The sequence below is a fragment of the Scyliorhinus canicula genome, chromosome 19 (assembly GCF_902713615.1).
Source record: "Scyliorhinus canicula chromosome 19, sScyCan1.1, whole genome shotgun sequence".
Lineage (NCBI taxonomy): Eukaryota > Metazoa > Chordata > Chondrichthyes > Carcharhiniformes > Scyliorhinidae > Scyliorhinus > Scyliorhinus canicula.
The window spans coordinates 29901548-29958510 of record NC_052164.1 but is presented as its reverse complement, the minus strand read 5'-3'; the positions used below and the strand labels follow the sequence as shown (position 1 = coordinate 29958510).

At 48.4% G+C, this 56963-nt stretch overlaps 1 protein-coding gene across 5 annotated transcripts; it reads left to right on the top strand.

Moving 5' to 3' along the window:
• Positions 1 to 16056: 16056 nt before the first annotated feature.
• LOC119953850 lies at positions 16057 to 56340 on the top strand. Of its 5 annotated transcripts, none has more exons than XM_038778419.1 (5): positions 16057 to 16165; positions 23934 to 24022; positions 26018 to 26211; positions 51990 to 52074; positions 54817 to 56340. In XM_038778419.1, the coding sequence occupies exon 5, from the start codon at positions 54905 to 54907 to the stop codon at positions 55742 to 55744; it is 840 nt and encodes a 279-aa protein (XP_038634347.1). In that variant the 5' UTR covers positions 16057 to 16165; positions 23934 to 24022; positions 26018 to 26211; positions 51990 to 52074; positions 54817 to 54904; the 3' UTR covers positions 55745 to 56340. The 5 variants fall into 5 exon arrangements, with proteins under 5 accessions (XP_038634347.1, XP_038634343.1, XP_038634344.1 ...); XM_038778415.1 differs by having other exon boundaries at positions 54812 to 56340; XM_038778417.1 differs by lacking the exon at positions 16057 to 16165 and adding an exon at positions 23515 to 23831 and having other exon boundaries at positions 54812 to 56340.
• The last annotated feature ends 623 nt before the right edge of the window (positions 56341 to 56963 follow it).

The window sequence follows — 56963 nt, the reverse complement described above, 5'->3', positions numbered from 1 at the left end:
GGGGTGGAGACGATGTGAGTGGGGGTGGAGACGGTTTGAGTGGGGGTGGAGACGGTGTGAGTGGGGGTGGAGACGGTTTGAGTGGGGGTGGAGACGGTGTGAGTTGGGGTGGAGACGGTTTGAGTGGGGGTGGAGACGGTGTGAGTTGGGGTGGAGACGATGTGAGTGGGGATGGAGACGGTGTGAGTGGGGGTGGAGATGGTGTGAGTGGGGGTGGAGACGGTGTGAGTGGGGGGGAGACGGTGTGAGTGGGGGTGGAGACGGTGTGAGTGGGGGTGGAGACGGTGTGAATGGGGGGGTGGAGATGGTGTGAGTGGGGATGGAGACGGTGTGAGTGGGCGCGGAGACGGTGTGAGTGGGCGTGGAGACGGTGTGAGTGGGGGTGGAGACGATGTGAGTGGGGGTGGAGACGGTTTGAGTGGGGGTGGAGACGGTGTGAGTGGGGGTGGAGACGGTGTGAGTGGGGGTGGAGACGGTGTGAGTTGGGGTGGAGACGGTTTGAGTGGGGGTGGAGACGGTGTGAGTTGGGGTGGAGACGATGTGAGTGGGGATGGAGACGGTGTGAGTGGGGGTGGAGACGGTGGGGGTGGAGACGATGTGAGTGGGGGGGGGTGGAGACGGTGTGAGTGGGGATGGAGATGGTGTGAGTGGGGATGGAGATGGTGTGAGTGGGGATGGAGATGGCGTGAGTGGGCGTGGAGACGGTGTGAGTGGGGGTGGAGACGATGTGAGTGGGGGTGGAGACGGTTTGAGTGGGGGTGGAGACGGTGTGAGTGGGGGTGGAGACGGTTTGAGTGGGGGTGGAGACGGTGTGAGTTGGGGTGGAGACGGTTTGAGTGGGGGTGGAGACGGTGTGAGTTGGGGTGGAGACGATGTGAGTGGGGATGGAGACGGTGTGAGTGGGGGTGGAGACGGTGTGAGTGGGGGTGGAGACGATGTGAGTGGGGGGGGGTGGAGACGGTGTGAGTGGGGGTGGAGACGGTGTGAGTTGGGGTGGAGACGATGTGAGTGGGGATGGAGACGGTGTGAGTTGGGGTGGAGACGATGTGAGTGGGGATGGAGACGGTGTGAGTGGGGGTGGAGACGATATGAGTGGGGATGGAGACGGTTTGAGTGGGGGTGGAGACGGTGTGAGTTGGGATGGAGACGGTGTGAGTGGGGGTGGAGACGGTGTGAGTGGGGGTGGAGACGATGTGAGTGGGGGGGGGGGGGGTGGAGACAGTCTGGGTGAGGCCTCAGGTCCGAGTGTTGGCCCCAAACATTGTGACCTCCTCCAGCTCCGTACACTGTCTGCTTTGACTGGCATGACCCGTGATTGCATGCCAGTCTCTAGTCGAAAACCTCATGGGCATTTTGGTGGAGAAGAGAGAAGACAGAATATCAGCAGCTCCTGAGGCTAAATATGCTTTGCAGTCGACGTTTTGATTCAAAAGAAGTTACAACATGAGTTCATATTGGACTATCAGACAACTGTGAAGAAATCACCATTCACACAGTCCATCTGATTCCACAGTCAATTAAGAAGCAACTTTAATCGGAAGGAAAAAAGTCTTTACATCTTCTTCAAGTAATATTTCAAAATGCGGTCCCAAACAGCCCTATCCTTCCAGGAGCACAGAGGTTAAAAGTTTCCCCTCTGAAATCAATCAATGTAACAGCTTCATCTTTAAATCTTGAGGACCAGTACTCCAGCTTCAAACAGGAAAACAGGCGCACAGTCCTGGGATCAACAGCAAATCTTGAAGCAAGTGAAGAAATGCCGAAGATGTGGAAGTTGCCAACCAGGATTACTAATGCCCTCTTACCTATTCTCGTAACAGTGAAGATTAACACATTTGGCCCTTCTGATCCTCACAACGTGACATGGCATTGCTCTATCTTGTGTAATGCCCGTCTTGGTTCCGCCTTCTTGTTCGTCGTCCCTGTAACCACCCCCCACCCCCCTCCTTCCCAAACCAAACTGTGAGAGGTGTTGCATTCCATCTTGTGCAGTGACCCCCTGATTGTGCACTTAATCCCCTTCTCAGAAAGAGCGCCTTCACCCATAAGGCGAGGTACGCTATCATGGTTCGTGGAAGGTGGAGCAGTGCATGTTCTCCGATAGCATGTCAGATGCCCTCCCTGGCAAACTTTACTTCTCTTCGCCTTCAGATAAAGACTTCAAAGTTAAATCCGTGTCAGCTATAGCAATGGCTGCAATCTGCTGGCTGTTAAAGGTAAGGTAGAGACTACAGTGCTCATCCCGTCACGATCTTAGCAATTTAAATCCTAGAAATGAAATGAAATTATAACCGCTGGCAAATACTTCTTCCGTGTTAGTAATGAATTCAACTTTTGATTGACATTCTATCAATGGCAGGTATGGAAGTTAACATATTTTCCACAGAGCTGGAGAGGATTGTGGAGAAAGATTTGGAATAGATCCATAACTCACATCTTTAAGTATCTCTGCTGCTTCAGTGATTTATTTTCTGTGCCAACTTTCTGCTTTCCACTCATTCCCTGAAGGCATTAACCCCTTGCTTGCCTATAATTCTAAAGTAGAATTAGTAGGGGGCTATGGCCAGGGTGGCAATGTCGTAAGTCTAGCAACCCAGAGGCCCAGGCTAATGCTCTGGGGACATGGGTTCAAATTCAATTAATAAAATCTGGGACTAAAATAAGAAACCATTGTTGATTGCTTGAAAAAAAACCTCATCTGCCACACTCACGCCGTCCTTGTCCGGTCTCCATGTGTCTCCAGACCTACAACAATGTGGTTGACTCCTAACTGGCCCAGACATTGAAATGGCCTGGCAAGCCAGCCAGTTCAAGGGCAAATGGGATGGGCAACAAACGCCAGCCTTGCCAGCGATACCCAAACCCCTTGGCGGAAAAATACATTTTGTACAAAGTACCAGTCCTCTCGCCTAAGCTACCAGTATTCATGTTTGGGCCTTGACAGTTTGAATGCTATTGAACAACACATCTAAGCCTATCCTGACTGTCGAGATTACATGCTGCCAACTCTGGACAGGGGTTGTTAAGGACATAAGAAATATGGAGTAGGAGCAGGCCATTGAGCCTCTCGAGCCTGCTCCACTATCCAATAAGATCGTGGACAATCTGACTGTTGCCTTAACCCTGCTTTCCTGCTTGTCTCCTCCTCCCCTACCCCACCAAAGAAAACCCTTGACTCCCTTACAGATCAAACATCTGTCGAACTCAGCTTTGAATACAGTCAATAACCCAGCCTTCTTTTCTCTTTGAGGTAAAGGATTCCAGAGATTAACAGTCCTCGGAAAGAAGAAATTTCTCTTCATCTCTGTTGTAAATTGAGTCCGCTATTCTAGAGCTCCACCCCCTCGGTATGGATTTCCCGTATGGACGGAAACATCCTCTCAGCATCTTTCCTGTTGAGCCCCCTCAGAATCTTACAGATTTCAGTAAGCTCCCTTTCCATTCTTCTAAATTGTAATGAGTATAAGTCCAACCTGCTCAACCTCTCCTCATAAGACAAACTCCTTCATGCCAGGAATCAGCCCCGTGAACATTCTCAGAACTGCCTCCAACGCAAGTGTATCTCTCCTTAAATCAAGGCTGTGATCTGACGGAAAAGTCTCTAAGTGCCATTTCAAGCGGGTTTGACTGGGAGTTTCACCCCGGCTCTGTCAGCGAGTTCTTCACCGCCGTCTAACCACATTTAGTCATTGTTCCGGGCCCTGGGAGTTCCTCCCCAGTCAAGCCCACACGAGAATTTTTTCCATCACTGGGGAGCTGAACATTCTGGTCAGGCCAGCTCCTCACAGATCGGGCCACCATTTTGAAAGGGTTCCCCAATCTCTAAGTCAGCTGGAGGGTCCCCCACCTATGGCCAATGTCACCCCTTCCACACACATGGACATTACCCCACACCCCACCCCTACACGTCCAAGTGAGGACACCATGATTTGGGGTCACTGATGGCCCCAATTTCCAGGCCTTCCCATGACCCCTTTCACCCTCCCACCCTTTATCCCCCCAACCTCCCAGAGGCCCCTTCATGCCCCCCCTTCACCCCTCCCCCCAGCCTTCAAACCCCCCTCATCCTTCCTTTCACGGTCATGGCACCCCTCAAGTTCTGACCCTTGGCAATGCTACCTTGGCACCTGTGCACACTGGCACTGTCAGCCTGGCACCCTGGCTGTGCCATGTGAGCACCTTGGCAGTGCCAGGGTGCCAGTGTCCCGGTGCAAGTCTGGCGGTTCCAAGATGCACATGTGCCAAGAGGAGAATCAGGGTGTCACCCTATCCTGTCCTTGACCTCCCAGGGGCCTCCAATGGCCTTGGAGACACCCCAGGTGGCATTCCGCTTGCTCCATGTTTGCTTGCCCAGTCCAAATCGGCTGGAATCTCCCTGGGGATACACGTAGATGCTGTTAGCTGGTTATATCCGGCGTCAGCACGCTTAAGTGAGTTCAGAACCCACTTGCGATGCCTCACGAGATGTGGTCAGTTCACGTGAGGCACAATGGCTGCCAGGACGCCTGTGGGGTGGGGCTCTCCCGACACCCACATGCCGCCTCCCGCTCTGATTCCGGCAGGACACGGCCGGTAGATCGAACCCGAACATCGAAACTTTATTCGGTACTCGAGGTGTGGGCTCACGAGTGCCTCGTACAGTTGTAGCAAAGTCTTCTCTACATTTATACTCCATTCTCTTTGCAATAAAGACAGACATTCCATTTATTTTCCTAGTTACTTGCTACACCTGCATGTAAACTTCTTGTGCCCCCTGCACGAGGCCACCCAAATCCCTCCGCATCAAATAACATTCTGCTTCTCTATTCCTTCCGCCAGATTGTGATTTCTGATTCAGAGTTGGGAATGCGAGCACTGAGTTAAGGCTGACACCTGGGGAAATGGACATGCAGGTTTGCCACTGGAGAGAACTCGTTCCTGAACAATCAAAGGCTTCGCTTTCAAAAATTCATTCACATAAGAGACTGGCCAAAGTCCACACTGCTTACTTGGCTCTTCCACCTGTGGCACTCTTGGGAACAGAGAAGGTGAACACAGCCATGAAATCTTGATGAGGTGAAAGTGATGAGAGTAGCGTGGACTGCAACATCTTAAGAGCTCCCGGGAACGATAAAGATAGGAGAGGAAAGTAGGAAATGAAATGAAAATCGCTTATTGTCACAAGTAGGCTTCAAATGAGGTTACTGTGAAAAGCCCCTAGTCGCCACATTTAGCCCTGTGCTAAACCAGCCCTTGGTTGAGACGTAACCACCGAGGGTGTGCACCAGTGTAGTGTTCCTGAGTGAAGTGGGAAATGGTTCAGAAGGGCACTCGGCACAGAAGATGGCTGCCTGACACACAAGATGGACTCACAGAGAATAAAACAGACATAACTGATACCTGGAGCCCAGTGGGGTGCCAGTGGGACAGATAGGAACAGATCCAGGACAAAGGGAACCAGACAGGAAGATTAAGAAATGCATAAATGCAGGACACCACTTGAATAAAGCTGACTTCAGCCAAGGTGTACACAATGATATGCTAATACGAATGTCTTGGGCCATTTCCTAAAACAAAGGGACAATCGATACTGCTTTCCTGCTGCTACCTGTAACCTGTAAAACCTCTTTAACTATAACCATGTGTAAATGGCAAAACGCTTACAAATAGTGATGTACAATCTATAAAATGTTTAAAGATAACAAGGTGATAATAAGGTGATAATTGTTTTGTATCTGGGCTCATTGTGAACCCAAAGTATAAAATGAATGACTGCCATTCACACCACGAGAAAAGTTGGCTACCGTACCGCGGGGTACGTATGCTTTCTCCCGAAGCTTCGTGTAACAATAAACTGCACTGATTGAACACAGCAAGTCTGATTCCCGAAGTGGTTGATTTTCCCACAACACTGAGCAATGAAGAAGCAATCACAATTAGCCAAGTGAAATATAATGGATAAATCTCCGTCTGATCTAACACTCCCAAGGTGGATCCTGCATCGATGGAGCATATGTCAACCATCATAGCTTACGATTTTCCAACTGTTAATGTTAATAGATAGAAAACCATGGATTGTGTGTCTGTAAACGCATGGGATGTACTAGATCACCAAATAGAGAAAGACACAGAAAGAGACGTGCAGGAATTGAGAGACAGACGGACAGAACCACAACAGAGAATATTTTGAGGCTAGAGGTGAGAGAGGTTTTTTTTAATTAGACTAGGTAACACCCTATGTGTTAAAATCTTGGCCTGAGCAGAGTTTAAGAAACTGAAAATGGGTGAAAATGTGATGGACTTGCATCAACTCAGCCGATTCAGCAGGAGTTGACAACCTCCAATACTGAAATCTCTACGTCGCCGAACAAACTCAAAACAAAATTCTGCTGCTCATCAATAATGTGTTTGCTTGCAACCATATTGAGTATTTGTGGTGTTTGGCTCCCTCTAGCAGTGAATCAATTCACTGCGCCTCGCTGTATGATTTGCCTTGTTTGCAGATCAGTGGGCTACTGTGTTTGATGGAAAACTTGGATATGTGGTGCATTGTTCTCTTATTTTTGTAGTTTTAAAGGATCAAGGTTTTATTTTTTGCTCAGTGCCATTATTTTTCCATATGTCTAGTGCACAGTGCTACAAAAAAACCAGGTTCAAAACCATATGAAATGTACTTGCAGAAGCGCAGTCGCTTTGAGACACCATGAAGTCTTTACCAGGGAACTTTGAGATGGAATAATTGAAGACCAAGCCCCTTTAAAATTTAATCAGTATGGATAATAATTGACCAGAGAGGATTCCCAGAGAGGACACCGGAAGCCCATAAAAACAAAATAATAATTCTAATATTCGCACATAGTGCATATTTTTAGGATGATACAAGAAAATCTTACACACAAATTCAACTGGTAAACAGTTAAGTCTACTTTAGGAGAATGAAGGAGCCACAACTCACAATTACACAAAGTTGGGTGGGAGGGTGAGCTGTGAGGAGTACGCAGAGATTCTTCATTGTGATTTGGACAAGTTGAGTGAGTGGAGAAATGAATGGCAGATGCAGTATAATTTGGAGAAATGCAAGGTTATTCACTTTGGAAGCAAAAACAGAAAGGCAGACTATTATCTGAATGGCCATAAATTAGGAGAGAGAAATGTGAAATGGGAGGTGGTGTCCTCGTACACCAGTCACTGAAGGTAGGCATGCAGGTCCAGCAGGCGTAGCGAGAGTATTTGCGTACAGGAGCAGGGATGTCTTGCTGCAATTATACAGGGTCTTGGTGAGGTCACACCTGGAATACTGTGTGCAGTTTTGGTCTCCTTACCTGAGGAAGGATGTTCTTGTTTGAGAGGGAGTGCAGTGAAGGTTTAACAGACTGATTCCTGCAATGGCAGGACTGACGTATGAGGAAAGACTGAGTTGGTTAGGATTGTGTTCGCTGGTGTTCAGAAGAATAAGGGGAGATCTCATAGAAACCAATAAAACTTTAACAGGACCAGTCAAGGTAGATGCAATAAGGGTGTTCCCGATGGTTGGGGTGTCCAGAGCTAGGTGTCACAGACTGAAGATACGAGGTAGATCATTTAGGACAGAGATGAGGAGAAAAGTCTTCACCCAGAGAGTGGTGAGCCTGTGGAATTCATTACCACAGGAAGTAGTTGAGACCATAACATTGCGGGGTGGATCCTCCATTTCAGAGACTCTGGGCGGGGTTCTCCTTTGACTGACACTGGAATCGGGAAATGCGATTGGGCGGAGAATCGTTTTTGATGCTGAAATTGCAACGCGCGCCGGTTTCACTCCAAATCGCAATTCTTCGGTGCCTCGATAGTGGCGTCAATGCGTTCCACTCAGTACGTACAGCAAACATCGTTGGCATGCAATTAGCGGGCCTGACCCGGTCTTCTCCGGGGCCTTTGCTTGTATCCACCTCCGCCGGGGCGAATTCCCGATGGCAAAGTTCACTTGTGCTTTACAAAATCGAGAAAGGTGGGGGGGCCTCCTAGGGCCGGGGTGATCAGGGAACGGGCTGTGGAGCCGGGGTGGGCCCACATGGGACTGGGGTTGTACCCAGGCACGGACCGCCATTGCCGCTGCCTGAAAGGCAGCCAGCTTACTCACGCACCACTGACCACCCACCTTGGCCCCTAGGTTCTGCAGAGTGCCACTGGAGATATTGGTGCTCCCACCCCCGCCCCCAGCCCCCACTCCTCCACCCCACCACTGCCCCGCACTCCAGACCCCACTCTCTCACCCCACCACTGCCCCAAACTCCAGCACCCACCTTCCACCCGACCATCCCCCGCACCTCAGCCCCCACCCTCCACCGCAGCACCCCCACCCTCCGCCTTACCCCCTCAACCGGCCGCCACCCGGCGGTGGGGCATCATGCGGCCCACCCAAGGGCAACGGCCACAGTGGCTCCTACAGGGGGGTGCCGGATGGGGGCCGTGGAGCGTACCACTGGCAAAGGCCTCCTCAGCCAAAGGTAACTCTGAATGCAGGGATGGGTACCAGGGCCAGAGGGCCCCACGGTGCTGGGTAACGATTGGACCATGGGTGCAAGGATGGGGGGGGGGGGGAACATGCGGGGGCAGAGTCCACAGTTCCAACCGGTGCCACCGTGTAGCCCAGTGGGCCTGGTTGGGAACAGGGTTACGCACCATGCTAACATGTCTGCCTTTCACCCCCTTTCGCAATAGATATTGGAATTGATCCAGCAATGGTGGCCTTCCTCCTAGTTGCCACAGCCCTGGAGGAAGCACTGTGGCTGTACGAGTTGGAGTTGCTCAAGAAGGAGGAAGATGCAGCAGCGGAGCCTGTCCCAGAAACAGGAGACAGCCAATGAGGATGGAGAGCCGGCCACCCAACAGTCCAACGAGTAGGAGGAGGTGCAAAGGAGGCGCTGCATGCACCGGCAGTCTCTGTCATTCAAGGTACTGCCAGACTGGGCATGCCGTCTGATAAGACCATCAATTCACGCGACACGTGGTTAGAAGTGAACAGTGATTTTAATCGTCTTACAACAGAGCCTGCCTGTGACGAGATGAACTCTAGATGAACTGGCAGGCGGGCTCCGACTGCCAAGCATTATACAACCAGTGGGGGGGAGGAGTCATGGGCGGAGCCAAGGGTGGAGCCCAGTATAAACTTCCGTACATTCCCAGTACACCTCCCCCTAGGGGCAGAGCCGCGTAACTGCTCGTGTGCCGAGCTTACAGAGGCATGGTACAACATGTGTGATAACAGTGTGAATTATGCTATTATGATTCACCACATTCACCGCCTGTAAAAAAATCAAGTCCGGCGGGGGTGATGGTTTACAGATTGAGCCTGTCCGGTGGTCGAGTTGTCCGTTGTGATCGGCGGAGCACCGGGGTTGTAGTCTCTTCTGGTGGCTGGATGATCACGGTCGGTTGGGGTACGATGGCGGACTCCGGGAGTGATTCCGTCCGAGCTTCGTACCCGTCTGGTTCGACTGGGGAGTGGGGGCGCTGGGAGCTTGCGGGTGCGGGCACGCGGAACATGTGTAGCGAACTGGTAGGCGCGGGGGCGTGGGGCTCTGCGAGTTGGGTGGGATGTAGTGTGAGGGGTACCTTGGCGGTGGTGGTGGTGGAGCTTGATCCTGCAGGCGCTAGGTCCCGGAGGGATACGGTGTCCTGACGGCCGTCAGGGAACTCTATGAAGGTGTATTGGGGGTTCGAGTGTAGTAGGAGCACTTTTTCCACAAGCGGGTCAGTTTTGTGCGCCCTGACGTGCTTCCTGAGGAGCACTGGGCCAGGTGTCTTCAACCTTGCCGGGAGCGAAACCCCCGTGGTTGTACCCCTGGAAAAGGTAAAGAGCCGCTCGTGAGGGGTCTGATTGGTTGCGGTACACAAGAGGGACCTAATAGCGTGGAGTGCGTCTGGGAGGACTTCTTGCCAATGGGAGATCGGGAGATTCCTGGACCGGAGGGTCAGTAGGACGGTTTCCAGACCCTCTCCCTCTCCCTCATTCTCCCTCTCCACCTGACCGTTCCCCCTGGGGTTATAGCTGGTAGTCCTGCTCGAGGAGATGCCCTTGTCGAGCAGGTACTGACGCAGATCGCCGCTCATGAAGGACAAACCCCAGTCGCTGTGTACATAGCTGGGGAAACCAAACAGGGTGAAGATACTATGCAGGGCCCTGATGACTGTGTGGGAGGTCATGTTGGGGCACGGGATAGCAAAAGGGAATCAGGAGAACTCGTCGATGACATTTAGGAAGTACACATTCCGGTTAGTCGAGGGGAGTGGCCCTTTGAAATCGATAGCGAGGCGTTCAAAGGGCCTAGAAGCCTTGATCAGGTGGGCCCTGTCTGGTCTGTAGAAGTGAGGTTTGCACTCCGCGCAGATCGGGCAATCCCTGGTGACGGCTTTTACCTCCTCGGTGGAGAAAGGCAGATTTCGGGCTTTAAAGTAGTGGGCGAGCCGGGTGACCCCCGGGTGGCAGAGGTAATTGTGGATTGCTTTTAAGCGGTCGCTCTGCGTGCTGGCACACGTGCCGCGGGACAGGGTGTCTGGGGGCTCGTTGAGCTTCCCCGGTCGATACATAATATCGTATTTGTAGGTGGAGAGCTCAATCCTCCACCTCAGGATTTTGTCATTTTTAATTTTGCCCCTTTGCGAGTTGTCAAACGTGAAGGCAACCGATCTTTGGTTGGTGATGAGGGTGAACCTTCTACCTGCGAGGTAGTGCCTCCAGTGACGAATAGCCTCCACAATGGCTTGTGCTTCCTTTTCGACCGAGGAGTGCCGAAGTTCCAAAGCAGACAGGGTTCGGGAGAAGAATGCGACTGGTCTCCCTGCCTGATTTAATATGGCTGCAAGAGCTACCTCTGAGGCATCGCACTCAACCTGGAAAGGGACGGATTCATCCACCGCCCGCATGGCGGCTTTGCCGATGTCCTCCTTGATGCAGTTGAAGGCCTGACGGTCCTCAGCTGACAGGGGAAAATGTGTGGCCTTAAAGAGTGGGCGGGCTTTGTCCGCATATTGAGGGACCCACTGGGCATAATATGAAAAGAACCCCAGGCACCGTTTGAGGGCCCTGGGACAATGAGGGAGAGGGAGTTCTAAGAGGGGGCGCATACGGTCCGGGTCGGGGCCCAGGACTCCGTTTTCCATGACATAGCCGAGGATGGCTAGTCTGGTTGTGCGGAAAACGCATTTCTCCTTGTTATACGTGAGATTAAGCTTCTGGGCCGTCTGGAGAAATCGGTTGATGTTGGCATCGTGGTCCTGCTGGTCAGAGCCGCAGATGATGACGTTATCCAAGTACGGAAACGTGGTCCGCAGCCCGTACTGGTCCACCATTCGGTCCATTGCTCGTTGGAACACCAAGACCCCATTTGTGACGCCAAAGGGAACCCGGAGGAAGTGGAAGAGGCGGCCATCGGCCTCGAACGCCATGAAGTGGCGGTCCTCCAGGCGAATTGGGAGCTGGTGGTATGCAGACTTCAGATCCACCGTGGAGAAAATCCGATACTGGGCTATCTGATTCACCATGTCTGCAATCCTGGGGAGGGGGTACGCGTCGAGGAGCGTAAACCGATTAATAGTCTGACTATAGTCTACGACCATGCGGAATTTTTCCCCGGTCTTGACGGCCACCACCTGATCCCCTCATGTAGGAGCCTCCGGGCCTCGGTTCGGCGGCTACGGGTTTACAGTCCGGAGTGAGATTGGCAAAGAGAGGAGGGGGGGGGATTCGCAGCGTGGCTAGGCTGCAGATAGTGAGTGGGGGTAGAGGTCCGCCGAAGCTGAGGGCGAGACTCTTGAGATGGCACTGAAAATTGAGTCCCAGTAAGAGTGGGGTGCAGAGTTCGGGCAGGACGTATAGTTGAAACCTAGAGTAACTAGCGCCTTGGATCGTTAGAGTCGCGACGGTGCGTCCTTGGATGTGGACAGAGTGGGAACCCGAAGCGAGGGAGATAGTTTGCCGTGCAGGAAAAGCAGGGAGCGAACAGCGTCTTACCAGATCTGGATGTACGAAGCTCTTGGTGCTCCCGGAGTCGAAAAGGCACGGTGTACTGTACCCATTGATTTGGACCGTCGTCATAGAGTTGTGGAGATGTTTTGGGCGCGATTGGTCCAGTGTGACTGCGTTGAGTTGCGGGTCGTCAGCGGCTCGGTCGGCTGCGCTGGGGTGGCCCCGCGATGAGTGCCCGCTGAGGTCGCAGTCTTCAATCAAATTTTCTGAGTTTGGAGAGGATGGAGCCCAAGATGGCCACCCCCGTGGATCGCACGTGGCGGGTGGCGAGGAAGATGGCATCCAAGATGGCGGCCCCCATGAGTCGCACGTGGTCGGCCGCGTGGTGGGGGTCCGCCAAGATGGCGGCCCCCATGGATCGCACGTGGTGGGCGGGGGCGGAGTCGGGGTATAGGCCGCAGCGGTCCGGGGCCTGCGGGCGCCGAGATCGGTTGCTTTGTGCCGCAGGAGGGTTAGGGGCTGGGGCCTTCCTTGCCAGACACATTCTGGCGTAGTGACCTTTTCGCCCGCAGCTGCTGCAGGTCGCATTGCGGGCCGGGCAGTGCTGCCGCGGGTGCTGGGACTGGCCACAAAAGTGGCAGGCTGGGGCAGCATGGCGGCTGGGCGGCCGTGCGGCGCAGGCCTGGGGCAGTCGCTGGTCGGGGGCCCATGACGGGGTTGCGGAGTCCGCAGGAAACGAGGTGAGGCTACGAAACGAGACCTCCATAGTTGTAGCGAGTTCAACAGTTTCTTCTAAATTTTGAGCCCCTTTCTCCAGCAGTCGCTGGCGCACGTAATTCGATCTAAGGCCTGCAACAAAGACATCGCGGACAGCAAGTTCTCTATGTTCAGCAGCATTTACTGTCTAGTAATTACAGTCCCGGGATAAGGCTTTTAAGTCTCTTAGAAATTCTTCTAGCAATTCTGTGGGGTGCTGGCGGTGAGTAGTAAAAACGTGACGCGCGTAGATCTCATTGACGGGCCTCACGTACATTTTATCGAGTAGGGCCAGGGCCTCTGTATATGAGCAGGTACAATTTAACTGAGTAGATATACGATGGCTCACCCTTGCGTGCAGTAGGCTGAGTTTCTGCTCCTGTCATTTCTGGGGTGCTTGCTTCAGCCAGGTAGGCCTTAAAACATCAGAGCCAATGTGAAAAGATTTATTTCGCCTCTGCATCCTGTGGGTCGAGTTCCAGTCGATCAGGCTTGAGGACTGATTCCATAGTCGTTCCTTACTGTTTCTTAAGACGATTAAATTGATGAGATCATCAATTCACGCGACACGTGGTTAGAAGTGAACAGTGGTTTTAATCGTCTTACAACAGAGCCTGCCTGTGACGAGATGAACTCTAGATGAACTGGCAGGCAGGCTCCGACTGCCACACTTTATATAACCAGTGGGGGGGGAGGAGTCATGGGCAGAGCCAAGGGTGGAGCCCAGTACAAACTTCCATACATTCCCAGTACACCTCCCCCTAGGGGCAGAGCCGCGCAACTGCTTGTGTGCCAAGCTTACAGAGGCATGGTACAACATGTGTGATAACAGTGTGAATTATGCTATTATGATTCACCACACCGTCGAAGACTCCAGCTGAGCAGGGAGAAGTGCGACATATCTACCGATCATGGCGCACCTGGCACCAAGGGGGTATGAGGGAGGTCACCAGCTCCCGGTGGCCATCAGGATGACAGTCGCTCTGAACCTCTCTGCCACAGGGCCCTTCCAGGTGCCATTTGGGGGCCTGTCCAAAATCTCAGAGCTCGATGCACAGGTGCATCCGCGCTGTCACGGTTGCCCGATAAGCCCAGTCGGCACAATACATCCACTTCAATATGGACCGAGCCTACCAGGATGCCCGGGCAGCGAAGTTTGCCGCTATCGCCAAGATGCCGTTGGCCCAGGGGGTGATTGACCGGATGCATGTCCCCTTACGAGCACCTGCAGATGACAGGCCGCTCCACATAAATTGAAAGGGGTTCCACTCGCTGAACGTGCAGCTGGTGTGTGACCATCACATGCTCAACGTGCTATCAGATTCCCGGGCAGTGTGCATGATGCCTTCATCCTGGCACACTCAACGACTCTCGGCCACTTGGAGGCACACCCCGGCTGTGGGATTAGTTCTTGGACGACAGGGGTTACCCAGTGCAGTCGTGGCTGACGATGCCAATCCGGAGGCCACAGACCGACGTGCAGACCTGTTACAACAACACCCATGCAGCGACCAGAGGCGTGATTGAGAGGTGCTTCGGCATCCTGAAGATGCAGACCGCTCTGGAGGGGTCCTCCAGTATGACGCTGGACGGGTTGCCGCGTTGTAGCAGCCTGCTGCGTCCTCCACAACATCGCGCAGCAGAGGGACAACGTGCTGGAGGAGGATGAATGCCAGGCCTCATCCAACAAGGAGGATGAGGGAGAGGGTGAGGATGGGCAGGACATCGGGCCCGGGCAGACACGAGAGGCCACACGGGACCCTCTGATCACCTCCCGTTTCACTGACTAGGGGGGACTAGCCAGGGGTATGGACACTGCATCCCCCCCACCCACAGATTTAAGGGCCCTTGCCCACAGTCCAATTGGCTTGCTTTTGTAAATGGTTGAAGGGTCGAGAACAAAGGACACAAATTCAAATTGATTGGCGAAAGAACCAGATGCAACGTGAGGAAAAACCTTTTTACTGCAATATGTGGTGAAGGTTTGGTATGGTTTAAGTTGCTGAGGTGATGAATAGATTCAATGGTAGCCTTAAAAATACAATGGGATGAACACTTGAAGGTGAAAAAATTGCTGGGATATGAGAAAAGAATGGAAGGAAATGATCTAACTGAATTGCCCCTCAAAACAGTTTGTGTGGCCTCCAGGCTGCACTGTTCTCAGGTACAAAGGAAGAATGGCCAACAATCTTTTCTGTCAGGGGTTTGATTTTTCATGAGCCACCTCCTCAGAAGATAATTTAATGTTGGTTTGACGCAATTGCCTTGTAGCTTATACAAGATTTGATGGAAGGCTCAAGGGCCTTTCCTCATTTTATATTTTCCTGCCACACATCCCTCTCCCAACTGCTGGACAGAAGCAACAGGCGTAAAATGTGCTGGCTCTGCCCAGGATCTTTTTGGGTCGGGCCCAAGGGTTGTTGGGAGCGGAGCGAGAAAGTTGGATTTTACTTCAGAAAGTTTCTTTTTTATAAATTTAAAGTGCCCAATTCTTTTTTTTTTCCAATTGAGGGGCAATTTAGCATGGCCAATCCACCTACCCTGCGCACCTTTGGATTGTGGGGGTGAGACCCACACAAAAATAGGGAGAATGTGCAAACTCCTCAAGGACCGTAACCCAAGGCTGGGAATGAACACGAGTCCTCGGCGCCATGAGGCAGCAGTGCTAACCACTGCGCCACTGTGCTGCACTTTACTTTGGGAAGTTGAGTAAATCCATCTCAGACGGATGAGCTGAAAATCAAGTATATGCATTTTACTCCTTTGTGGAATTATGCAGTTTAGTCCTGAAGTGATCAAGGACTCACAATACGCAAACTGCCCCCACCCTGGCACTTACTGATGGTTGTACTCACCCCGAATCACATAATGGTTTTGATTTGAAATGGAAGAATGTCATAAATATTCAGAACGAGGAGGTGAATGCTGAGGTGTATTCTTGAGGCAGAATAGAGAGACCTTGCTCCGTGTCTCACTGGGCTTGAGGTAGGCACGGTACGCATTTAAGTGGAGTCTCCCATTACTAGCTCTGGGATTCAACATGTTGATGAGTACAGCATACCCACAAAAACATTAAAGGAAAGGTTACGGCCACTAAACCTAAAAATACAAGCCACAAAAGGACAACATGATTGAACAATGCCGACCTAGAACAGACATGGGCCATGAGTCATCAATCGGACGGTTCTGTTGTTAAGATGTTGACTTCTGAATGGTGCTGTGTAAGTAGCTTTTACATAGGCAGGAAAGGTTTTGTTTAATGTTTGTTCCTGGTGAGACAGCCATTGCCATTTAAAAGTCGTATGTCACTATAGCAGTCACAATGGCAGAGCCTGTCAGACTGGTTACACCCACTCAGTTTCCATGTGTCCATGACCAGCTGTCAGTGATGCTTCACTGAGTGAAAATTGTAACAATCCCCAATGTGTTTCCACAGGCATAGGACTGTTGTTGGTGATAGAGCTGTTACTGACATTTGTCCAGGTAGGGGTACTGGTCCCATTTATGTTATCGGTGTTTTTTTCCTGAAGTGTCAGTTGCTGAATGTATTAAAATGATTAACCCCCTATACCCCTCTTCCATGTTTAAACTTTTGAAATAGGCCCTGAAAAACACCCAAAAGGTTAAGTCGTGTTATGTAACAAAGAAGGCAGGAGAATTGAATCCCAGGTTCATAGAATGGTAACAGCACAGAAGGACGACATTGGGGCCATCACATGCGTGTTGGCTCTCTTGCATCATAGAATCTCTCCCGAAGAAAAAGGGAGGCCATTCGGCCCATCGAATCTGCACCGACTCTCAGAAAGAGCACCCTAACTAAGCCCACTTCCCAGCCTCATCCCCATGACCCCACCTAACCTTTTGGGCACTAAGAGGCAATATAGCATTGCCAATCCACCTGGCCTGCACATCTTTGGACTCTGGGAGGAAACCGGAGCACCTGAACGAAACCCACGCAGACACAGGGAGAAAGTGCAAACTCCACACAGACAAGTCACTCAAGGCTGGGATTGAACCCAGTTCCCTGGCGCTGTTAGGCAGCAGTGCTAACCACTGTACCACCGTGCACCCATAGCACTAAGAGCTACTCAGTACTACTCTTCCCCATCCCGCCCCAGCCGACCATTTTCTTGTAACCTTGCTAGCTTTTATGTCTTTAAAGAATTATTCCATTCCCTTTTGAAAGCCACAATTGAATTTGTCTCTAGCACACTGTCGGTCAGTGCATCCCAAATCCTAGCCATGCCCTGCTTGAAAATGGTTTTCTTTATGTTGCCTTTGGTTTTGTTGGAAGTTACTTCAGATCGGTTTTCTTCAGTTCCCGACTCTTCTGCCAATGGGAACAGTCTCTCTCTTTCTACTTTGTCCAGATTGCCCCGATTTTGAACACATCAGAAACCTCTCCTCGACCTCCACTTCTCCAAGCAGAATAAGACCATGAGAGATTCGAGCAAAAGTACGCCATTTGGTCCATCGAATCTGCTCCGCCATTCAATGAGATCATAGCTGACCTGACATGATCATCCTCAACCCCACTTTCCCGCCTTATTCCCATAACCCTGATTCTCTTACTGATTAAAAATCCATCCATCTCAGCCTTCAACATGCTTCACCAATGGCAAAGGTCGCATTGCGCCCGAAATGCAGCGTGGCTGGTAGGTGCTAGGAGATGTAACGCAGTCTCGCTAGACGTCGTGATGTGAATCCAATGTGAGCGGGATCATTTTTTGGCAAACCTGCATTTTACACTGGGACAGCTAGTCTCACTCTATATGCATCCCCAAGATTTATCCAAGGCATGGGGTCTAACCCCCTTGCCTTGGAGACCTTGGGTGAGCGCTGTTCAGTGTTGGTCTCCACAAATGGGGACTAGATGGAATGGTACTCACGGGGCTCTTCCAGGGGATTGGACATGCCCAGGTGCTGCCCCTTTGGGCAGGGTGGCACCCTGGCACTTCCAATCTGGTACTGCTAAGTTGCCTTGGTGGCAATGTCAGCTGGCAGGGCACCACCAGTGTGACAGGCTGGCACTGCCAAGGTGCAGGGGTTGTGGGTAGGGCTGTGGACGCCCTTATAGGTCAGTTGTGGCTTGGGGAGGTTCATGGGTCATGTCGGGGGGGTCGAGAGTTCGGGACGCCATTATTAAACGCGGTCCCGATTTCTACCTGCACTGAGGAGGTCCAGCGAGTGGAGCTCTGCAGTGCAGAAAATGGAACTAAGTGCGGCATCGACTGCGTGCTCCCCGCTGAGGCCCAGATCTACTCAAATGGTTTTTCAATATAGTGCTGTTTCTTGACACTCAGAACGACCAGAAACACCCGGCTAATTGCGCGCTATGGGACCTTGTTTCCACATGGGTAGATCCCGCCCCTTTATTCTGAATTCACTATGAAGTTAGGTAATAATAGAGGAGCCTGTGCAAAAACAACAATAACTTTGGGGTAGCAGGGTGGCACAGTGGTTAGCTCTGCTGCCTCATAACACCAGAGTCCTGGGTTCAATTCCGGCCTTGGGTGGTCTGTGTGGAGTTTGCACGTTCTCTCTGTGTCTGTGTGGGCTTCCTCTGAGTGTTCTGGTTTCCTCCCACAGTCCAAAGATGTGCAGGTTAGGTGGATTGGCCATGCTAAAATTGTCCCTTCGTGTCCAAAGATGTGCAGGTTAGGTGGGGTTACGGAGTTGCGAGGGTGTGGGCCTAGGTGGGGTGCCCATTAAGAGGGCCGGTGCTGACTCAATGGGTCTGTAGGGGATTCTAAGATTGCAGCTTGTAATTAAACACCCCAACTGTCCCATCAGAGAAGTAAAGGAGGAGGGGGAGGCAGTGCGTAATGGTATTGTCGCTGAACTAGTAATCCAGGATAAGGCTCTGGGGACCTGGGTTTGAATCCTGCCAGGGCAGATGGTGTAGTTTGAATTTAATTAAAAATCTGAAATTAAAAGTCTAATGAGACCATTGTCGGTTGTCACAAAAATCCATCTGGTTCACTAATGTGCTTACCTGGTCCAGTCTACATGTGACTGTAGACCCACAGCAACGTGGCTGACTCGTAAATGGCCTCAGGGATGGGCAATAAATGCTAGCAGCAGCGAAAGTCTGGATGCCAGCAACCCCTAAATCCCATAAACAAATTTTTTAAAAAGGTACTCAACCTTTCTCCAGTTTAGTAGGGAGAAATTCCAGGTTTAATAAGGAGGTATGTTTTGAAAATGTTTTTTGAGAAGAGGATAAAGAAGAAGACTAGTTTGAGGAGCGAGGTGGAAAGAGAAGAGTTCAGCTGGCTGAAGGTCCTTCCAGCAAAAGTGGAGTGAAGCAAGTGGAGCTGCCCAGGACGGCAAAGTCAGAAGATGTGGAAGGAACACTAAGTCTAGAGGAGGTTGTAGAATTAAGTCAGCATCAGGCAATGGAAAGATCTGTAGATGAGGACAAGGATTTTAGAATGAATCAATTTAGAGATGGGGAGCTAATGCAAATGTTTGTGGATGAGAGCGGCTCACTGCAGGATGTATGCAGTAAAGGTCGGGATGTTGCAGAATCTATTGAGGCCGGAGGTTCAAAGACTGGCAAGGGGGCATTGAAATTGAGGCTGGAGGTGGTAAACAAATGGGTAAGAATTTGTATGGAAGTGGGGTAAGGAAAAGGTAAATCTAAACAATGTTGTGGAGCCAGAAATACATGGTCTGAGTATTGGAGAAGTTATGGGGCTTCAAGGTTAAGTCTCAGTGAAATGAAGACCGCCAGGCACACAGTCTGATTCAGTCTAAGTGGGCACCTAGGGGTGGATAATGTGAGATGTGTTAGTCAGTGCCAAAAACAGTTGTTTCAAGTCTTCCTGATGTTTAATCCCTGAATCACCTGACAAGTTACTGACTTGCCTGCATGGTAGTTTAAAAGCAAGGTGTTCACGAGGTCAGGAGAAGTGCTGAAGAGGTACAGTAGGAAGAAAAGCATTAACGTGCTTGCTGAATGGCATCAGGAACCTGCCTCGCCAATGTACATAAGGCAGACACTGGGAAATTTGTCCGGGTAAGTATAGGGTCACATGGACAGATGGAAGTCCTGCCTTACCCTGCCACATTGCTGATGACATTTCTGACTGAACAGATGACTATAGAGAGGTAACTGAATAATCATAATAGCTGAATGAATGGACGGTTGTACGGTACTAGCGAGCTGGAAAGAGATTAGTGGAGGTTAGTGGATATTGGTCAGAGGTCAGAGCTTAGTGGACCTTGATGGTAGATCACCAATTGCAAGCATCAGCAAAAGTTTAAGAAACCTATTAATAAGTGTTACCCCAATACAGAGTTCCAATTGAAACAGAAAGATTGCAAACAAAGCACCCCTCAAGGTCAGGTTAAATGCTCAGGGTCCCTTGGATAACAAATACCAGGTAATATTCAGATGTAATAATAATAATCTTTATTAGTATCACAAGTAGGCTTACATTAACACTGCAATGAAGTTACTGTGAAAATCCCCTAGTCGTCGCACTCCGGCATTGGCTCGGATACACGGAGGGAGAATTCAGAATGTCCAATTCACCTAACAAGCACATCTTTCGTGACTTGTGGAAAGAAACCGGAGCGCCCGGAGGAAACCCACGCAGACACGGGGAGAACATGCAGACTCCACACAGACAGTGACCCGAGCCAGGAATCAAACCTGGGACCCTAGCGCTGTGAAGCAACAGTGCTAACCATTGAGCTACCATGCTGCCCTCATTGCTTAGCAATTGTCACAAGGTTATGCCCATTTATTTTTGAAAACATGATTTAAACTCTCAACTGACTGAAAATTTAGCACTTTGAAATGTGACCGAACAAACTACTTAAACAAGATACCCTCAGGGGAAAGTGTAGAGATGGACATTTCCTATCATTCAGAGAGAGCTATCAAAACCTGACACTGTCTACGGAAGGGACAGAAAAATGCCAAGAGCTGGACAGTGAAACAATGGTTGCCACAGACAGATCCACTCAAAACACTTTGGAAATACGCAATGGGTGAAGTATAACAGGCGAAGCTGCAGTCAGTGCAAAAAGATTGCAAGAATGTTTTCAGCAGAGGAAACAGGTTGAAAGCTGTGCTCTCTCTCTCTCTCTCTCTCTCTCTCTCTCCCCCCCCCCCCCCCCCCCCCCCCCCAACCACCACCACCACACACTCTCTCTACGTTTTGGAATATGTGTTGTTTGACATCTGACCACATTCAAGAAGTTACCTAACCTAAATTGGCCACAACATTTAAAATCTATGCCTCAAGGACAATCAAAGAACAATGTGTGTGTGGGGACGTGTTCAAATGACTACATGACGGCTGAATGCTTGATGCCGCGTTTTTAATTTTTGGTTTAGTGGTTAATAAATTTGCTCTTTAACTCAAGTTCAAACCTTGTTTGATTGGCTCCTTGTTGCTCACTGCTCAAATGGATGAATAGATACTGATTTGAAAAAGACAGATCCTCGCGAAAAATAAACTTAAACCTTGTTGTGACCAACTGAGGATGCGGAATAGAAAGGAGCCAGTTCACTCCCTACTTATCTTGATGTAGCACAAGTAACAAATCATACAGCAGCAGATTGTTACAAAAGGGATGGAAAACGCCAGTCTTCACTGGCTTTAGTGAAAAAATAGGCGTGAGCATAAACTGTATGCTTCTTTTTACTTGCATCTACTCTTTTGCTAGGATTAGAAATCTGTTGAATTCAGCACCCAGTTTCTTGATAATAGGGTCCCGGCGCTGAGGTTAAACCTGGTGGTGGCGAAGGAGCATCTTAGGGCGCCGAGGTGACACGCAGCAGGCAGCAGACACAGCTTATTAAGAGTCTCTTAAACCCAATGAAAGGAGATTGTCTGGCAAATCAACTGAAGCATTTTCTCTGCTAACGTTTAAAACCTGGAAATTTAGGGGGAAATTCCCTGGCCTCCCGCAGCGTTTGTCTCGGTGGTGGGAGGCAGCCCTCCATTGGCCGGTCCTGCCACTGTCAATGGGACTGGCCATTGAAGCCACCTCACGCCGTCGGGAAACCCGCGACAGAGGTGCGCCGTCGGCGGGACAGGGAGATCCCGCCAGCGTGAACAACCGGAAGGTGTCGTCCTCAGAATATGGTGGATAATCTGCCTTCCCCAACTAGTCCAGTCCATGCTTTGATTGGCAACCAATCACTGGCAGCAAAATCATTTCATTGGCCTTGCGGCTGCCAAAAGAAAATCTAACCTCAGGACAAAATTTCGGTTGTGCACTAAATCCAGTCAGTCCTTATGGAATCATTGATTTCTTCAAAAGGTTCTGGAGAGTCCAGGTCGCAGAAATTTGATATCACAGTGCCTGTTTTACGAGCATAAAAAGGGCTGCCTCATGATCCAGGGTGTGCCATTTCATGTCAGAGGTAGGCAGTGCATCAAGTTGGCCATCCAGCAGGTGTGCCTGAAAAAGATGTTAGCCTCTTGGCATATGCAAATTGGGGGCCCACAACTTATTTGAGGCCAACTCTGCAAAAGTCAATTGCAAATGCCCGGAGCAGTTTGGTGCAGGTCGAGGTCCATTTTTGCCAGTGACTCGCAACCAAGCCAACAGTTTTTGTTGGAGTCCATTGGCTAAAAGGGCAGTTCTGATGTTTTTTCACTAACCTTGCTGTGCAGTTCAAGAAGTGTTTCCAGCTCCATGTTAAATAAGCAAGCTTCAGCCTGTCAGTACTTGTAACCATCCCTAAGCAAGTTGCTTTCTCCCTTCCCCTGGACTCTGTTGAGTACCTCGGTGTGATGAGCTGGCCAACTTTGCTTCCTCCTTCATAATCAACAAACTGCAGCCCACCCCTTCCCCCCACGTCTCAACGGACCCACTTAGTGACCCACTGCCAATAATAATAACCATGTCCTCTATGGGACAAGGATCTGTTCCTATGGTCATCAATTATGAGGAACCATTTCACCACTGTTAAAAATTGTGATATACCCTGGTTGTGTAAATAAATACCAAAGTTTGAAGGCCTATTTTGACCTGTTTCAATTAGTTTTACTTAAAGAGTCTTCAGTTACTTATGTGCGAGCAGGGGAAACTCCAACAATTGTTTTCTCTGCTTTCAGAAGCCACTGCATTAGCAATCAAAGGAAGGACGCAGTTGGTTTTTGAAAATAATACCTACCGAGTTGATCGTTACAAATCTGAGGGGATAGTCCCTCCTGACATCACCATGCCTTGTCAAGGTTTCAATTTTTATAAAAGTCAAATAAATATAAAAAGGGGTTTGGAAGTAGGAAGCATCTTTAAATCCTTGAACAGTGCCTGCTGCTTCCTGTCCTGCTTGGCACTCTGGTCAGCTTTGTAGGGAGACATCCCCAGGCCCTCTACGTCAGTGCTGATGAAGGGTCGCATTAAAGAGTTAACCAACTCTTTTAATTCAGATGCTGCCAACTGCAAGTCATTCTGCTTTTTCTGCTGGCAGTAATAATCTGTTACAGTAAGATCAGTCATGAGTTCATTGAGTGAAGTAACAGTCTTGAGGCGTGAATGGCCTACGCCTGTTCCTGTGCAATATGGTTAATAATATCTGACCTCATCGTATAAAGATTAACAATGTCCAAATTTGTAATAATAATTGATAACAGCTATTTGTTCAATGAGGTCCAATTATTCTTTAATATTTATGAGCGATGATGTGTTGGGTAAGCTGGGTCTATGTGGACTGCGTTTGATGCAATGTAGAGACAGGCTTCCAACACTTGAAGAGATGCAACACGATTTTATTGAACAACTAACTATATTACATGCTTAACTGTGGGTTGACACTATGCTGACTTGACTGGAGACCTGAGGCTAACCTGACCAGACTAACAGACTACCACATGGTGTTTGTTCCAGATGCTGCTCGCGAGCTCTGTCTGTCTCAGAGGCTGGATCCCGAGAGAGCGGGAAAACTGGTGGCCTCTGGCTTTATACTGGCCGCGTCCTGTCTGGTGATTGGCTGCTGTGTTCTGTGTACTCACTGGTCATCCTGTGTGTCAATCACTGCCTGTCTGCACTCCATCATATACCTGGATGTATATTATGACAAGCGACGGAAAGTGAATGCACTTTTTCTAGATATTTGTTCTATTTAAGAAATATTCTACAACCAATGAGTCCTATCTGACCATGGAATTTTGAGTGACAGGTAAGTATTACTAGCGCTAATCATGTTTGAATTAAGTTTAAATCTTGAGAATTACTCTTTTTCCTCTCTGAAATAATAATAACTTACAAACTTTATTTTTAGGATTGATAGTAGCCTATCCCGGATGAACTGAAACAACGATAAACACAACAATCGCATGACAATATGAATTAAAGCAAGGCGTCAGAAAGGTAAGAAAGTACAGCGCAAGGGTGGCCCAGTTAACCTATGAAGATGTGATATTTCTGGACGAATTTCTCTTGCACATCATGTCCAACAAAATTGCAAGCAGGTTTATGACTCCATGGCATCCAGTCTGTTCATCTCCCCACCTCATTTTCCAATGGTCTGCATATGCCGCAGTTTTCTTTAGTCTTCTGAGGGTTTTAATTAACCTCTAAACAAAATTTTAAGAATGATCAAAATCCAATCAAATTTCTTCCTGATGCCAAAAGTAATCAAACAGGGACTCCAGGCTGGAACCCAATCATTAGGGCAGCACGGTAGCATTGTGGATAGCACAATGGCTTCACAGCTCCAGGGTCGCAGGTTCAATTCCGGCTTGGGTCACTGCCTGTGCGGAGTCTGCACATCCTCCCCGTGTGTGCGTGGGTTTCCTCCGGGTGCTCCGGTTTCCTCCCACAGTCCAAAGATGTGCAGGTTAGGTGGATTGGCCATGATAAATTGCCCTTAGTGTCCAAAATTTCCCTTAGTGTTGGGTGGGGTTACTGGGTTATTGGGATAGGGTGGAGGTGTTGAACTTGGGTGGGGTGCTCTTTCCAAGAGCCGGTGCAGACTCGATGGGCCGAATGGCCTCCTTCTGCACTGTAAATTCTATGATTATTGCCCAGCCACACACAATTCAAGTTTTTCATTCATCCTCTTATTCCCACTGAGCCATATTGGAACAGGGTTTGAGGATGATGTGACTAAAGATTTGCACTGACGAGTGAAGATAGTGAGTGGATTGAGTGACTCCATTCATACAGCAATTGTGGATTTTCACCTCTACAATACAATGGGCGTAATCCTCCAAAAAGGGAACAAAGTCCCCTAGCGAGCGTGTTTAGCCGCGTGTTTCCCGGCGTTTGCAGTGCTGAGAAACACATCTCTATTCAACGCGACTCTCATTGAATAAGGGGCCTGAACGGGGAATGCGTGTCCGAGGCCACACATGGCCGTGTTTTGTACAGTGAAGAGATGGTCCCTCCTGACATCACTATGCCTTGCAAGAGTTCCGCTTGCCATAACTCCCTATTGTAGTGAGAGATCAGGGCTGGGATTCTCCGGTATCCAGCGGGCTGGCCGTACCGGCGCCAAAGAGTGGCGTGAATCGTCCGCACCTTTGGGGGCTAGGCCGGCGCTTGAGTGATTGCTGCCGTGCCAACTGGCGCCGAAGGGCCTCCGCCGGTCGGCGCAAGTTAGTGCATGCGCAGGAGCGCCAGTGTGTTCTCAGAATTGTTGGCGTGATTCCTGCGCATGCGCAGGGGGTTTCTTCTCCGCGCCAGCCATTGCGGAGCTTTATACAGGCCGGCACGGAGGGAAAGAGTGCCCCCATGCCACAGGTTCACCCGCAGATCGGTGGGCCCCGATCGCGGGCCAGGCCACGGTGGGGGCACCCCTCGTGGCCGATCCCCCCCCCCCCCCCACCCCCGAGGACTCCGCAGGCCGCCCTCAGAGCCAGGTGCCTCCGGTACAGACCTTGTGTAATTCACGCCGGCGGGACTGGCTGAAAACGGGCGGCCGCTCAGCCCATCAGGGACCAGAGAATCGCTGGGGGAGCCCCCCGACCGGCGCGGCGCGATCCCGGCCCGCCAAAAAACCGGCGCCGAAGAACTCGGCGGACCCACGCAGACATGGGGAGAATGTGCAAATTCCACACGGACAGTGACCCAGGGCTGGGATCGAAGCCTGGTCCTCAACGCCATATGCAGCAGTGCTAACCACCGCGTCACCGTGCTGCCCTACTAATGGAAAACGTAATGGTAAAAAAATTAAAACCTAATTTGAGAATTCAACACAACATTGTTGACTTGCATTTGTACAGCATCTTTAATATAGCAAAACATCCCAGTTCGTGAATTGCACTTACATAACTCGGGTATATTGTTCATTTATTGACTCTTTCATTCACAGACAAAATAAGGCTTACAGGCAAGTATTTTGTTTCTCTTTCAATTTTCCAGTACTTTTTCCAAAGAGAAAATCTACTTCAGTGCAGCAGAACCCATTCAATCAAGTAGTAATTAAAGGACTTGACAATACTGCCAATAAATCAAACATATGAGGAATAGGAAAGTAACAGAAGCTTAAACGTCAAAACACCTCCAGCTTTGAAGCTCTAACGTCTATTTGCAGAGAAGAGAAAAATACAGTTTAAGTAAATGAACTTATTTCTACTCTTAAATCTAATTAAGTCAAATGGCATGAGCTTGGAGCAAACAGGTTTGTTTTGTATCTTCAACTTTGGGGAATCGTGTGAGGGATTAGCAGGTAGATTATCTTCCATGGCCAGTTGGTCCTGGAGTGGGACTTGAACGAACAACTTCTTGTTTCGGGGCAGGGGTGCGACATACTGAGCTGCAAGATCTCGAGTAACCAGGGAAAGTCAATGCTTTCACAGGTGATAGTAGGTGTTCAAAAATTCCAGAAATGGATAAAACATTTAACAGCAACTGGCCCTTAGCCTAGGAAAACATCCTTAAATGCATCACAGAGCATAACCAAACAAACATTGACACTGAGGGATAAAGATAATTGGGCACGTCAGTGGAAGAATTTCATAGAATTTACAGTGCAGAAGGAGGCCATTCGGCCCATCGAGTCTGCACCGGCCCTTGGAAAGAGCACCCTACATAAGCCCACACTCCCCATAACCCAATAACCTCACCCAACCTTTTTCAACACTAAGGGCAATTTAGTATGGCCAATCCACGTAACCGGCACATCTTTGGACTGAGCGAGGAAACCGCAGCACCCGGAGGAAACCCACGCAGACACGGGGACAACGTGTAGACTCCTCTCAGACAGTCATCCAAGCCAGGAATCGAACCTGGGATGCCGGAGCTGTGAAGCAACTGTGCTAACCACTATGCTACCATGCTGCCCATTTGGTTGGAAGGAACACCTTAAAGGAAGAAGTGAAGAGGCAAAGACATTTGGGGAGGAATTGGCAAAGTCTACAGCCTAGATGCCTGTGACACACCCCAATAGTGGGGTGAAGAAAGTGGGGGCTTCACAAAAGACAAGAATTGAAAAAGTAGGAGTTCTTGGAGCATTGTAGAGCTGCAGGGAGGGTTAGAGACAAAGGGAGGCCATGGACGGATTTGACCTCAAGAGATGTTCAATTCGAAGCATGGGGAGGGGCCTGGAGCCAACACTATATCAGTAAGCACCGGGGTGATCAGTGGATGGGACTCTGTGTGAGTTGGGATAGGGCCAGCAGAGTTCTGAATTAGCTCAAGTTCCCAGAAGGTGAGGTGGGAAGCCAGCCAAGTGCGTTGGAATAGTCAAGTAAAGAGGGGAACAAAAATGTGGATGAAGGTATCAGTAAGAGATGGGCTGGGCAGGTATGTTCCACACATTACCTATTATAGCATTGGAAAAGCTCTTTAAAGTAAATTGGATATTAAAAAACACACTATTGAAGTACTAACAACTGTCACAATTATAACAAGCAAAGGATTTTAATCGAGGCAGATAGATGGATCACAATATATTTTTCTATGTGTTGCCAGGGGGAACTCATATCAATACAAAGTGCATGACATCAATTATACAATAATCAATATGTCCAATGCATTAAATATGAAGATTATATTAAACACAGCAACAAATAATTTACATGCCTTTTCAAAGCAGCAATTCCACCTCGGGGCCCTGTTAACATTCATAAAATACTTATTGAATTAATGTCTTGGAACATTGTGGCAGCTATCTATCCATCATCTTCTCTGTCAATCACATCAATCCATCAGCTTGGCAGATTTGGTCCTGTTTTACAGCTATTCTGGAAGCAGACACAAAAATCAATGATGACCCTTCCAAGTTCAGAGAGTGACTCCTTCCATAATGAGCTCCGTTGTGACAGTAGCCTTTTCAGAGGGAGGTAAATGGGTGAGGGGATGAAGGTTTGGGAAGGGGAGAGTTGCACTTCCAGAACAACTACTGCAAGGCCCAGTAGTCGCCAAATAGGTTGGCTTAAAATGAAAACTATCTTTCAACTGTCTCAGGGGCTGATTTAGCACACTGGGCTAAATCGCTGGCTTTTAAAGCAGACCAAGGCAGGCCAGCAACACGGTTCAATTCCCGAACAGGCGCCGGAATGTGGCGACTAGGGGCTTTTCACAGTAACTTCATTGATGCCTACGCGTGACAATAAGTGATTTTCATTTTCATTCATTTCATTAACTATCAAAATGTGGGGCAGGAAAGAAATTAATGAGAAGAACCAGGGTGAGTTGATTGATTGGGAAATTAGTCACTTACAGGTTTTGTTCCTGATACAATTGTACATGGTCAAGGCATCAACTCTGAACTCGGTTACATATGAACATCTGTTTATTAGCATGATCATCATGTTACTATACCTTTGATCATGGATAGCTAATAACTTTGACTTAAGAGTCCCTGGGACTGGATAATCCCCCTGGGAAATTCAAGTTATTAGTACCAGTAAGAAATCTGAACTCCATGAATGAATGGAGATTTACGTGTCAGTGTTGCATCTGGAAGGTCCATCCATACTCAAATTTGACAGTTTCACCCAAAATCTCATTTTTCATTTTGTATAAAAATTATGTTTGAAGAAGAACAGTTTCACTCTGAAGGACTGATTCTAATCTAATTGGCATTAGCAGCATCTTGCCGTTCTGGTAGGTGAGGGAGAAGACTGCAGGGACTCTGACCCATGTTTTAAATAAATGACTAGACATGGGGAGTTGCCAGAGGACTGGAGAACAGCTAATGTGATTCTCGGCAGCGTACCGTCTGCTGGAGGCGGGATTCTATCTTCCCGCCTCTTGTCAGTGGGATTTCCCGTTGTTACCACCCCAGGCTGCCGGGGAACCCCCGGGGAACCCCCGGGGGCTGGGGTGCTCTGCCAGCGATAAAGTGAATCGCAACGATCGGAGAATTTCGGCCAGTATTAAAAATGTTGTTCATTGAAAGTGTCCCATTTCTATTAGGTTGCATTATTTATTTGAGCACAAATTGTCTGATATTGGTGTAACCTATGCAAAAGATAATGGAAGTTGGAAGCACAAATTACATTCTGCGCAACCTAAGTTTATTCTGGTTTAGAAAACATTGGACTGGAAGCCAGCCCCATCTACACAAATGGACAGGCCCTTGAATGTATTAATCACCATTTCCATTCATACACTCGTTTGCAGGCCATGGACAAGGCTCCAAAAATTAAGTGGGTTCTTTCGGGCACAAAGGCAGGGAGTAAATAGGACAGGGATCAGCTTCAACAGAACACTTAACTTGGGAATTTTGGGACTGAAGGATTTCAGTGCAGTAAGAGAAGAGGTGCTGTTCTGGAATTTTATACAACATGGAGCAGTCAGAGAGGGGGAACGACAGACAGCAAGACTTAAGATCGGATGCCGAAGACATTAATTAGGTGAGAAGGTAGGTGATTGGTTGGTGAGTTTTATATTTTCTTCTTTGAAGTGGGGCTGAAGTTCAAACTAAGACTGAGAGATATAACTACTGTATTTAATGTATCGCTAAGCTACTTTTTTTTTTTTCTTTTTTTTTTTAAATTTAGAGTAGCCAATTATTTTTTCCAATTAAGGGGCAATTTAGCGTGGCCAATCCACCTACCCTGCACATCTTTGGGTTGTGGGGGTGAAACCCACGCAGACACGGGGAGAACGTGCAAACTCCACACGGACAGTGACCCAGGGCCGGGATTCGAACCCGGGTCCTCAGCGCCGTAGGCAGCAATGCTAACCACTGTGCCACCGTGCTGCCCTTCGCTAAGCTACTTAATAACGCACAAATAATCGGCAAGAGATATTTCAAAACCTGAAACACTAATTAATTAATAAAATACAACCGATATAGCAGAGCAGGTGATGCATTGCAGCTGTAGCATGTGGGAGCTAATGGACACCAGTGTGATTCACAGCAACTACACCCATAGTAAGCCTGTGCAGCTCAAGGAACTTTAGCTCAGAGTTGATGAGCTGGAGTCCGAGCTTCAGACATTGCAATGGATGAGGGAAGGGATGGTTTCCAGGACACTTTGTTCCAAGAGGCAGTCACACTCCTCAGGTTAAATACTTTCGATTTTGTCCTTAGGAACAGGAGAGTATGACTAGCAGTGAGGTAGGTATGGGGAGCTAGGAGGTTGTACTGGAGGTGCTTGTGCCTGTCCACCAGGTTTGAGGTTCTTGCAGCTTGTGTGGATGAACAGGAATTGTGGGGAGGATGAGCAAACTGGCATTGTACTGTGGTATAGGGGGCCGTTCAAGTTAGTGAAAAGGAATGTAGCAGTCATGGGGGCCTGTATAGTTAGGTGGATAGATAATATTCTCTGCAGCCAAGAGCATGAGGCCTGAAGTCGGTATTGCCTGCACAATTAAGGTTAAAGGCATCTCCTCATGGTTATAGGGGAACTTGGAGTGGGAGGGAACAAATCCAGTTGTTATGGTCCACCTGGGCACCGGTAACATAGGCAGGATCAAGAAAGAGGTTCTGCTCAGGGAGTATGAGTAATGAGGGGCTAAATTATGAAGCAGAACCACAAAGAAAATAACCTCTGAATTACCAGCTGATCCAATTTTTATCAGGTAAAGAAGATCAGAGAGTTGAATGCATGGATCAGATTAATGTGGGAAAAATGAGTTTTGATTCATGGGACTCTGACATCAGTACTTAGGAAATAGGAAAGTTATTCCATTTGGATGTGTTTCACTTGAATAGTGCTGGGAGCAGTATCCTTGAGAATCAAATAACTAAGGTTGGGGAGAGAAATTTAAACCAGATAGTGGAGGGGGAGAGTTCAGATGACGGGATTTGGAACGTTAAAGAGAAAGAAGGACAAGATAAGAGTGCAGGGTAGCAGCAATATAAATAAAGATAACCAGCATGTTACAGGTTGGGATACAGCATACAAGCATTAGAGGGCACCAGGGGCTGGTTTAGCACACTGGGCTAAACCACTGGCTTTAAAAGCAGACCAAGCAGGCCAGCAGCACGGTTCAATTCCCGTACCAGGCGCCAAAATGTGGTGACTAGGGGCTTTTCACAGTAACTTCATTGAAGCCTACTTGTGACAATAAGCGATTTTCATTTCATTTTTCATTTCAAAGGGTCAGAGTAGCAAAAATGGAGGAAAGAGAGAATTAAAGGTTCTTTATCTGAATGCAGCATCATTCATAATAAGGTGGATGAATCTATGATAAAAACGGAAATAAATGGGTATGAGATTTTTTTTTAGAACTTTCAGTGCAGAAGGAGGCCGTTCAGCCCATCAAGTCTGCACCGGCCCTTGGAAAGAGCGCCCTACCTAACCCTAGCCCTCCAGGACGTTGTGCGCGATCTACCCAAGTGGGGACAGAGACCCATAGCATGCGAGATTGACCAGGTGTTCCCAGTTCTCGGAGTGCTGAGAAACACCCTGCTATCTATCCGATCCAGGTAGATCAGGAGCCTCAGCGGGGTGTTCCCCAACAAGAACCCACTTACCCCGTTTTCTGAACTGAAGAGCTCCGCTCGCTAGAACTCCTCAATGCAGAAAGAGACCGGGATGCCATTTAAAAATGGTGTCCCAATCACTCAAGCCCCGAAGCGACCCCGAGCCCCCAAGGGAGTTTTCAACCCCCCCCCCCCCCCCCCCCCCCCCCCCCCCCTACACGCACACATCCGCACATGGCACTCTGGCCTGATCACCACCGCGCACAAAATGTTCGCTTGGCACCTTGTCAGTGCCACACTGGCACCCTGACAGTGCCACCTGGGCTTCTTTGCAGTTCCTGAACACTTTCTCAGTGCCACTTGGCACATTGGCAGTTCCAAATGGCACTGCCAGGGTGTCCAACTGCCAGGATTAAACTGCCAAGGTGCCCAGGTGCACCAGCAGTGCCAGGGTACCATCCTGCCCAGACAGCGTGCAGCTAGGGGCCTCCAATTCCCTGGTGGACGCCCACAAGTGTTGTTCCGTCTGGTCCACATTTGTGGGGACCAGCACTTAACGGTGCTCACCCAAGGCCTCCACGGCGAGGGAGTTAGATCCCATGTCCTGGGTAGATCTCGTGATCGCATGTTAGTGAGACCAGCTGTCTCAGTTTAATATGCAGATTTTCAGAAAGTGATCCTGCCCACCATGCATGGGATTCACATTTCGACATCTCACGAGTTCGCGTTAGATCCCATGAGGTGTGGTGAGCCGTGTTGATCCCGGAAGTGGGATATCCTGGTATCTAGCATTTGCGCCATGCTGTGGTGCTTTTTGGGCATAATGCAACCGGTAGACCCCTGGGGCAGACTTCCGAGATCAACGCAACAATGCGCAGATTAAGAAAGCAGGGCGGGCCATCATATCTACCTGAATACAATTTCACCAGTACGTGTATCGTCGTCATTGTATGATCCTTATAGACCACAAGCAGCGACTGGGATTTTCAAAGAGGCCAAAGTGATCCCACCCTTCGCCTCTGCAACAATACAGAGATGGGCCCTTTTGCTGGCGGCATATAAGTATTCATTCAAGCATTGACCAGGTACCCAAATCATCAATGCGGAGGTTAAGCAGACTGCCATTGCTGACGTGCCCTCCATCTCCTCGCAAGTCTGATGAAGTAGTAAATGTTATGGACACACTGCCGGTTATGGTGTCCGGATACAGGAGTGGACCCAGATGATCCTACACTGTCCAAAGTCCACCACATAGTATTGTACGGTGGCCAGCTTCGGAAACTACCCAATGAGTTATGGGCATTTACGACCAAAATATCCAAATTCAATGTTGAAGACGGCATTCTTCTGTGGGGGACGTGCATCGTCAATCCAAGCAAGGCTAGGACTTCATCTTATGGGACCTGCATAACAGACACCTAGGGGTGTTGAAAATGAAGATGCTCGCCCGCAGCTATGTCTGGTGGCTGTGTCTGGACGCAGAAATAGAAAGGGTGGCCCAACAGTTCAGGATTTGTCAGGAGCAATCTGCCTGCCGAGCCACTTCACCCTTGGGAGTGGCCGGGGTGGCCTTGGGTGCCACTACATGCCGGGTTTGCCAGTCCTTCCTGTATTCTATGTTCTTGATTATAATAAACACCCACTTGAAATGGCTAAAGGTCCATCGAATATCGTCGACTATCTTGAAGGTGACCATTGAAAAATAATGGCTCTCATTGAGTACGCACAGTATCCCAGAGGTGTTGTTCACCGACAATTGAACTCCCTTTACCAGCGAAGAATTTGTTAAGGGATTTATGAAAGCAAACAAGGTACAGCACATCCGTATAGCCCCTTATCACCCGACTTCCAATAGACTGGCAAAAAGGACGGTGCAAACATTTAAGAGAGGCTGAAAAAGCAAAGATCTTCACCTCCCTTTTTAAATAATGGGGTTACATTAGCTCCCATCCAATCTGTAGGAACTGTTTCAGAGTCAATATGACCACCAGTACATGCATTACGTCGGTGGCCACTTCCTTAAGTAGACGCTGTGACAACGAATGAACGGACATCGAGCGACAATCGCCAGGCAGGAATGTTCCCTTCCAGTCGGAGAACACTTCAGCAGTCAAAGGCATTCAGCCTCTGATCTTCAGGTAAGCATTCTCCAAAGCGGCCTTCAAGGCGCATGACAACGCAGAATCACCGAGCAGAAACTTATAGCCAAGTTCCACACACATGAGTACGGCCTCAACCGGGACCTTGGATTCATGTTGCATTACAATCACCCCCCCACCGTCTGGCCTGGGCTTGCAAAATCCTACCAACTGTCCTGGTTTGAGACAATTCACACCTCTTTAACCTGTGATTATCCCTCTCTCCAGTTGCTCTGTCTGGACCTGTAGACTTAATACCTGCAAAGACTCGCATTCAAAGGATCGTATTGCATCTTTGACTTTGTCTATATATATATGTTTCTGGAATCCACCTCTTCATTCACCTGAGGAAAGAGCAGTGCTCCGAAAGTTAGTGATTCGAAACAAACCTGTTGGAATTTAACCTGGTGTCGTAAGACTTCCTACTGTGCTCACCCCAGTCCAACGCCGACATCTCCACATCTAATTTTCCTAGTAAGCCATGGTTTGACCACCTTTCCCGTTTTATTTTTGCGGCAGACAGGAATAAACAATTGTTGCAGTTCACCCATGCGCTCTTTGAATATTTGCCATTTCCTATCCACCATCACCCCTTTTAGTAAAGTGTCCCAATCCTTCCTAACCTCATGCCATCATAGTTTCCTTAATTAAGATTCAGGACCTTGGTCGCAGAATCAACTACCTCACTCTCTATCTTGATGAAAAATTCTATTATATTATGCTTGCTCCTTCCCAAGGGGACTCCCACAATTAGATTGCCAATTATTCTTACATCTTTGTATTAATTATCTCTTTAACCATCAATGCAACTCCACCGCCTTTTCCTTTTTGCCTGTCTGTCCTAAATACTGAATACCCCTGGATGTTCAATTCCCATCCCTGGTCACCCTGCAGCCACGTCTCCGTAATCTCGACTATATCATTCCTGTTTACATTTATTTATAATATTGATTAGTTAATTTTATTGTGAATGCTCCATGCGTTAAGGCACAAAGCCTTATGGCTTTGCTTTTTAACATTACTTGTGCCGTTCCCACTCTTTTCACTAGAGCCGTGCTTTATTGTGGCTCTTGATTTCTCTGCTTATCGCTTTTCTTATTTCCCCCTTCTGCCCTTTGTTCTTGTACTTGATTCCCCCTCCGCTAATTACTTGCATAGGTTCCTATCCTCCTGCCAGTTTAGCTTAAACCTTCCCCCAACATGCGTTCTCCTCCTCAGAGCTCGTCTCCATTTGGTTCAGTGGCACCGTGGACTACTGCAGCTGTTGTTTTCTTTTTGTATTGGCGGGCTCTGCCTTGCCTGGCAGCGTACTTGAGTATAGCCTGTATGATTACAGCGGAAACATACAAATCATGACATGGGCTCCCCGCCTTGATAACAGTCCACCTGTGTTATGGGTTGACAACCTGTTCTTTTTCCGGTCCTTTGACTTCAGTCCTGACCCGTGGGCCGTGTCTGGTTCTCTGCTGTGCCTGTGGACCCCACAACACACCTCTCAGCCACCTCTCCACCCCCTACTTGATTGGCTTCCCCTTCTGCAAGGCTTTGGAGCTCAATGGCGCCTTTTTTGGTGCACTCCGTCACCTGAACTATCTCGATCACGTTTTCTAATGCGATGGTAGTTTCAGCTAGGAGTTTCTTTTGGATGTTGTGAATATGGATTCCAAAAATTAAATGGTCGTGCAGCATATCGCTAAGCGCAGATCCAAACTCGCAGTGGTCAGCGAACCGGTAAAGCCTGGCTATGAAGACTGAGATGAACTGTCCAGGTCCCTGACAGTAAAATTGAATATGCACTGCCGGATATTAGTCAAGGGCCTTGGGTTAAAATATTCCTTAGCCAATTTGAATAACTAGTCAAAGGTCTTTGAGATGGGTGCCTCTGGAGAGGTTTAAACTAATTCAGCAGGGGCATGGGAACCTGGATTGTAGTTTTGGGGTACGGGAGATTGAGAGTATAGCGGTCAGGAGCACAGATTTGACTTCGCAGGAGGGTGCCAGTGTTCAGGTAGGTGGTTTGAAGTGTGTCTACTTCAATGCCAGGAGTATACGAAATAAGGTAGGGGAACTGGCAGCATGGGTTGGTACCTGGGACTTCGATGTTGTGGCCATTTCAGAGACATGGATAGAGCAGGGACAGGAATGGTTGTTGCAGGTTCCGGGGTTTAGGTGTTTTAGTAAGCTCAGAGAAGGGGGCAAAAGAGGGGGAGGTGTGGCGCTGCTAGTCAAGGACAGTATTACGGTGGCGGAAAGGATGCTAGATGGGGACTCTTCTTCCGAGGTAGTATGGGCTGAGGTTAGAAACAGGAAAGGAGAGGTCACCCTGTTGGGAGTTTTCTATAGGCCACCTAATAGTTCTAGGGGTGTAGAGGAAAGGATGGCGAAGATGATTCTGGAAAAGAGCGAAACTAACAGGGTAGTTGTTATGGGAGACTTTAACTTTCCAAATATTGACTGGAAAAGAAATAGTTCGAGTACATTAGATGGGTCGTTTTTTGTACAATGTGTGCAGGAGGGTTTCCTGACACAATATGTTGACAGGCCAACAAGAGACGAGGCCACATTGGATTTGGTTTTGGGTAATGAACCAGGCCAGGTGTTAGATCTGGAGGTAGGTGAGCACTTTGGAAACAGTGACCACAATTCGGTGACCTTTACGTTAGTGATGGAAAGGGATAAGTATACCCCGCAGGGCAAGAGTTATAGCTGGGGGAAGGGCAATTATGATGCCATTAGACATGACTTAGGATGTGTAGGTTGGAGAAGTAGGCTGCAAGGGTTGGGCACACTGGATATGTGGAGCTTGTTCAAGGAACAGCTATTGCGTGTTCTTGATAAGTACGTACCAGTCAGGCAGGGAGGAAGGGGTAGAGCGAGGGAACCGTGGTTTACCAAAGAAGTGGAATCTCTTGTTAAGAGGAAGAAGGAGGCCTATGTGAAGATGAGGCGTGAAGTTTCAGTTGGGGCGCTTGATAGTTACAAGGAAGCGAGGAAGGATCCAAAGAGAGAGCTAAGACGAGCAAGGAGGGGACATGAGAAGACTTTGGCAGGTAGGATCAAGGAAAACCCAAAAGCTTTCTATAGGTATGTCAGGAATAAAAGAATGACTAGGGTAAGAGTAGGGCCAGTCAAGGACAGTGGTGGGAAGTTGTGTGTGGAGGCTGAGGAGATAAGCGAGATACTAAATGAATACTTTTCGTCAGTATTCACTCAGGAAAAAGATAATGTTGTGGAGGAGAATGCTGAGACCCAGGCTATTAGAATAGATGGCATTGAGGTGCGTAGGGAAGAAGTGTTGGCAATTCTGTACAAGATGAAAATAGATAAGTCCCCGGGGCCTGATGGGATTTACCCTAGGATTCTCTGGGAAGCCAGTGAAGAGATTGCTGAGCCTTTGGCTTTGATTTTTATGTCATCATTGGCTACAGGAATAGTGCCAGAGGACTGGAGGGTAGCAAATGTGGTCCCTTTGTTCAAGAAGGGGAGTAGAGATAACCCCGGTAACTATAGGCCGGTGAGCCTCACGTCTGTTGTGGGTAAAGTCTTGGAGAGGATTATAAGAGATACGATTTATAATCATCTAGATAGGAATAATATGATTAGGGATAGTCAGCATGGTTTTGTGAAGGGTAGGTCATGCCTCACAAACCTTATCGAGTTCTTTGAGAAGGTGACTGAACAGGTAGACGAGGGTAGAGCAGTTGATGTGGTGTATATGGATTTCAGTAAAGCGTTTGATAAGGTTCCCCACGGTTGGCTATTGCAGAAAATACGGAGGCTGGGGATTGAGGGTGATTTAGAGATGTGGATCAGAAATTGGCTCGTTGAAAGAAGACAGAGGGTGGTGGTTGATGGCAAATGTTCAGAATGGAGTTCAGTTACGAGTGGCGTACCACAAGGATCTGTTCTGGGGCCATTGCTGTTTGTCATTTTTATAAATGACCTAGAGGAGGGCACAGAAGGTTGGGTGAGTAAATTTGCAGACGACACTAAAGTCGGTGGAGTTGTAGACAGTGTGGAAGGATGTTGCAGGTTACAGAGGAACATAGATAAGCTGCAGAGCTGGGCTGAGAGGTGGCAAATGGAGTTCAATGTAGAGAAGTGTGAGGTGATTCACTTTGGAAAGAAAAACAGGAATGCGGAATATTTGGCTAATGGTAAAATTCTTGGCAGTGTGGATGAGCAGAGGGATCTCGGTGTCCATGTACATAGATCCCTGAAAGTTGCCACCCAGGTTGATAGGGTTGTGAAGAAGGCCTATGGTGTGTTGGCCTTTATTGGTAGAGGGATTGAGTTCCGGAGCCATGAGGTCATGTTGCAGCTGTACAAAACTCTGGTACGGCCGCATTTGGAGTATTGCGTACAGTTCTGGTCGCCTCATTATAGGAAGGACGTGGAAGCTTTGGAACGGGTGCAGAGGAGATTTACCAGGATGTTGCCTGGTATGGAGGGAAAATCTTATGAGGAAAGGCTGATGGACTTGAGGTTGTTTTCGTTAGAGAGAAGAAGGTTAAGAGGTGACTTAATAGAGGCATACAAAATGATCAGAGGGTTAGATAGGGTGGACAGTGAGAGCCTTCTCCCGCGGATGGAGGTGGCTAGCACGAGGGGACATAGCCTTAAATTGAGGGGTAATAGATATAGGACAGACGTCAGGGGTAGGTTTTTTACGCAAAGAGTGGTGAGGCCGTGGAATGCCCTACCTGCAACAGTAGTGAACTCGCCAACATTGAGGGCATTTAAAAGTTTATTGGATAAGCATATGGATGATAATGGCATAGTGTAGGTTAGATGGCCTATAGTTTTTGACTTCCCATGTCGCTGCAACATCGTGGGCCGAAGGGCCTGTACTGCGCTGTATCGTTCTATGTTCTATGAGAGGTCAGATATCTCATCATGTTGTAGGTTTGAGGCCCACAAACTCTCAGAAGTGTCAACTTCTGTTTGGCTTCTCCTGCTATCTCATTCGCAGTGAAGAAATAGTGGAGTCAGTCGGCGTATTGTCTCCAGTCACCTAGGGCAGCACGGTAGCACAAGTGGATTGCACTGTGGCTTCACAGTGCCAGGGTCCCAAGTTCGATTCCCCGCTGGGTTACTGTCTGTGCGGAGTCTGCACATTCTCCCCGTGTCTGCGTGGGTTTCCTCCGGGTGCTCCGGTTTCCTCCCACAGTCCAAAGATGTGCAGGTTAGGTGAATTAGACATGATAAATTGCCCTTAGTGACCAAAAAAGGTTAGGAAGGGTTATTGGGTTACAGGGATAGGATGGAAGTGGGGGCTTAAGTGGGTCTTTCGGTGCAGACTCAAGGGGCCAAATGGCCTCCTTCTGCACAGTATGTTCTAAATGGGTCTAGTTTCTCGATTATAGGCATTTTCATTCACTTTTTGGGTGTCATGGTTGATGGTTCCTAACTCTCGTTCGTCTTTTTAATGCTCCTTCCTTCACACCTTGAATCACTAAGTGCTGCAGACTGCGATTGAACCCTTTACCTTGTCACCAATGTGCTGGCTCGAGACAACACTCTGGGGGCTTCCAGCAATAACAAAGGGGTTTACTAATGATAGGTAAAGACACAGAACACAGATACAGGCAAACGTTACTTCAGGGGTTAGTCTTGACCCTTTGACTCTGTGGTCCACACTGCCTCGGCCCCTGCTCCCAAAGGCCCTGCACTTACCCGCTATTGGTTGGGGTTTGCGCGCGTTTCTGCGCGATTGGCCCCGAGCTGGTCACATGGGCTGCAAGGCCTGCGCCCTTAAACGGGCCATGTAACCACACTTTCTCTTTAAGTGATAAATCAATTTTCAGCTGTTTTAATCAAACTGCAACAAGCTATCACTCTTTAATATATCAATAATTTTTTTAAGCAAAATATTTGTGAATCAAATTTTAAAACGCTGTCCATGCATTGTTTGTGCTTATGGTGCGCCGATGAATTTGACTTAGAAAAGGAAACACTTCTTAATGTGGCACAGTTTGCATCTGGAACGCCAAATGCAGCCAAGTGAAAGTTCTGCCCCATGTGTTGGTAATGTAACAAAATATAGTGAGTACATAGAGTAAATTTTCTTTGACATCGTTATTGTAAATGTAAAAATGTAATTTAACAATCTAAAAGCAAACATCTGCAATCCTAGTGCCATTTACTTAACATTTAGAAAATAAAACACTTGCACAAATCAGAAATACCAAACGTACTATTCCCTTCAGAGAGCCAATTCCTCACCCGAAATAAAGAAAAGACAAATTTCTAACTACCGTAGATGCTTTGAAGGGAGCAGTGTTGCTCCATGGGTCACGGGAATATATGTTTCTTTTCACAATCAGCATTAAGTGATATTTAGTGGCATTAACTAAGACAAAATTCAAAATGTAAAGTCATGCTTGGCTTTAACATTTTCCTTGAAAATAAAAGTTTAATGAGTGGCAGGACAGGTCAAGCAACATTAATCTGTGGATTGCCATGCCTGAAATAACTGCAGTGGGTTTACTAATATAATTTTAATGTAATATGCCATGATGTTAGTTCTATAGCACCAGGCTTCCCTCTGGAATATGAAAATGGTATTGTTGTTAATGTTCCTCTAAACTGGAGGCACAGCTAATGTTCTGAGAGTTATTAAAGATGAATGATATTCCTGTTGTTAATGCGGTCTTATACAGTAGTGAGATTAGCATTATATTTATCAGTTTAAATGTCATGGAGATTTTTCCTTCTTTTCATTGCAATTTATGGGCGCGAACTAGCCAAAGTAAAAACAGTCCGTTCTGGGCAAGATTAGAAGGGCCGTCCCCAGTGCTTGTAGCGCTGGGATCGACCGTGCTATCTAATGGTACCCTGGTTTTTTTTTGTGGAATTCATAGGGGAATGCCCCGCAAAAGCCGCTCTCACTTAGCTGCATTTCCTGCACTGAGGAACTCCGACCAGCGGAGCCCCTCAATGCAGGAAGAGATCGGGGCACCATTTTCAAATGGCGCCCAATTTCTCGACCCCTCCCAACCAAACACCCCAACTCTCCTGTTGGGGGGCCCTCGAGGCCCCCGCAACCCACCTCACCCGGGCAAGGCACCCCTGGGCCCGAACACCGCTCGGGCAAAATGCCGCCTGGGCACCTTTACGATACTAGCCTGGCCATCTTGGATGTGCCCTAACCAGCAGGGTCGTTCCACCTGGGCAAGCTGGCCCCTGGGTGCCCAGGTGGCACTGTTAGGGTGATAGGCTGACAGTGCCAAAATGCCAGGGTGGCATCAGCCATGCCATGGTGCCACCCGAAACAGATACCAGCCACCTGGGGGCCTCCGATCACCCCACCCCGAGCCGTTCCATCTGGTCCCTGTTTGTGGGAACCAGTTCTAAGTTCTAAGCCCGGCTGGCCGGTAGGTCCCGAGAGCCGGTTAGATCTAGTTTCGGCAGAGTTCAGTGAGTTTTTTAACTCACGAATCCCGGGAGAGATCTCCCGTGGGATCAACCAGCTGCATCCAGTCCCGATTCCAGCAGGACATGGCCGATAAATCACGCCCTACAAGTTTGATAAGTTGAGTTACAACAATGCATGGTAATTTATGTCCAATCCTCCATTATCAGTCTACCTTGGACCTTGGATTTGCATTCAAAGTCTACAAAATTTGGCTTGGTACCACTTTCTTTTGTGTGTTACAAGTGCCTTTTTTGCTTTCAAGGATGGCCTTCGAGCTGTGAAACCTGACCAGGATTTTATGCACCTGCTGGAGCAGATGATATTTGTAGCATCTACACGTTTGCGATTCATTGTTATGTTATTCCAAGAGAGCTCAATTTGATTCTCTCTTCTCAAAGGGCAGAAAGCAAAGTGAATGCGGATTGCAGGCTTTGCCATTGTGAGCGGTGCCATTGACTCTGAACCCATTGCCTTGAAGGCGTCCATGTCAATTCAACCTTCAGTTGGTGCATCCCTACCCAGTGCACATTACAAGTCAATGCCTGGTATCCTGGCAGCAATAATGATGCCTTTATTCTGCAGTGTTTAACTCTGACATCCCTACTAGCGCAACTATGATAGTGACTCCTGAATGACTGGGGATAATGTGTGACAACATGGTTGTTGATTCTTGTGCATAGTTTATGCAACACTTGGGCATCATGCATTCAACGAAAGCCAAGCTGCCATTCATAATGTGACAGAGCAGACCACTAGCGTTCTGAAACAACACTTTAAATGACTGGGTTGCTCTGCAGGAGTCTTGATGTACTTGTTAGAGCACAAGTAAGACTGATGTGGTATTCTACTGTATGCTGCAGAATTGCCAACATCAAAGCACGGCCCTTGCTAACGGTTATATAGCGACCACTCGAGGTGGAGGAGGAGGAGGAAGCGAAGAGTCAACCAATCTTTTCTGGGTGGGCTGGCAGTGATTGACTCAGCAGATTACAATACCAGTAACCCCATCTGTAACCCCACATCTCCATTCACCAACAGTCCCACACCCAATCTTCCATTTGTTACTGGCCATCACAGCAGCCACTTGATAGCGATGCAAAATTAAGAGCCAGCCACCACAAAATAAACATTGCAAACCATGTTGTATTGCATACAAGTATCAACTAATTCTCACAGGGCCTGTAACGTGGGTGCGTTTACCTGGCCTGGTGCTCCATTTACAGAGCTACCCCACTGGGTGCTGTGTAGCTGATGGAAGGCTGCTGACTTCCAGTGACGGGAACTGCAGATGGCCTTGTAGGATGCTCTCGAGCAGCTCTAGCCCTTGCTGGTGTCTGAGCTGCAACATCCTAGCATGGACAGTAGGAATCATGTCTGGACTAGTGGGCAAGAAGCATAAAGGCTGAATGTTGTCATTCTGAGAGCAGCAGATTTGTGTTGCATGGAGCCACTGCCACTCCCTGGGGCCAGTACCTCAGTAACCCGAGCAATGCATCGAAACACAGATTGCTGGGCTACTGGCAAACCCTTTGATCAGGGCATCTGCAGCTATGATGGTAGCATTTTAACTTGCACTCAGCACTCAGCTGTTGGGTGGTCTCTGCAATGAAGCTGAGATATCAGATGTTGCATCATGGTTCGGTTCTCAAGTGGTAATCAAGTTGGGTCACCACTTCCATGCTGGAGAGGTTCTGCTTCAAGCTCTGCACAAAGCCTGTGCTCAGTTGGTGCCAGACTATTCCGTGCTCCTTGAATTGATCACAGGCTTATCACTGTCACCGAGCTTTTCATTTTGCATATCCATCAGCCTTTCTGCCCCATCAAAGTCCTTACCTTTGGATCCCCTTCAGCAACCTCACAGCTTTGGTGAGCTGGCACCAATCCTACACTTGTTTCCTGCCGTGGCTGCGGACCACTCATGCCTGATGTCTCGCCACATGCAAGTCCCACCTCAGAGGGAAGTGGAATGTGGGAAGGAGGAGTTGGTAAGAGGGTATCGGCATAGAAGTGCGGACATGCAACCATGCCTGCTTCCCTGCAGCCGGTGTGTGCCACAGTGACCTGCGAGAGAGCAGGAAGTGTGTCATTAAGCATGGTTCAATGTGTTTGGGTGTGGTACTTGCAGCACTGGTAATTATTTAAGGGTTAGGTGATATGAATGTTAGGTGATATGAATGTTGATACAGATTGTTGGTAGGGCAATGACAGAAGTGTGATGCATTGTGAATCGAGTAAGGAGTCAGTGGAATGTGCCACTTTAAGATGCATTTACTTATCTAGGCTACTCACCTGAGGTCATTGATCTTCTGGGGGCACAGAATCCAGGTCCTTAGGGTTAGATCCCTGACTGCCAGGGATATTTGGTCCCTCCCTTTGTAAAGTGTATCTGGGGGGAGGTGGGAGGAGCTCCTGGTTCCCTAAGGATAGATGACATCTCCCTTCCTCTACTTCTCCTACACCAAGGCTTTCAGTGAAACATCTTGCAGCCTGGACTCTGCCGTGTTCATAGACTCATAGCATTTACAGTGCAGAAGGAGGCCATTTGGCCCATTGAGTCTGCACCAGCTCTTGGAAAGATCATGCCTACACCCTATCCCCGTAACCCAGTAACCCCACCTCACCTTTTTGGATACTATGGGGCAATTTAGCATGGCCAATCCACCTAACCTGCACATCTTTGGACGGTGGGAGGAAACCGGAGCACCTGGAGGAAACCCACGCACACATGGGGAGAATGAGCAGACTCCGCACAGACAGTGACTCAAGCCGGGATTCGGACCTGGGACCCTAGAGCTGTGAAACAACTGTGTTAGCCATTGTGCTACCGTGCTGCCCTATGGTGTGTTCCATCCTTGTGTCGTTCCGACATCAAAATCACTTTTGGAATGACTGCAAGAACCTGCTCTAGAAAAAATGCATGCCCCTTTATTAAGAGCAGGCTAACTTTACATAGTGCAGGCTACCTTGAATTTATGTTAGCCTCTCAATTATGAACCCTTCTCCTCAGGCATGTGGCCATGGAATAACACTATTAGCATTGGCTGCGTGTTACTGTCATTTAAATGAATAGACATGTGGGGCTGGATTTAACCGGGGTGTAGCAGTCCCCAACCACCTCACTGAGAGGTCAGGGGTGGGGGGTCCATCCAGCAAATGGATGGTTGCTCCACAGCCGTTTAATGTCCAATTGGTGGTCAATAGACTGGAGTTGGGATTTCCATTTGGAACAGGACATCCTGCCTCAGAAAGTTATAGTTCAGCCCAGGAGGTGGCGTGCAGCACTGGGCTGAAACTGGTGAGTATATGAGGGTCTCACCATAGGTAAATTGGCATGGCCCAGTGAGGAGGGTGATGTGGGGGGAGGGGGAGGGGGGGGGGGGGGGGGGAATTGATGACAGTGGGTTTTGAGGGGACGTACAGTGGGGGGGAACTTGGAGAGGGTGACACCTTGGAGAGGCCCTTCAATGGGCCCAGAGAGCCTGTTCAGGAGGGACTAACTGCCACACCACACCCGCCAGGATAAGCTGATAGCCAAACACTTGGCATGGGCCTCTCCCCGCTATTGGTGAAGTCCTAGCAATGCTGGTAGCGGGATGAGGCCCTTAACGGGCATTAATTACTTAAAATCCAGCACGGAAAATTTGTGTCTGCATCAGAAGCAATGGCAGAGAATTAATCCTGCATTGTGAACCTTGAACCTATATTTGTGCATTATCGAACTGCGAAGCCCTAATATGATGCCCACTGCATCATTTAAATATTAACATTAGGGCAGTATGGTGGCACAGTGGTTAGCATTGCTGCCTCACAGCTCTAGGGACCCAGGTTCCATTCCGGCCTCAGGTCACTGTCTGTGTGGAGTTTCCTCCGGTTGCTCCGGTTTCCTCCCATAGTCCAAAATTGTGCAGATTAGGTGGATTGGCCAGGCTAAATTGCCCCTTAATGTCAAAAAGATTAGGTGGGGTTACTGGGATAGGGTGGAGGAGTGAGCTTAAGTAGGGTGCTCTTTCCAAGGGCCAATGTAGACTCGATGGGCCGAATGGCCTCCTTCTGAACTGCAAATTCTATGTTCTAACTCAACTACTAATTCACATGTGTCACAAAATAGCAGCCTAATTGTTTTCTGACTTACATATTTGACGTTCAAGAGTTCAATTCTGCTTATTTCAATGCAGAGCACAGTGGCATGTACCGTGTACTTTCACTATTTTTATTTGTTCATTTCATTCCTTAGTTCCATTAATTAGTTTTTCTTTTATCATCTTTTTAACCCTAATGCCATTACCCAGTTCTTGCGACCATTCGTGTGTGAGGTTGTTTCCTACTGCAGTGTAAAGACAGCAAGGAAATTGATATAACTCATTTGATATCTCTTGTAGTCCTTAATTAGGTTTTCACACAGACTGAACCTTGTCAACATCTGGATATCAGGGAGCAGAATTTATAATGCTCTCTCTTGTGGAGGCCTTCCAATGGGCCCAGAGAGCCTGTTCAGGAGGGACTAAATGTCCCCAACCACCCCCCCTCCCCCTCAGCCCCCCGATAATGATAGCAGAACGTACTGAAATAAATAATGTGGAAATACTGTCCATGTGAAGAGGGGAAGAAAGGAAACTGTAGTCCCGATATTTACCAACATGGGATTTCCAAGGATGAAAAGGAGCCTTGGTAGGGTGGGTTTTAACTCTACATTATGCAGCGGTTAGCACTGCAGCCTCACGGCGCCGAGGTCCCAGGTTCGATCCTGGCTCTGGGTCACTGTCCGTGTGGAGTTTGCACATCTTCCCCGTGTTTGCGTGGGTTTCGCCCCCACAACCCAAAGATGTACAGGGTAGGTGGATTGGCCACGCTAAATTGCCCCTGAATTGGAAAAATGAATTGGGTACTCTAAATTTATTTATTTTAAAACTCTACAGTATGTATTTTTTTTTTAAACAGGTTTGATAGGCTTGGCTTTCTCTTGGATGGTAACATTGCAACACAGGAGCAGGTAGGTTGGGGATGTTGGGAGAGGTCGCAGAAGGTGGGGCTGGACACATTTGTGGTTTGAAGAGCGAAGGAACAGTCACAGGTGCTCAGAGACAGCTTGGGGCAGAGGTGGAGGCTTGGTGAGGCGGGGGGGGGGGGGGGGGGGGGGGGGGGGGGGTGAGGGGGAACTTGGTGATCATGCAAGAACTCCAAAAGGAATTAGGAGCAGATGTAAGCAATTGGGCCCTTTGAGCCTAATCTGCCATTCAATCAGATCATGGCTGATCTCTTCCTGGTCTCAAATCCACCTACCTACCTGTTCCCCATATCCCTTATGCCTGTTTTTTAAATCAGAAATATATCTATCTCTTAGATACATATATCTATAATCTATCTGTGTGGGGGGGGGGTCAAAACCCAGTGGGGACAAATCACAGAGATGAGGGGATCGGATTGTGGGGAGAGAGGCAGATTAACTTGACATTGTAACAAAAATGGTAGGAAAGGGGGGAATAAAGTGGACTGGACTATTTAGAGTTAGTAAATGTTCCTTTCACTGTGATATAACATAAAGTTGGCCTGGGGGTTGTGAAGGTAATCCATATGGATAAAGGTACAAATAAGGAAGGGATATGCAACATTATTTGCCCACATTACAAACTACTCAACAGTGGAGCTTTGCAGTCAATTCAGAGAGAAAAATGGATCAATACATGGAAATAAATAATAGACTAAAATTAAGGGGCGGGATTCTCCGTGAACTGGCGGAGAGGGCAACTCCGGTGCCGAGGTGTCGCGTGAACCACTCCGGTGTTGGGCCACCTCGAAGGTGCGGAATCGTCGGCACCTTCAGGAGCTAGGCCGACACTGGAGTGTTTGGCGCCGTGCCGGCTTGGTGCCACGCTAACCGGCGCCGAAGGGCCTCCGCCGGCCGGTGTGAGTTGGCGCATGCGCGTGTGCTGACGTCATCCCAGCACATGTGCAGGGGGTTCTTCTCCACAGCGGCCATCGCGGAGGTTGACAGCAGCTGGTGCGGAGGGAAAGAGTGCCCCCACGGCACAGGACCTCCCGCGGATTAGTGGGTCCCGATCGCAGGCCAGGCCACTGTGGGGCACCCCCCGGGGCCAGATCCCCCGTGCCCCCCCCCCCCCAAGGACTCTGCAGGCCGCCCGTGGAGCCAGGTCCTGCCGGTGAGGACCTGTTGTGATTTACGCCGGTGGGACCTGCCGAATAAGGGTGGCCACTCAGCCCATCGTGGGCCGGAGAATCACCGGGGGGGGTGCGCTTCCAGCAGCCGCCGACCGGCGCGCCGCGATTCCTGCCCCCGCCAAAACCCCGGTGCCGGAGAATTCGGCATCCGGCGGGGGCGGGATTCACGCGGCCCCCCAGTTTTTCTCCGACCTGGCAGGGGGTCGGAGAATCCCACCCAAGATATTGCGTGGATCAAGTTGGAAAACACACTAGAGTTCATGACGATCTACTTCCAAGATAAGTATATTTTTAATCCCACTATTAGATCTGGGAAATGGATGGACATTCATTTTTATTAGTCTTCCAATGGATTTGGGCGTTGCTGGCCAGGCTATTCCATTGTTGCCCATCCCAAATTGTCCTTGAACTCAGTGGCTTGTTGGGCTATTTCAGAGGGCAAGAGTCAACCACATTACTGAGGACCAGGATTCACATGTAGGTCACACCAGGTAGGGATGGCAAATTTTGGCACGAGTGAACCTTTGGCACGATCTTCCGGCAATGCTGGGCTGGAAAAGCAGCTCGCTGCGGCGCTGCATGGCGGGTGAAAGCTGGATGACCCTGCTCCCCAGGATCCACCCAGCTCGCAATGCCTCGCGAGATTCAATGTAATCTCACAAGGCGATGCAAGGTGAATCCCGCCCACAATGGGTGGGATGACGTTTTAGCAAATCTGCATATTAGAGCGAAGCAGTAAGCCGTATACTCTAATGTGCAGATTCCAGAGGTACCTGAGGCTTTGGGACTCAACCCTTTCGCCACAGAGACCGCAGGCGAGTGCTGTTTGGTACTGATTACCACAAACGGGGACCAGACGGAACATCACTTGTGGATGTCTCCAAGGGGATCAGAGCCCCCCAGTTGCATGCCCTTTGGGCAGGGTGGTGCCCTGGCACTGTGGTGCCACCTGGGTATCTTGGCACTGCCAGCTTGGCACCCTAGCAGTGCTACCTGGGTCCCAGCCTAGCATTGCCAAGGTGCCCAGGTGGCACTGCCAAGCTGGCATTTTTTGCGTGTGTGCAATCGGGCTGAGGTTGCCTACCGTGGATGTTGAGAGGTGCAGGGGACCCCTGCCATGTTGCGTTTGGGCTGGGAGGTGTTTGGGGATTTGTTTTGTGGGCCTCGGAGATTGGGACACCATTTTAAAACATTGGGGAGTTCAGTACAACTGGGCGTTCCGGCGAGCAGAGTTCCCCATTGTAAAAAACAGGGCTACGTGCGGCCTCAGCCATGTGTTCCCCATTTAGGCCCCTTACTCAACGCCAGTCACGTTGACTAGCCATGTGTTTCTCGGCTTTGAAGTGTCAGTAAACACACGGCTAAACGCTCTCGCTCGGGGAACTTTGTTATCTTTTTGGGAAAATCGCGCCCCATATCTTTGTTTTTACAGCAATCAATGATGGCTCATCTTTCAATACCCAGAATTTATTAATTGAATTTTACACTCCACCAGCTGCCGTAGTGGGATTTGAACCTATGTTCCAGAGCATTAGCCTAGACTGGGATTACTAGTCCAGTTATATTGCCTGTACACCACCATGTGGCAGTTTCTATATTGCTCAATCAATTTGTAACATCCAACAGCAAGTTTGAAATTTGTACAGTCCTTGTGTTATTTTTCTGTTCCTTGTTCCTCTCATTTCTCACCTCTCTGGCCCATTTCCTGGACTGCTATTCTCATTCTATTTTTTTGTTTTTAATCGTATTAATTACAAATGCTAATTATTGTGGATTTTCACCCAGTCACTTTGATCAATTGGAATCAGTTTCCTGAACAGCAGACATTGGTCATGAAGGACTCTTCTGTAACACACCTTCACAGTGGGACTCTTCTGTAACACAACTTTACAGTGGCTATTTAAGTTTTGGTATAATGAGCAGTGATTCAAATCTTCTCAGCAGGAAACTGGAAAACTCAGACAAAGCAGAAGGTTAATATAGCCTGAGTCCCCATGCCTGCGTGAGTCTCACCCCCACAACCCAAAGATGTGCATGGTAGGTGGGTTGGCCATGCCTAAATTGCCCCTTCATTGGAAAAAAGAAATGGATACTTTCAATTCAAAATATATATATAGCCTAAGTCACAGGCATTTCTGCATTTTGAAAAATTGTTTTCTAAATCTACAGCAGTACCAACTTGGTTGAATCGTAAAAATTGTGCTCCTAAATTGTAGATTTTTGATCCAAACCAAAACCTGAACACATGTTCAATTGTGACAGTTCAGTGCAGTGTGAATGGTTATTCATTTCTAATCAGGAAGAATACAAAAGCAGTATAATATTCAAATGGAGGGAGTTTGCAGAACTCATGTTTATATTCTATCTTTCACTCGGTGATCTGTTTTCCAGCACAACACTATCTATCTTACGGACACTAGGGCTGGATTCTCCGGTCACCAACGCTGAAATCGCATTCGGCGAACGGCCGAAGAATGCAAATTCCTGGTGAAATCGGGGGCGGCGCTGCTTTCACGATGTTCTGCCCTCTCCAGAGCCACGTATCGACGGCCTCAGGCCATTGCTTGAGGCCTGCCTGCGGGATACGTGTGGTCTCATCCTTCAGAAACCCGGCGTGGCGGCTGCGGACTCAGTCCAGCGCCGCCACAGTTGGGGGAGGACCAATCCGCGGGCACGGGGGGGATATATTTGGGGCCAGGGCCTCTGTGGTGGCATGATCCGGGGCGCGCAAGCCGGCCGAAGGGGGGTGACTATGTTGTGGGCTGGGTTCGCGAGCGGCCTTCGCCATGAAGCACGGCGCGGCAGGTGCAGGCCGCCACCGTGCGCATGCGTGGCCATGGACGCGGCAATTCTCCTGGCCGTATCGGCAGCTAGTGCCGGGTGCTCTACTCTGCCTCCCTGCTAGCCCCAGCAAAACGGGGACCGGGTGGCCGTTTTGCCCCAGTTTTCCTCCGTTCCCATGCCATCGTGGGGACATAGCCCCAGAATTGGAGAACCCAGCCCTAGTACTATCTAAGACCATGGAAGCAACTCTTAACTCTTCAATTATCCATAACATGTAACCTTCCATGCTGGCTATATGGTTTTGTAGGTTGCAGGTAACCTTGTACTGGAAGGTCGAATGGAGGTTGATGAGTTTCAGGCCTACTTTATTTAAATGAAGCTCCTACCCAATTTTGATCAGGCCTGGGTTTTGGTCAGGTGGGCGTATGGCACTGAGGGTTTGGGGCTGGCATCATGGGTCATGGAAATGTGGAGGCTGGGAATCAGAGGGGCTTGGGTTCCACAGACAAGATTGAAGGGAGGTCTGCGATTGAGAGCTGAGAAGGTCGGGGTCAGGGCCACAGGGATTGGAGATCACAGGGGGAAGTAAGGGCTGGAAGTGGAAGAGTGCAGAGCTTGGAGCTTGTGGTGAGACATTTTGGAGGTTAGGGCCAGGAGAGCGAGTAATACAGGGGAGGGGAAGCAATGGTGATCACTCCCTTCAATGCGAGCTTGGGAAAAGTGTCCCTATTTTCCCAGCTCATTATCGAGTCCCATACATCTTTATCCTTGATAATCCATGAATGAAATATTCACATTTCCTGGTAGTTAAGCTCAGCAATTCTCCATATTGGACTTTAGCCTACCTCATCGTTAAATCCCAATTTTAATTTCTATGCTCTGGAGCTAAAGGCAAATATATATTTTCTTAAATAAATTTAGAGTACCCAATTATTATTTTTTGCGAATTAAGGGGCAATTTAGCGTGGCCAATCCAACTAACCTGCACATCTTTGGGTTGTGGAGGTGAAACCCACGCAGACATGGGGAGAATGTGTAAACTCCACACGGACAGTGACCCAGAGCCGGGATTCGAACCCGGGTCCTCAGTGCCGTAGTCCCAGTGCTAACCACTGTGCCACATGCCACCCCGGCAAATGTATGTTAACAAAATCATGCACCAATTCGTAATAGCTCTGTCCAAAAAGGATGCTTCTGTTCAAGAGAAGGAATCAATTTTTGAAATTCCACCAAAGTCAGGAAAATTTGGAAAAGGTGAAAATGATCTTCATGATGTGGGGTGGAATTCTCCTATTGTAGGACTAAGGCCGGGATTCTCTGATCCGAGTTCACCCCGCCGCCACTGCCAGCGAGAACGGAGAATTTGGCTCTCAGCCAAACACCATTCACTGCAGCGGGACCAGAGAATCCAGTCGGCATGAACGGATGAGAAATTCCAGCCTAAGTCTCATGGTAGGCGCAGAAACGTGACCTAATCTGCACACCTTTGGTCACTAAGTAGCAATTTAACATGGCCAATCCATCCAACCAGCACATATTTGGACTGTGGGAGGAAACCAGAGTACCCGGTGGAAACCCACGCCTGCATGGGGAGAACGTGCAAACTTCACACACAGTTACCCAAGGTTGAAATCAAACCTGGGTCTCTGACACCGTGAGACATCAGTGCTAACCACAGTGCTTCAGTGCTGCCCCAGATGGGTCCTGACATCTTCACGTCATATTGTTCGGAACACGTTGCACATTGCTGTGTTTTCCAATGGAGGATCAGGCATGGAGGGGTCAGACCTTCATCTGCATCCCACTCTCGGGATGCAAATGACGTTCACGCTCGTCTCTGGTGGGTTTTCTGACTTGCCATGGCAGACACCAGCAGGAGTTTGCACTGTAAATTCATGCCAGCGATTTCTTGGCCTCCCTTGAACAGGCTTGGGAGAATTCCGCCAAATGGTAAGCAGAGCTGTTTATAACACTTCCCTTTTTTCATTCGGCTAGGATGGGAAACTACACAACAAACCTTTTTAAAACTCCAGAGGCCAAGCGATTACCTGCGGACAAAGGTTTTGTCTCCTTTAACAGGGTAAGTGGAGTATTTCATACATTAGATGTCATTCATGTTGGTGATCTGTTTTCCAGCACAGTGTTATCTATCATACTGACACTAGATCTTTCTAAGACCATGGAAGCAGCTGTTAACTCTTCAATTATCCATAACTTTAACCATTCTGACCTCTCGCATGATGGTGATATAGTTTCAGCGCAAACCCTCGACTGGAGATACTTATATACTTTGCTGATTCATAGGTTATGCCTTTGATATCTCTGTATCCTTTGAAGGAGTCTGGCACGATGCATTTCTTAACCATTGTCAGATATTACAGCAAAGCCGTTCACTTCCTTTTACATCCCTCTTTGATTTTTTTTAAAATTCATTCATGGGATGTGAGTGTCACTTACTGGGCCAGCATTTATTGCCCTTCCCTAAGTACCCTTTGAACTGACTGGCTTGCGAGGCAGTTTCAGAGGGCATTTGTTAAGAGTCTGGTTCTGGAGTCATATGTGGGCCAGACCAGATAAGGTAAGGACAATGGCTATCCATCCCTAATGGATGGGTTTTTGCAGCAATTTACAATGGTTTCATGGTCATCGTTAGATTTTTAATTCCAGAATCTTATTGAATTCAAATTCCACCATCTGCCCAGGTGGGATTTCAACCCAGATGCCCACAGCATTACCCTATCTCTGGATTACTAGTCCAGTGATAATACCCCTACGCCACTATCTCCCCCCATGGTATGGCAAATTGATCAAACATTAACCCTCTTTTCAACTCAATATAAGGGGCGGAATTCTCCGCTCCCCACGCCGGGTGGGAGAATCGCAGGAGGGCCGGGCGAATCACGACACGCCGCCCTGGCACCCCCCGCGATTCTCCCCCCCCCCCCCCCCCCCCCCCCCCTCCCCCCGGCTTGGAGAATCGCCGCTCACCGTTTTTCACGGCGACCAGCGATTCTCCGGCCTAGATGGGTCGAGTGGCCTGATGTTCCCGACCTGTTCACGCCGGCGGCAACCACACCTGGTCGCTGCCGTCGTGAACATGGCGCCAAAGGTTCACTTGTGGCTTGTGGGGGCGGAGAGGGGAGTGAGCACCACGGCCTTGCTCGGGAGGGGACTGGCCCGCGATCGGTGCCCACCGTTCATCGGGCCGGCGTCTCCAAGGGACGGACTCTTTCCCCTCCGCCGCACTGCAGGATCAATCCGCCACGTCTTGCGGGGCAGCGGAGGGGAAGACGGCAACCGTGCATGCACGGGTTAGGCGCCACCATTGCGTCATTCTTGGCGTGCTGCTTTGACGCAAGCGTCAAGGCCCGGCTGCCGAGTTTCTCACAACGCCGCTCCTAGCCCCCCTGGGGGGTGTTGAATAGGGTGCGAGGAGCGGCCTCCGACCCCGTCGTGAAACTCGGCCGAGTTCACGACAGCCTTCCCGATGCCACGCGGGAGCGGAGAATTCCGCCCAAGGTTTCTCGCAGCATTGCTTTCTCTATGATTCTGTTTCTTCTTTGTATTAATTAACTCCTCCACCTATCATCCAGACTTATCCATTCTTTTGATTCAGATTGAAGACACTTATTATCCATGTGTTAAGGGCAAGAGGGGGGTTAATTTAAATATCCCTGATTTATCCCCTCGCTTCCCATCTGGAAATAGAAAGGTGTTTTTGATTTCTTTTTTTACATGTAGTGGCATGTTTTCCCCACACCTTGGGTGCGGTTCTCTGCCGGCGGTATTCTCCGTTTTGCCGGCGCCCGGGGGTTTCCCGACAGCATGGGGCTGCCCCACAATGGGAAATCCTATTGACCGGCCGGCGTAACGGAGAATCCCGCCGGCAGGTCGAGGCTGAAAAGTGGCGCGGCGGGCGGGTCCAATCCTCTGTGAATAATTTCCCAACAAGATAAAATAAGGGGTTGGTTTATGACACACACACACACCACATGGAAAGGGGTTTTGCAATGTCCGTTCTTTTTCTTTGGCACCCATACAATAAAAGACGGACAAGGGAAAGAAATAGGTACACAGGAGGAGATTGCTTTTGCTGTCCCAATATGAAAAAGAGAGGTGGGACTGGTGTGTTAAATTGACCCACGCAGGCAAAGTTTTGAACCTGCCACAAAAAAGTTTAATGTTACACAAATTTATTTTGCAATTCAGCCCTTTTTACAATGGCTGTTGTGAGTTATCTTTATGTGGCTTATTTTAAACCATTGTCCACCTCTACCTACTATGAGATAGGTATGTGATGTACAATCCCATGTTCTCTGTGGACAAAACAGGGCAGCTGTCCTACAAAGCAGATGTGTCCCTCATAGACTCCCAGTGACCACCATCTGTATATAGTCTTACTTTCAAATGAAGAACCCACATTGTTGTTTCACCAATCCTTGTTGTATGATTGGTATATTTGTGTCAAACAGAAGAATACAAGAATAATTCAATTGTCGCATTTTAGCTTTCTCTCTGGCGAGGCCACATTAAATTTTTTAAGCACATAATTCGAGTGCACAGTCCCAATTTAAGGCAACCATTCTTGTGTATCAGTTGAAGCAGAGATCCATCATCATGATCTTTCATTGCGAGATTAACATCAGAATTTCCTGTCCCGCCTGTGATGATACCTGTCGGGGCCAGAAAGTCCCACCTTATATTATAGGAGCTAATATTTTTTCCTGTTTGGGTTTCTTGTTCTCAAATTTCTTTCACATTGTTCACTTATTTAACTAAATATGTTTAAATCACATACGTGTATTTTTTGCTGGTAGGACAGTGATGACCAATCATTTTCTGCTAGCTGCCAGCATGCACCAAGAACAGGCTCTGAAGTGACTTTGGGCGATGAATGGTTTAATTATGAGATGTTGGAGTATTACGTTCCCACTCCCCATAAAGCCAAAGTTAATCGAGGTACCAAACGAGCAAAGACTAGAACAAAGCAGATCTACAAAGTACCCTTACTAACAAATCTAGTTGTTGATTCGAGTCCAACAGCGCATGGGGTAATGAAAAAAAACATAGTGACAAAGTCACCTTCAGCACCTGCTGTACTTGTGTCATCACCATCTGCTAAAAGACTACCTGAGAAAAATGCTATGTCAGTTAAAAAAGCAGCTCGGTCAAATTTGGTCACTTCCAAACAATCAGGACGAACTGTGCCAACTGAACAATCACCGACTGATGCACTGGATGCATTCCTGTCACCATCCAATGTGGACGCCACGACCAAAGAGGCTGCACCCAACACTTCATCGTCTTTGTCACAAGATGTTACCTTAAGACCGATCGTTACATCCCGAAACACGTCGGCCTGGCTGTCATTGTCAGCACCGGCTGCAATCGTATCCGAGCTCCCTGTGGAGACTTCCTTTGCAAAATCAGCAGATGTTTTATCAGATGCATCTACCTCAGACCTAACTGGAAAACTTCAACCTGAATATAAAGCTAAGCCATCAAAGTATGCTGTGGAAGTAATAACTGCAAAGAAAACTGACTCAGAACTGGGTACGAGAAATGAAGACTCACTCACAGAAGTGACATTTAAACGTGTCAATGAGGGATGTCTAGGGAGAACAGCAACTCAATTGCTGGCAACTTTTAAGTCATGCATTGGAATTGAAAACAATGGTTTTGTGGCCTACAGTGTCAGCTATATTCTAAAATCCGCCAGCAGCCATGAAAACTTAATACGGCCGACGTAGGTCACTTATTATCTCAAGAATACTTGTTTCACCGAGAGTAGCATTAGCTGTTCTCCCTGACCCTGAATATTATATTCAGAGTGTAATAGAACAATGACATGGTTATCTCAGGTAAAGACTCCATTTACCTTATCCTAGACAGAAGCTAATACTGAACACCTTTCCCTCCAAAGTTCTCAAAGATGAAGATGCCACATTTGGAGTGAAAGTAGACTTAAAACCTTACTAACATTCATCAGTGATGAAGATGTCTTTGTCTATGAAATATTAATCAAAGGTTCAAATGTAACACGTTCATCATTCACAGCTTCAATCCTCAAAAGTGGACAAAGACTTATGCACTTTTATCTAGATAATAACTATATATTCAACTTAGTTGAATGGTCATGGCAGCAATGTGCTTTACACACAAATGAATAATGAAAACTACCTAGGAACATTTACTAACTTACGGGATAAGAAAATAATTACACGCAAAGAGGATAAGAAAATGAAACACAAAGAAAACCTGGTGGATTGTTTGAATAATTTCCTCAATGTAAACGCAACATGGGAGAACAATAAAATGCTTCTTTGGGCTATGCCATGAATATTCAGAGAGAGCTATGACTACTACTCAATATCTTAATCGATCACACACCTCACATCAAATTCAAAATGTTGAACATAAGATTTTGAAAGAGACTAAAAGAAAAGTCAATTCATCCATTGTTTTCCTGTGTTTTGAAACCCTTAATGAGATAAATATACTCTGCTTCCTTGATTTCATAACTTAGGCCCATAATCACTATGATTAATTTAAGTGCCATTATCTCAGTGGTCTCTTCAAAGCCAGGTGCCTGTCTCTATTGTATTTCAAAACCAGGAGCAGTGATAGAGGTTCATTTCTATTCACGGCTCCAGTCTGATTTGTTCTATTTTCATGTTAAGGTCTTCTGGAGCACCGCATACCTGTACTCATTCAATTGTGGAGGGGGCAGCAACATGTAATTAAAAAATGTTCACAAGAAAGGTTAATAAATTATGTGACCTTTTTTCGACTGCATGAAAGGAAAATTCTGTTTTGGCCTTTGAGTTGATGATTGCTTCAAATCTCTGCAAACTGCTTGGCGCACGCCACAGTTCTTTTTTCTTGGGTGTCATTTATTATTTCCCTGGCTCCTGGGTACCCACTGTTTTGAATTAGTGTTAATTTTAAAGCTTGAGCTAGCCTTATCTT

Coding starts and splice junctions, on each gene's coding strand:
- LOC119953850 (XM_038778416.1), top strand. CDS start 51,991: ATGGGAAACTACACAACAAACCTTTTTAAAACTCCAGAGGCCAAGCGA. Junction 52,075..54,811: donor GTTTTGTCTCCTTTAACAGG/GTAAGTGGAGTA, acceptor TTTTGCTGGTAG/GACAGTGATGACCAATCATT.